At 59.2% G+C, this 68,418-nt stretch overlaps 1 protein-coding gene across 1 annotated transcript; it reads right to left on the bottom strand.

Moving 5' to 3' along the window:
- Positions 1–41,190: 41,190 nt before the first annotated feature.
- On the bottom strand, positions 41,191–47,155 carry LOC137460095 (scavenger receptor cysteine-rich type 1 protein M130-like). The gene is made up of 13 exons (XM_068170675.1): positions 46,777–47,155; positions 46,242–46,556; positions 45,754–46,080; positions 45,356–45,670; positions 44,698–45,012; positions 44,210–44,272; positions 43,813–44,127; positions 43,384–43,419; positions 42,981–43,100; positions 42,454–42,549; positions 41,959–42,030; positions 41,587–41,739; positions 41,191–41,342 (listed from the first exon to the last, which is right to left on the bottom strand). The coding sequence occupies exons 1-13, from the start codon at positions 47,153–47,155 to the stop codon at positions 41,191–41,193; spliced, it is 2,658 nt and encodes an 885-aa protein (XP_068026776.1).
- Between the last annotated feature and the right edge of the window lie 21,263 nt (positions 47,156–68,418).

Below are 68,418 nucleotides of genomic sequence, written 5' to 3'. Positions count from 1 at the left end.
AGGGGCAGGGGCTGGGCTGGGGCCGAGGGTGGGGCTAGGGCTGGGCGGGGCTGTGGCTGGGGCTGGGGCCGTGGGTGGGGCTGGGCTGGGGGCTGGGCTAGGGCTGGGGCTGGGGCTGGGTCCAGGGTGGGGATGGGGCTGGGCTGTGGGCAGGGATGGGGTTGGGCGGTGGGTGGGGCTGGGCTGGGGCAGGGCTGGGTCTGGGTCTGGGCTGGGGCTGGGGCTGGGTCCAGGGCAGGGGCTGGGCTGGGGCTGGTGCTGGGTCCAGGGTGGGGCTGGGGCTGGGCTGGGGCTGGGGCTGGGTCCAGGGCTGGACCCGAGGCTTGGGCAGGGCTGGAGTAGGGCTGGGGCTGGGTTCGGTGCAGGGCAGGGGCTGGAACAGGGCTGGGCTAGGGCTGGGCTGGGGCCGGGGACAGGGCTGGGGCAGGGCTGGAACTGGGCTGGGACCGGGTCTGGGCTGCGGTAGGGCTGGGGCAGGTGCTGGGCTGGGGCTGGTCTGGGGCTGGGGCTGGGTCTGGGCTGGGTTCTGGGCTGCTCCTGGGACAGGGCTGTGGCTGGAGCTGGGCTGGGGCTGGGGCTGGGCTGGGGCCGAGGGTGGGGCTGGGGCTGGGGCCGGGTTGGGCCTGGGCTGGGACCGGGACAGGTCTGGGGTAGGGCTGGGGCAGGGAAGGGGCTGGGGACAGGGCTGGGGCTGGGGCTGGGTCTGGGGCTGGGCTGGGGCCGGGGATGGGGTAGAACTAGGCTGGAGGCTGGGCCTTGGGCTGGGGCCGTGTTGGGGGCAGGCCTGAGCGCTGGGGCCGGGGCTCGGCTGGGGGCAGGGCTGGGGTCGGGGCTGGAACCAAGTCAAGGGCAGGGCTGCGGCTGGGGCTGGGTTAGGGCAGAGGCTGGGCTGGGACCAGGACTGGGCTGGGGCAGGGACTGGGGCAGGGCTGGGGCTGGGGCTGGGGCTGAGGGCAGGGCTGGGCTAGGGCTGGGCCTGGGCTGAGGGCAGGGCTGGGCTAGGGCTGGGCCTGGGCTGAGGGCAGGGCTGGGCTAGGGCTGGGCCTGGGCTGAGGGCAGGGCTGGGCTAGGGCTAGGGCTGAGGCTGGGCTAGGGTCTGGGCTGGGGCCGGGTCTGCGACTGGGGCTGGGTCCAGGACAGGGGCTGGGCTTTGGCTGGGCTGGGCCGGGGCAGGGCTGGGGTAGGGCTGGAGCCGGGGCTGAGGCTGGGCTAGGGTCTGGGCTGTGGCTGGGCTGGGTTCTGGGCTGGGCTGGGGCGGGTTCTGGGCTGGGCTGGGGCGGGGACTGGAGCCAGGGCTGAGGCTGGGCTAGGGTCTGGGCTGGGGCCGGGGCTGGTGCTGGGCTGGGTTCTTTCCTGGGCTGGGGCGGGGACTGGAGCCGGGGCTGGGGCCGGGGCTGGGAGCAGGGCTGTGCTGGGGCGGGGACTGGAGCCAAGGCTGAGGCTGGGCTAGGGTCTGGGCTGGGGCCGGGGCTGCGACTGGGGCTGGGTCCAGGGCAGGGGCTGGGCTGTGGCTGGGCTGGGCCGGGGCGGAGGCTGGGCTGGGTTCTGGGCTGGGCCTGGGACAGGGCTGGGCCCGAGGCTGGGGAGGGCTGGGACTGAGGTTGGGGCCGGGGCTGGGGCTGGGTTGGGGCCGGCGCTGAAGCAGGACTAGGCTGGAGGCTGGGCCTTGGGCTGGGGCAGGGCTGGGGTAGGGCTGGAGCCGGGGCTGTGGCCGGGGCTGGGAGCAGGGCTGGGCTGGGGCAGGGACTGGGGCAGGGGCCGGGGCTGGGGCTGGGTGCGGTGCAGGGCTGGGGCTGGGACAGGGCGGGGGCTAAGGCAGGGCTGGGCTATGATTGGGCTGGGGCCGGGGCTGGGGCCGTGGGTGGGGCTGGGCTGCTGACTGGGCTGGGCCTGGGCTGAGAGCAGGGCTGGGCTAGGTCTGGGGCTGGGGCAGGGCTGGGGCTGGGGCTGGGGCTGGGGCTGGGACAGGGCTGGGGCTGGGGCTGGGGCTGGGGCAGGGCTGGGGGCAGGGATGGGAGAGGGGCTGGGCAGGGGCCGGGGCTGGGCTGGGGCAGGGGTGGGGCTGGGGCTGGGCTGGGTCCAGGGCAGGGGCTGGGCTGGGGCTGGGCTGGGGCTGGGGCTGGGTTCGGTGCAGGACTGGGGCTGGGGCAGGGCTGGGCTAGGGCTGGGCTGGGGATGGGGCTGGGCCTGGGCTGAGGGCAGGGCTGGGCTAGGGCTGGGGCTGGGGCTGGGTCCAGGGTGGGGCTGGGCTGGGGCTGGTGCTGGGTCCAGGTTGGGGATGGGGCTGGGCTGGGGCTGAGGGCAGGGCTGGGGCAGGGCAGTGGCTGGGGCTGGGCTGGGGCTGGGACTGGGCTGGGGCCGAGGGTGGGGCTGGGGCTGGGGCTAGGGCTGGTGCTGGGTTCGGTGCAGGACTGGGGCAGGGCTGGCTAGGGCTGGGCTGGGGATGGGGCTGGGGCCGTGGGTGGGGCTGGGCTGGGGGTGGGCTGGGCCTGGGCTGAGGGCAGGGCTGGGCTAGGGCTGGGGCTGGGGCTGGGTCCAGGGTGGGGCTGGGCTGGGGCTGGTGCTGGGTCCAGGTTGGGGATGGGGCTGGGCTGGGGCTGGGGCTGGTGCAGGGCTGGGGCTGGGGCTGGGGCTGAGGGCAGGGCTGGGCTAGGGCTGGCCCTGGGCTGAGGGCAGGGCTGGGGCAGGGCTATGGCTGGGGCTGGGCTTGGGCTGGGGCTGGGCTGGGGCCGAGGGTGGGGCTGGGGCTGGGGCTGGGGCTGGTGCTGGGGCCGGGGCTGGGAGCAGGGCTGGGCTGGGGCGGGGACTGGAGCCAGGGCTGAGGCTGGGCTAGGGTCTGGGCTGGGGCCAGGGCTGCGACTGGGGCTGGGTCCAGGACAGGGGCTGGGCTGTGGCTGGGCTGGGCCGGGGCGGGGCTAGGGCTGGGCTGTGGCTGAGGGCAGGGCTGGTCTAGGTCTTGGGCGGGGGCAGGGCTGGGGCCGTGGCTGGTGCTGGGCTGGGCTCTTTGCTGGGCTGGGGCGGAGACTGGAGCCGGGGCTGGGGCCGGGGCTGGGAGCAGGGCTGGGCTGGGGCGGGGACAGGAGCCAAGGCTGAGGCTGGGCTAGGGTCTGGGCTGGGGCCGGGGCTGCGACTGGGGCTGGGTCCAGGGCAGGGGCTGGGCTGGGGCTGGTGCTGGGTCCAGGGTGGGGCTGGGGCTGGGCTGGGGCTGGGGCTGGGTCCAGGGCAGGGGCTGGGCTGGGGCTGGTGCTAGGGCTGGGCTGGGGCAGGGCTGGGGCTGGGGCTGGGCTGGGGCCGAGGGTGGGGCTGGGCTGGGGTCTCGGCTGGGGCTGGGTTCGGTGCAGGGCTGGAGCTAGGGCTGGGCTGGGGCCGGGGCAGGGCTGGGGCTGGGGCTGGGCTGGGGCCGAGGGTGGGGCTGGGGCTGGTGCTGGCGCTGGGCCTGGGAGCAGGGCTGGGCTGGGGCGGGGACTGGAGCCAGGGCTGAGGCTGGGCTAGGGTCTGGGCTGGGGCCGGGGCTGCGACTGGGGCTGGGTCCAGGGCAGGGGCTGGGCTGTGGCTGGGCTGGGCCGGGGCGGGGCTGGGGCTGGGCTGTGGCTGAGGGCAGGGCTGGGCTGGGGCTGGGGCTGGGTTGAGGGCAGGGCTGGTCTAGGTCTTGGGCGGGTGCAGGGCTGGGGCCGAGGCTGAGGCTGGGCTGGGTTCTGGGCTAGGCCTGGGACAGGGCTGGGCCCGAGGCTTGGGCAGGGCTGGAGTAGGGCTGGGGCTGGGTTCGGTGCAGGGCTGGGGATGGGGCAGGGCGGGGGCTGGAACAGGGCTGGGCTAGGGCTGGGCTGGGGCCGGGGACAGGGCTGGGGCAGGGCTGGGACTGGGCTGGGACCGGGACTGGGCTGCGGTAGAGCTGGGGCAGGTGCTGGGCTGGGGCTGGTCTGGGGCTGGGGCTGGGACTGGGCTGGGTTCTGGGCTGGGCCTGGGACAGGGCTGTGGCTGGAGCTGGGCTGGGGCTGGGGCTGGGCTGGGGCCGAGGGTGGGGCTGGGGCTGGGGCCGGGCTGGGCCTGGGCTGGGACCGGGACAGGGCTGGGGTAGGGCTGGGGCAGGGAAGGGGCTGGGGACAGGGCTGGGGCTGGGGCTGGGTTCGGTGCAGGGCTGGGGCTGGGACAGGGCGGGGGCTGGGGCAGGGCTGGGCTATGGCTGGGCTGGGGCCGGGGCTGGGGCCGTGGGTGGGGCTGGGCTGGGGGCTGGGCTGGGTCTGGGGCTGGGCTGGGGCCGAGGGTGGGGCTGGGGCTGGGGCCGGGCTGGGCCTGGGCTGGGACCGGGACAGGGCTGGGGTAGGGCTGGGGCCGGGGCTGGGGCTGGGGCTGGGACAGGGCTGGGGCTGGGGCTGGGGCAGGGCCTGGGGCAGGGATGGGAGAGGGGCTGGGCAGGGGCCGGGGCTGGGCTGGGGCAGGGGTGGGGCTGGGGCTGGGCTGGGGCTGTGTCCAGGGCAGGGGCTGGGCTGGGGCTGGGCTGGGGCTGGGGCTGGGTTCGGTGCAGGGCTGGGGCTGGGGCAGGGCTGGGCTAGGGCTGGGCTGGGGCTGGGGCTGGGGACTTGGGTGGGGCTGGGCTGGGGGCTGGGCTGGGCCTGGGCTGAGGGCAGGGCTGGGCTAGGGCTGGGGCTGGGGCTGGGTCCAGGGTGGGGCTGGGCTGGGGGCTGGGCTGGGCCTGGGCTGAGGGCAGGGCTGGGCTAGGGCTGGGGCTGGGGCTGGGTGCAGGGCTGGGGCTGGGCTGGGTCAGGGCTGGGGCTGAGGCTGGGCTGGGGTTGGGGCTGGGACCAGGGCTGGGGCTGGGCTGGGCCTGGGTCCAGGGCTGGGGCTGGGCTGATGCTGGGGCTGGGGCAGGACTAGGCTGGAGGATGGGCCTTGGGCTGAGGCTGGGCAGGGGGCAGGGCTGGACTAGGGCTGGGGCTGGGGCAGGGCTGTGGCTGGGGCTGGGCTGGGGCTGGGGCTGGACTGGGGCCGAGGGTGGGGCTGGGGCTGGGGCTGGGAGCAGGGCTGGGCTGGGGCGGGGATTGGAGGCAGGGCTGAGGCTGGGCCAGGGTCTGGGCTGGGGCCGGGGCTGGTGCTGTGCTGGGCTCTTTGCTGGGCTGGGGCGGGGACTGGAGCCGGGGCTGGGGCCGGGGCTGGGAGCAGGGCTGGGCTGGGGCGGGGACAGGAGCCAAGGCTGAGGCTGGGCTAGGGTCTGGGCTGGGGCCGGGGCTGCGACTGGGTCAGGGCTGGGGGCAGGGATGGGAGAGGGGCTGGGAAGGGGCCGGGGCTGGGCTGGGCCAGGGGTGGGGCTGGGGCTGGGCTGGGGCTGGGTCCAGGGCAGGGGCTGGGCTGGGGCTGGTGCTAGGGCTGGGCTAGGGCAGGGCTGGGGCTGGGGCTGGGCTGGGGCCGAGGGTGGGGCTGGGCTGGGGTCTCGGCTGGGCCTGGGGAAGGGCTGGGCCCGAGGCTTGGGCAGGGCTGGAGTAGGGCTGGGGCTGGGTTCGGTGCAGGGCTGGGGATGGGGCAGGGGGGGGGCTGGAACAGGGCTGGGCTAGGGCTGGGCTGGGGCCGGGGACATGGCTGGGGCAGGGCTGGGACTGGGCTGGGACCGGGACTGGGCTGCGGTAGGGCTGGGGCAGGTGCTGGGCTGGGCTGGTCTGGGGCTGGGGCTGGGGCTGGTCTGGGGGAAGGGCTGGGGCTGGGGCTGGAACCAAGTCTTGGACAGGTCTGGGGCTGGGCTAGGGCCGGGCCTGGGGCTGGGGCAGGGCTGGGGCTGGGGCTGGGGCTGAGGGCAGGGCTGGGCTAGGGCTGGGCCTGGGCTGAGGGCAGGACTGGGCTGGGGCTGGGGCTGGGCTGAGGGCAGGGCTGGGCTAGGGCTGGGGCTGGGGCAGGGCTGTGGCTGGGGCTGGGCTGGGGCTGGGGCTGGGCTGGGGCCGAGGGTGGGGCTGGGGCTGGGGCTGGTGCTGGGGCCGGGGCTGGGAGCAGGGCTGGGCTGGGGCGGGGATTGGAGCCAGGGCTGAGGCTGGGCTAGGGTCTGGGCTGGGGCCGGGGCTGGTGCTGGGCTGGGCTCTTTGCTGGGCTGGGTCGGGGACTGGAGCCAGGGCTGGGGCCGGGGCTGGGAGCAGGGCTGGGCTGGGAAGGGGACAGGAGCCAAGGCTGAGGCTGGGCTAGGGTCTGGGCTGGGGCTGGGGCTGGGTCCAGGGTGGGGCTGGGGCTGGGCTGGGGCTGGGGCTGGGTCCAGGGCTGGGGCTGGGCTGGGGCTGGTGCTGGGTCCAGGGTGGGGCTGGGGCTGGGCTGGGGCTGGGGCTGGGTCCAGGGCTGGGGCTGGGCTGGGGCTGGTGCTAGGGCTGGGCTGGGGCAGGGCTGGGGCTGGGGCTGGGCTGGGGTCGAGGGTGGGGCTGGGCTGGGGTCTCGGCTGGGCCTGGGGAAGGGCTGGGCCCGAGGCTTGGGCAGGGCTGGAGTAGGGCTGGGGCTGGGTTCGGTGCAGGGCTGGGGATGGGGCAGGGCGGGGGCTGGAACAGGGCTGGGCTAGGGCTGGGCTGGGGCCGGGGACAGGGCTGGGGCAGGGCTGGGACTGGGCTGGGACGGGGTCTGGGCTGCGGTAGGGCTGGGGCAGGTGCTGGGCTGGGGCTGGTCTGGGGCTGGGGCTGGGACTGGGCTGGGTTCTAGGCTGGGCCTGGGACAGGGCTGTGGCTGGAGCTGGGCTGGGGCTGGGGCTGGGCTGGGGCAGAGGGTGGGGCTGGGGCTGGGGCTGGGGCTGGGGCTGGGCTGGGCCTGGGCTGGGACCGGGACAGGGCTGGGGTAGGGCTGGGGCAGGGAAGGGGCTGGGGACAGGTCGGGGGCTGGGGCAGGGCTGGGCTATGGCTGGGCTGGGGCCGGGGCTGGGGCCGTGGGTGGGACTGGGACAGGGCTGGGGCTGGGGCTGCGGCAGGGCCTGGGGCAGGGATGGGAGAGGGGCTGGGCAGGGGCCGGGGCTGGGCTGGGGCAGGGGTGGGGCTGGGGCTGGGCTGGGGCTGTGTCCAGGGCAGGGGCTGGGCTGGGGCTGGGCTGGGGCTGGGGCTGGGTTCGGTGCAGGGCTGGGGCTGGGGCAGGGCTGGGCTAGGGCTGGGCTGGGGCTGGGGCTGGGGACTTCGGTGGGGCTGGGCTGGGGGCTGGGCTGGGCCTGGGCTGAGGGCAGGGCTGGGCTAGGGCTGGGGCTGGGGCTGGGTCCAGGGTGGGGCTGGGCTGGGGTGGGTGCTGGTTCCAGGGTGGGGATAGGGCTGGGCTGGGCTGGGGCTGGGTGCAGGGCTGGGGCTGGGCTGGGTCAGGGCTGGGGCTGAGGCTGGGCTGGGGTTGGGGCTGGGACCAGGGCTGGGGCTGGGCTGGGCCTGGGTCCAGGTCTGGGGCTGGGCTGGTGCTGGGGCTGGGGCAGGACTAGGCTGGTGGATGGGCCTTGGGCTGGTGCTGGGCAGGGGGCAGGGCTGGGCTAGGGCTGGGGCTGGGGCAGGGCTGGGCTAGGGCTGGGGCTGGGGCTGGGCTGGGGCCGAGGGTGGGGCTGGGGCTGGGGCTGGTGCTGGGGCCGGTGCTGGGAGCAGGGCTGGGCTGGGGCGGGGATTGGAGCCAGGGCTGAGGCTGGGCTAGGGTCTGGGCTGGGGCCGGGGCTGGTGCTGGGCTGGGCTCTTTGCTGGGCTGGGGCGGGGACTGGAGCCAGGGCTGGGGCCGGGGCTGGGAGCAGGGCTGGGCTGGGGCGGGGACAGGAGCCAAGGCTGAGGCTGGGCTAGGGTCTGGGGTGGGGCCGAGGCTGCGACTGGGGCTGGGTCCAGGGCAGGGGCTGGGCTGTGGCTGGGCTGTGGCTGAGGGCAGGGCTGGGCTGGGGCTGGGGCTGGGTTGAGGGCAGGGCTGGTCTAGGTCTTGGGCGGGGGCAGGGCTGGGGCCGGGGCTGAGGCTGGGCTGGGTTCTGGGCTGGGCCTGGGACAGGGCTGGGCCTGAGGCTGGGGCAGGGCTGGGACTGAGGTTGGGGCCGGGGCTGGGGCTGGGGCTGGGAGCAGGGCTGGGCTGGGGCGGGGACTGGAGCCGGGCTGAGGCTCGGCTAGGGTCTGGGACGGGGCCGGTGCTGCAACTGGGGCTGGGTCCGGGGCTGGGGCTGGGGCTGGGGCTGCGTCCAGGGCGGGGGCTGGTCTGGGGCTGGGCTGGGGCTGGGGCTGGGTTCGGTGCAGGGCTGGGTCTGGGGCAGGGCTGGGCTAGGGCTGGGCTGGGGCTGGGGCTGGGGCTGGGGCCGTGGGTGGGGCTGGGCTGGGGGCTGGGCTGGGCCTGGGCTGAGGGCAGGGCTGGGAAAGTGCTGGGGCTGGAGCTGGGTCCAGGGTGGGGATGGGGCTGGGCTGGGGGTAGGGCTGGGGTTGGGCGGTGGGTGGGGCCGGGCTGGGGCAGGGCTGGGTCTGGGTCTGGTCTGGGGCTGGGGCTGGGTCCAGGGCAGGGGCTGGGCTGGGGCTGGGGCTGGGTCCAGGGTGGGGCTGGGGCTGGGCTGGGGCTGGGGCTGGGTCCAGGGCAGGGGCTGGGCTAGGGCTGGTGCTAGGGCTGGGCTGGGGCAGGGCTGGGGCTGGGGCTGGGCTGGGGTCGAGGGTGGGGCTGGGCTGGGGTCTCGGCTGGGCCTGGGGAAGGGCTGGGCCCGAGACTTGGGCAGGGCTGGAGTAGGGCTGGGGCTGGGTTCGGTGCAGGGCTGGGGCTGGGGCAGGGCGGGGGCTGGAACAGGGCTGGGCTAGGGCTGGGCTGGGGCCGGGGACAGGGCTGGGGCAGGGCTGGGACTGGGCTGGGACCGGGACTGGGCTGCGGTAGGGCTGGGGCAGGTGCTGGGCTGTGGCTGGGCTAGGGCTGGGGCTGGGGCTGGGGCTGGGGCTGGGGCTGGGGCTGGGACTGGGGCTGGGGCCAGGGCTGGGGCCAGGGCTGGTGCTGGGCTGGATTCTGGGCTGGGCTGGGGCGGGGACTGGAGCCAGGGCTGAGGCTGGTCTGGGGCTGGGGCTGGGCTGTGGCTGGGTCCAGGGCAGGGGCTGGGCTGGGGCTGGGGCTGGGGCTGGGTCCAGGGCTGGGGCAGGGGTGGGGGTAGGGCTGGAGCTGGAGCTGGGGCCGGGGCTGTGAGCAGGGCTGGGACTGAGGTTGGGGCCGGGGCTGGGGCTGGGTTGGGGCCAGCGCTGAAGCAGGACTAGGCTGGAGGCTGGGCCTTGGGCTGGGGCTGGGCTGGTGGCAGGGCTGGGGCTGGGGCCGGGGCTGGGGTAGGACTGGGGGTGGGACAAGCTGGGGCCAGGTTAGGGGCTGGGGCTGGGGCTGGGGCAGGTCTGGGGGTAGGGATGGGAGTGGGGCTTGGCAGGGGCTGGGCTGGGGCTGCTCTGGGGCTGGGGCTGGGACCGGGGCTGGTGCTGGACTGGGCTCTGGGCTGGGCTGGGGCGGGGACTGGTGCCGGGGCTGAGGCTGGGCCGGGCCAGGGCTGGGGCTGGGGCTGGGGCTGGGACTGGGGGCAGGGCTGGGTTAGGGCTGGGGCTTTGTCCAGGGCAGGGGCTGGGCTGGGGCTGGGGCTGGGTTGGGGCTGGGGCTGGGCCGGGGCAGGGCTGGGGCTGGGGCTGGGGCTGGGGCTGAGGTCAGGGCTGGGTTAGGGCTGGGGCTGTGTCCAGGGCAGGGGCTGGGCTGGGGCTGGGGCTGGGCTGGCACAGGGCTGGGGCTGGGGCTGGGGCTGGGGCTGGGCTGGGGCTGGGGCGGGGGCTGGGCTGGGGCTGGGGCTGGGGCTGAGGGCAGGGCTGGGCTAGGACTGGGGCAGGGCTGGGGCAGGGGCCGTGGGTGGGGCTGGGCTGGGGGCTGGGCTGGGCCTGGGCTGAGGGCAGGGCTGGGCTAGGGCTGGGCTGGGGCTGGGGCTGGGGCCGTGGGTGGGGCTGGGCTGGGGGCTGGGCTGGGCCTGGGCTGAGGGCAGGGCTGGGCTAGGGCTGGGGCTGGATCTGGGTCCAGGGTGGGGATGGGGCTGGGCTGGGGCAGGGCTGGGGCTGGGGCTGGGCTGGGACCGAGGGTGGAGCTGGGCTGGGGTCTCGGCTGGGCCTGGGACAGGGCTGGGCCCGAGGCTGGGGCAGGGCTGGGACTGAGGTTGGGGCCGGGGCTGGGGCTGGGTTGGGGCCGGCGTTGAAGCAGGACTAGGCTGGAGGCTGGGCCTTGGGCTGGGGCTGGGCTGGGGTAGGGCTGGGCTGGGGCTGGGTGCGGTGCAGGGCTGGGGCTGGGGCAGGGCTGCGCTAGGGCTGGGCTGGGGCTGGGGCAGGCGCCGTGGGTTGGGCTGGGCTGGGGGCTGGGTTGGGCCTGGGGCAGGGCTGGGGGCAGGGATGGGAGAGGGGCTGGGCAGGGGCCGGGGCTGGGCTGGGGCAGGGGTGGGGCTGGGGCTGGGCTGGGGCTGGGTCCAGGGCAGGGCCTGGGCTGGGGCTGGGCTGGGGCTGGGGCTGGGTTCGGTGCACGGCTGGGACTGGGGCAGGGCTGGGATAGGGCTAGGGCTGGGGCTGGGGCTGGGGCCGTGGGTGGGGCTGGGCTGGGGGCTGGGCTGGGCCTGGGATGAGGGCAGGGCTGGGCTAGGGCTGGGGCTGGGGCTGGGTCCAGGGTGGGGATGGGGCTGGGCTGGGGCAGGGCTGGGGCTGGGGCTGGGCTGGGGCCGAGGGTGGGGCTGGGCTGGGGTCTCGGCTGGGCCTGGGGAAGGGCTGGGCCCGAGGCTTGGGCAGGGCTGGAGTAGGGCTGGGGCTGGGTTCGGTGCAGGGCTGGGGCTGGGGCAGGGAGGGGGCTGGAACAGGGCTGGGCTAGGGCTGGGCTGGGGCCGGGGACAGGGCTGGGGCAGGGCTGGGACTGGGCTGGGACTGGGACTGGGCTGCTGTAGGGCTGGGGCAGGTGCTGGGCTGGGGCTGGTCTGGGGCTGCGGCTGGGGCTGGGGCTGGGACTGGGGTGGGGCCAGGGCTGGGGCCAGGGCGGGTGCTGGGCTGGGTTCTGGGCTGGGCTGCGGTAGGGCTGGGGCAGGTGCTGGGCTGGGGCTGGTCTGGGGCTGCGGCTGGGGCGGGGACTGGAGCTGAGGCTGAGGCTGGGCTGGGGCTGGGGCTGGGCTGAGGCTGGGTCCAGGGCAGGGGCTGGGCTGGGGCTGGGGCTGGGTCCAGGGCAGGGGCTGAGGCTGGGCTGGGGCTGGGGCTGGGGCTGGGGCTGGGTCCAGGGCAGGGGCTGGGCTGGGGCCGGGGCTGAGGCTGGGCTGGGTTCTGGGCTGGGCCTGGGACAGGGCTGGGCTCGAGGCTGGGGCAGGGCTGGGGTAGGTCTGGAGCTGGAGCTGGGGCCGGGGCTGTGAGCAGGGCTGGGACTGAGGTTGGGGCCGTGGCTGGTGCTGGGTTGGGGCCGGTGCTGAAGCAGGACTAGGCTGGAGGCTGGGCCTTGGGCTGGGGCAGGGCTGGAGTAGGGCTGGAGCCGGGGCTGGGGCCGGGGCTGGGAGCAGGGCTGGGCTGGGGCGGGGACTGGAGCCAAGGCTGAGGCTGGGCTAGGTCTGGGCCGGGGCCGCTGCTGCAACTGGGGTTGGGTCCGGGGCTGGGGCTGGGGCTGGGGCTGGGTCCAGGGCAGGGGCTGGGCTGGGGCTGGGCTGGGGCTGGGGCTGGGTTCGGTGCAGGGCTATGGCTGGGGCAGGTCTGGGCTAGGGCTGGGCTGGGGCTGGGGCTGGGGCCGTGGGTGGGGCTGGGCTGGGGGCTGGGCTGGGCTAGGGCTGGGGCTGGGGCTGGGTCCAGGGTGGGGATGGGGCTGGGCTGGGGGCAGGGCTGGGGTTGGGCGGTGAGTGGGGCTGGGCTGGGGCAGGACTGGGTCTGGGTCTGGGCTGGGGCTGGGGCTGGGTCCAGGGCAGGGGCTGGGCTGGGGCTGGTGCTGGGTCCAGGGTGGGGCTGGAGCTGGGCTGGGGCTGGGGCTGGGTCCAGGGCAGGGGCTGGGCTGGGGCTGGTGCTAGGGCTGGGCTGGGGCAGGGCTGGGGCTGGGGCTGGGCTGGGGCCGAGGGTGGGGCTGGGCTGGGGTCTCGGCTGGGCCTGGGGAAGGGCTGGGCCCGAGGCTTGGGCAGGGCTGGAGTAGGGCTGGGGCTGGGTTCGGTGCAGGGCTGGGGCTGGGGCAGGGCGGGGGCTGGAACAGGGCTGGGCTAGGGCTGGGCTGGGGCCGGGGACAGGGCTGGGGCAGGGCTGGGACTGGGCTGGGACCGGGACTGGGCTGCGGTAGGGCTGGGGCAGGTGCTGGGCTGGGGCTGGTCTGGGGCTGGGGCTGGGACTGGGGCTGGGGCCAGGGCTGGGGCCAGGGCTGGTGCTGGGCTGGGTTCTGGGCTGGGCTGGGGCGGGGACTGGAGCCGGGGCTGAGGCTGGGCTGGGGCTGGGGCTGGGGCTGGGCTGGGGCTGGGTCCAGGGCAGGGGCAGGGCTGGGGCTGGGGCTGGGGCTGGGGCTGGGTCCAGGGCAGGGGCTGGGCTGGGGCCGGGGCTGAGGCTGGGCTGGGTTCTGGGCTGGGCCTGGGGCAGGGCTGGGCCCGAGGCTGGGGCAGGGCTGGGGTAGGCCTGGAGCTGGATCTGGGGCCGGGGCTGTGAGCAGGGCTGGGACTGAGGTTGGGGCCGGGGCTGGGGCTGGGTTGGGGCCAGCGCTGAAGCAGGACTAGGCTGGAGGCTGGGCCTTGGGCTGGGCTGGGCTGGGGGCAGGGCTGGAGCTGGGGCCGGGGCAGGGGTAGGACTGGGGGTGGGACAAGCTTGGGCTAGGGTTGGGGCTGGGGCTGGGGCTGGGGCAGGGCTGGGGGTAGGGATGGGAGTGTGGCTGTGCAGGGGCTGGGCTAAGGCCGGGGGTGGGGCTGGGGCAGGGCTGGGGCTGCGGCTGGGAGTGGGGGCAGGGATGGGGTGGGGGCTGGGGCTGTGTTCTGGGCAGGGCTGGGGCTGGGTCCAGGCCTGGGGCTGGACTGAGGGCAGGGCAAGGCTAGGGCTGGGGCTGGGGCAGGTGTGGGGCTGGGGCAGGGCTGGGTTGGGGGCAGGTATAGGGCTGGGGCTGGGCTGGGGCCGGGGCAGGGCTGGGGCTGGGTCCAGGGCAGGGGCTGGGCTGGGGCCGGGGCTGAGGCTGGGCTGGGTTCTGGGCTGGGCCTGGGGCAGGGCTGGGCCCGAGGCTGGGGCAGGGCTGGGGTAGGCCTGGAGCTGGATCTGGGGCCGGGGCTGAGGCTGGGCTGGGTTCTGGGCTGGGCCTGGGGCAGGGCTGGGGCTGGGCTGAGGGCAGGGCTGGGCTAGGGCTGGGGCTGGGGGCAGGGATGGGGCTGGGGCTGGGCTGGGGCCGGGGCTGGGGCCAGGGTTCGGGCTGGGGCTGGGGCTGGGTGCAGGGCTGCGGCTGGGCTGGGGTTGGGGCTGGGACCAGGGCTGGGGCTGGGCTGGGCCTGGGTCCAGGGCTGGGGCTGGGCTGGTGCTGGGGCTGGGGCAGGACTAGGCTGGAGGCTGGGCCTTGGGCTGGGGCTGGGCTGGGGGAAGGGCTGGGGCTGGGGCTGGAACCAAGTCTTGGACAGGTCTGGGGCTGGGCTGGGGCCGGGCCTGGGGCTGGGGCAGGGCTGGGGCTGGGGCTGAGGGCAGGGCTGGGCTAGGGCTGGGCCTGGGCTGAGGGCAGGGCTGGGCTGGGGCTGGGGCTGGGCTGAGGGCAGGGCTGGGCTAGGGCTGGGGCTGGGGCAGGGCTGTGGCTGGGGCTGGGCTGGGGCTGGGGGTGGGCTGGGGCCGATGGTGGGGCAGGGCTGGGCTGGGGCGGGGACTGGAGCCAGGGCTGAGGCTGGGCTAGGATCTGGGCTGGAGCCGGGGCTGGTGCTGGGGCCGGGGCTGGGAGCAGGGCTGGGCTGGGGCGGGGACTGGAGCCAGGGCTGAGGCTGGGCTAGGGTCTGGGCTGGGGCCGGGTCTCGTGTTGGGCTGGGATCTTTGCTGGGCTGGGGCGGGGACTGGAGCCGGGGCTGGGGCCGGGGCTGGGAGCAGGGCTGGGCTGGGGCGGGGACTGGGGTTGGGCTGTGGCTGGGACTGGGCTGTGGCTGGGTCTGGGGCTGGTCCAGGGCTGGGGTAGGGCTGGGGCTGGGGCTGGGCTGGGGTCTCGGCTGGGCCTGGGGAAGGGCTGGGCCCGAGGCTTGGGCAGGGCTGGAGTAGGGCTGGGGCTGGGTTCTGTGCAGGGCTGGGGCTGGGGCAGGGCGGGGGCTGGAACAGGGCTGGGCTGGGGCTGGGCTGGGGCCGGGGACAGGGCTGGGGCAGGGCTGGGACTGGGCTGGAACCGGGCCTGGGCTGCGGTAGGGCTGGGGCAGGTGCTGGGCTGGGGCTGGGCTGGGGCTGGGGCTGGGACTGGGGCTGGGGCCAGGGCTGGGGCCAGGGCTGGTGCTGGACTGGGTTCTGGGCTTGGCTGGGGTGGGGACTGGAGCCGGGGCTGAGGCTGGGCCGGGGCAGGGCTGGGGCTGGGGCTGGGGCTGGGGCTGGGGCTGAGTGCAGGGCTGGGTTAGGCCTGGGGCTGTGTCCAGGGCAGGGGCTGGGCTGGCGCTGGCGCTGGGCTGGGGCTGGGGCTGGGGCTGGGGCTGGGCCGGGGCAGGGCTGGGGCTGGGGCTGGGGCTGAGGTCAGGGCTGGGGCCTGGGCTGGTGCTGGACTGGGTTCTGGGCTTGGCTGGGGCGGGGACTGGAGCCGGGGCTGAGGCTGGGCCGGGGCAGGGCTGGGGCTGGGGCTGGGGCTGGGGCTGGGGCTGAGTGCAGGGCTGGGTTAGGCCTGGGGCTGTGTCCAGGGCAGGGGCTGGGCTGGCGCTGGCGCTGGGCTGGGGCTGGGGCTGGGGCTGGGCCGGGGCTGGGCTGGGGCTGGGGCTGGGGCCGTGGGTGGGGCTGTGATGGGGGCTGGGCTGGGCCTGGGCTGAAGGCAGGGCTGGGCTAGGGCTGGGGCTGGGGCTGGGTCCAGGGTGGCGATGGGGCTGGGCTGGGGCAGGGCTGGGTCCACGGCAGGGGCTGGGCTGGGGCTGCGGCTGGGCTGGGCTAGGGCTGGGCTGGGGCTGGGGCTGGGGCCGTGGGTGGGGCTGGGCTGGGGGCTGGGCTGGGCCTGGGCTGAAGGCAGGGCTGGTCTAGGGCTGGGTCTGGGGCTGGGTCCAGGGTGGGGATGGGGCTGGGCTGGTACTGCAAGAAGGGGGCCGCTTTAACGACCAATTTGATCAGCGGATTCCACTTTATTGAGCATCAGACACATCTTATATACTGTTTGCTATAATTATGCCCACTTGGCAACATATTATTGGTTGCTCTCTAAAAGGTTACATCATTGTTTTCACAACTCTGTGGAATTCTTCCATCCGGCCTAATTGCTCTCTTTCCCAGATCTCGCCTCCTCCTTATCTTGCTTGCCTCCCATCTCAGGGGCAGCTGGACTCCAGCATACCAAGCAATCAGCACTTTCTCACATCTCCCACTCCGCCACTATATCATCAACAGAGAATTCTTCAAGGCCTGAATTGCACAGGTGTTCCTGGGACCCATGTCCCCTCTTGCCCGACAACAATTCCCCCGTTTTTCTTTTGTGCAAGTAAGGCCTTGGAAGTTATTCTTTGAACACTTTGCATAATACAATTATAAACAAGTTTAACAATAATCAAAATGAGTACAATGATACCTAAGAACCTTAAAACTTACTACTATAATTAACAAACATATTTACATTAAGTCTGGGTATCCCTATCAGACATGTCTGAAAAAGTTCAATCAATTCATTATTACCTGTTATGTTGCACCTCTATTTTCTCTAGGATGGTCAAAAATCATAATTTGTTTAATGGTAGCAAGATTTCTTTAATCTGTAAAGGTAGATCTGGCCAGGCTCTAGCTTCACAGACAGAAAACTTGCAGGCAATCAGCAAGAGCAAAAGAGCTTCATTGCTTTGCCCAATATAAAATTACCCATAATAATGTGTTTTTGCTCATCCTAGTAATACTGATCTCTTATTGGTACCAACTTCACCCAAAAAGCAACCTTACAATAGTTTTCTTCATCTTATATAGTTTCATCATCTATATAAGCAAACTTATGCTAAATAGAAGGGAGGCATATGATAGTCTTAGAATAGGTGGTCAAATCCCTTCTCCCTACATTCAGTGTGGTAAGGGTCAAAGCATCCACTTTCACACATGCTCAATTGTGCAGGCTTCTTATCTGAAGAAAACAAATTCCCAGTTCTGAATGTTTATCTTTAAGACAGCTCCTTCTCAGCCATGGTGTCTCCAATTAACCAGACAGTGTCCTTGCAAGTCTGCAAGAGAGGTTTCTTTCTCTTTACCCTCTAAACAGGCCTCACAAGATCCTGACCCTTAATCCCAGTGCACTCTAAGTCTTACAATTTTAACACAAATCACCAGTATATTCATCACAATTCCCCCCCTTTTTTTTTTTTGTCACCATTGATTTGTGTCAAAATTTCCAGATATTTCAGAACCTTCTTAATTGGATCATAATTAAGTTCATCTGTTCTGATCACATTCTGATCATAATTCTCTACTTGTAACTCATTGACATGAGCAATCTTACTTAAAGGTCTTAGTATTTTGTAACAACAATTGCAGAGTATTATGCATAGCAATATTACAATTATTCCAACAATATTACAAACAAATGTTGAAGCCAATTTAGATTTGGTAACCAGAAAGTTAATTTATCCCATATTTCTTTAAATCCACAAGAAGTATCATCTAAAGAAATCTGATGTAATATCTGATTGTGGTTTACAATCGCCTGTAAATCTGTTTTCACTCGTTTATCTAGATTAACATAACTACAACAACTTACATTTATGACTACACATACACCCCCTTCCTTAACATATAAAAAATCCAAAGCTAATCTATTCTGAGTAGACATTTTCGAGAGACTATTGATTTCAATTTGCTGCACTTTTATTACATCTATGCTTGCATTCATCATGATTTCAACTGTAGCAGAAAAATTTACCATTGCTTTTTCAAGTTCAAGTCTTTTCTCTCCGGTCTGATCAAGATTCCACACATGGGAACGTGGTTTTTGATTTCGATTGGACTACTTATGTACAAATAGGGTTAGGATCAAAATTAGGCTCCACCAAGTATATGTGAACTCTGCCTCCTCGGCCTGCTGGGGTGCAACCAGCAGCCGGGTGTATTTTCTTCTCGGCAGCAGTTACATTCTTCAGGAGCCCTACAGATTTTTTAACTCCTTAACCCACTTCAAAATTCCATTTGGAGTCTCTTCTCTATTTCCTTGGTTAGTTTGTTTACCATTTCCCATTGTGCTTTTGTTATTTCAATTCCTCTTCCTTCAAAATCTTATGTCTCTTACTTTTCCTTTTACTAATCCTTTTAATTATTCCTGAGATTTCCCAACTAAAATTTCTCTAGTCTTTATTTCCCACTTATGCCAATCCCTTTCAATAATTTTCCATGGGGATTTAAATCCTTTTTCTCACCACAAAATAGGTTTTCTGTATTTACCAGCCCAAACTGCCTATTTTCAAATTCAGCATTCAGGACAAAATTATTTTGATTGATGCTTTTGACCCCAGATTATCAGAACAGTTATTGTGATCGATGTTCGACTTCATGGGAAATGCTGTTTCCTCTCAGTCTTGGTTCTTCTGCACATTAGTGAAGGAATAGTTGTTAAAATTAATACCTATTTACTACAAACCTTAACTTATGCTAATACCAAAAATCCTTAAACCCTTAAAAAACTATGTTAAAATTAATCCATCAAATCAGTGTCTAAAAAGAAATAAAATTGTTACATTAACTAAAAAACACTTTCCAAAATTAAAAGCTGTTTATACATTCCTTAACTATATTACATGGAGCTCCTTTGAAATGCCTAGGCAGACAACTAAGAAGGTTCGAACCAAAAGAAAATCTTACAATTTGAACTCTTAACTAAGTGCATACACCTGACTGCAATTACTATGTACTAAGTACTTATAAATACCAAATGCTTACTTATTCATTATGCTTATTAGAAAAACTTAACAAAACTCTAAATAACAAATCTCTGAAAGACGTTACAGTCAGAAATGACAAAATGAGTACTGTTGCTTTAAATCAAAACAGAGTAGTGCGGCTAAAGCCGCTGCGGGGGAAAGGGGTGGGGGCTGCTGCCGTGGCAGCTGCTCCGCTGCTACTGTCGGTGCTGTCGGTATCGGTGGTGCGTCAGCCGGTACCGCCTTGGTCGGAGCCGTCGGTATCCGCGGGGGCCGGCAGGGCTCGCGGGAGGAGTGCGGTTGTAGGAACGCTGTAACCGCGAGCCTCCAAGCGCTCCATTTTTTCTAAGAGGGGCCGTAAAGCAAAGTCGGCGCTGTTTGAATTCCTCGCTGCCGGTGTTATCTTCCGAGTCCGAGCCGTCGCTGGCGATGTCAGAGGAAGGTTCCCCGCTGTGTGCAAACGGCAGTGGTGACGGCTGGTAAACGCGGTGTGGTCGCCGCAAGATGTATCGGGGGCGGTCCCGGTCGATCGGTCGATAGATCTCAGACACATCTTTCAGCTGCAACTCAGATACACCTGGCGCTGCATCTCGTCCTGACAAAGTTGCTCTAACTGCATCAGCCATTCGCTGTTTCAGTTCATAGGTTTTAACACAGTTCATGCATTCTCGCCACGACTTTTGCAGCTTTATAGCAGTTTTATCACCATCTATAACCAAGTCCCACAACTTGTTCCTGTATTCTCTCCAACAAGCTTCATCAAAATAACTATCTCCGCTAGGGAAATGCCCTAAAGCGGATCTATGGGCCAAAAGTCCAGGCATTACTTTAGATGATATCTCCGCCTTACGCTTTTCGATGACACTGTATTTCGTCTGATGACTGCTTATAGGGTCGGCCTTGCCCTTTCGAGTCTGTGCGCAAAGGTACTAAGGCTGCCATAACCTGTTGACTATGCTCAAGCTGTTTTGTCATTGTCATTGACAATGCCTCAGCCTGTTTTTGTAAACCCTTATCAATCACCTCCGTCAGCATGGCCATCGGATTGCTTGGCAAGTCCTGAGCCCTCTGCAACAATTCGGCTACCGTCCATCTAGGATCTGCTGATGTAATAAGCTGCTGCGTCTGCTGGTTCCCATTCTGCATTAAACACTGCCTTAAAATTGCCTCTCGGATACCTTCTCCTACGCTTGCTGCTCTAAGTGCGGCAAGCAACTTGTCTACAAATTCACCAAGAGGTTCCTGTCTACCTTGCTTAATTCCCATATAGTGAGGATTTGCATTTCCATCCTTCTGCTTCTCAAAAACCATCCTCACTATCTGGGCTGATGCTTGCAAAACAGGCGGCTGTAAAAGTGCCTGTAACTCTGGTCTCTCATACTGTCCCGTTCCACACAACTGATCTACTGTTACATCAAATAGTGGATCATTTTGCTGTCTTTGTACTCCAGCTGATTGTCTAGCTAGGTGTTCCCACTCATTCAAAAATGTCATAAATTGAGATGCTGTTAGGATCAGCTTCATAACATTATAAGAATCTCTAGGTAACATATTATAGTTCATGTAAATAAAATCAATCATCTGTCTAGCTGGTTCAGATTGAACCCCAAACTGACTCGCAGTCTGTCATAATTGAGATAACAATTTCCATGGTAATTGGGTTACATCAGCCTGAACAACATTTTGCTCCCCAGGGACCTGTGTATACATCACTGGAAAAACTTGATGTGAAGCAGCCAGCCGGCTAAACCCTTCCTGATCTCCTTCGGCGTTTAAGTGCTCTGCAACCTTTCGCCAATACTCTGTGTGCTTTCTTGCATGATCTTTAACACCACCTCCAGGATCTATCGCCCTGTATGTCTTCTCTCCCTCACCTACTTTCTTCTCCTGTACAATTTGCTCAGCTAAAAGAGACGGGGAAGGCTCCTCAGCAGAGTCCTGTGTTACAGATTGTAATTCGACTCTGCCACCTAGTCCTTTTACACACGCAGCCTTCTCCTTTCTTAAATAATCCTGAACCTCTTCTGACAAAGGCAACCCAGCATGTGTAACGCTTGCTCCATTTGGGTCCGTATAATCTAATCGTACCCTGGCTTGATAAGCTGCCATTTGCTCAGCACGATGCTGATCCAATGCTGTCATAACCATCTTCCACCATTTTCCACACTCCTTTGCTCGTTTTTCATCATCTAAGCCATGCAGCCACAAGTCTTGTCCAAACTTTTTCCACTGCACTCTTTCAAACACGTCATTTGGGTCCTTAAAATATCCTAACTCTCCTGCATAGCTTAACAGCGGCACCAACTCCTTTGTAAAATTTAACTTACACTGTCGCTTTTCTAAAAAGCATATAAATAAATCATACGCTGCCTGCCTATCCATGTCCGTATTTAAACGTTAATACCTGTGCGCACAGTCCTCGTTTAAGCAGTTTCCGGCTCTACAGCGTCTTCGGCTTCAAGGCTGTCTTCCCTTTTCTTGCAGCCTCCGGTACTGCTATCCCGGGCCGGCCGTCTTCTTGCCTCCCGGCTTACTGCAAATCTCCCAACGTCCCGAAGAACTTCTTAAACCCTAACGTTTGTCTTCATTAGGGTCCCGTGTTCGAGCGCCACTTACTGCAAGAAGGGGGCCGCTTTAACGACCAATTTGATCAGCGGATTCCACTTTATTGAGCATCAGACACATCTTATATACAGTTTGCTATAATTATGCCCACTTGGCAACATATTATTGGTTGCTCTCTAAAAGGTTACATCATTGTTTTCACAACTCTGTGGAATTCTTCTATCCGGCCTAATTGCTCTCTTTCCCAGATCTCGCCTCCTCCTTATCTTGCTTGCCTCCCATCTCAGGGGCAGCTGGACTTCAGCATACCAAGCAATCAGCACTTTCTCACATCTCCCACTCCGCCACTATATCATCAACAGAGAATTCTTCAAGGCCTGAATTGCACAGGTGTTCCTGGGACCCATGTCCCCTCTTGCCCGACAACAGGGCTGGGTCCAGGGCAGGGGCTGGGCTGGGGCTGGGGCTGGGCTGGGGCAGGGCTGGGGCAGGGGCTGGGCTGGGGCCGGGGCTGGGGCTGAGGCTGGGGATGGGACAGGGCTGGGGCCGGGCTGGGGCTGGGGCTGGGGCTGGGGTCAGGGCTGGGGGCAGGGGCCGGGGCTGGACAGGGTGCAGGGCTGGGGTTGGGGCTGGAACCAAGTCTTGGGCAGGGCTGGGGCTGGGGCTGGGGACAGGGCAGGGCTGGGGCTGGGCTGGGGCTGGGCTGGGGCTGGGCTGGGCTAGCGCTGAGCTGGGGCCGAGGCGGCGGCTGTGCTGGGGCTGGGCTGGGGGCAGGTATGGGGCTGGGGCTGGGGCTGGGGCAGGGCTGGGGCACGGTTGGAACTGGGACTGGGCTGGGGCTTGGGTTGGGGCTGGGTTGAGGGCAGGGCTGGGGCAGGGCTGGGGATGGGGGCTGGGGGCTGGGATGGGGCAGGACTGGGTCTGGGGCAGGGTCCGGGACTGTGGACAGGGCTGGGGCCCGGCTGGGGCTGGGGCTGGGCTAAGGGCAGGGCTGGGCTAGAGCTGGGGCTGGGGCAGGGCTTGGCTAGGGCTGGGCTGGGGCCAGGGATGGGGCCGGGGATGGGGCTGGGCTGGGGCTAGGCTGGGGCTGGGGCTGGGCTGGGGGCAGGGATGGGGATAGGGCTGGGCTGGGCTGGGGGCAGGTATGGGGCTGGGTCCAGGGCTGGGGCAGGGCTGGGGCTGGGCTGGGACCAGCGCTGGGCTGGGGTAGGTCTGGGGCAGGGCTGGGGCTGGGGCTGGGGCTGGGGCGGGGACAGGGGCAGGGCTAGGGCTGGGGCTGGGCTGCGTCCGAGGCTGGGGATGGGGCTGGGGTGGGAACAGGGCTGGGGCACGGTTGGAACTGGGACTGGGCTGGGGCTTGGGTTGGGGCTGGGGTGAGGGCAGGGCTGGGGCAGGGCTGGGGATGGGGGCTGGAGGCTGGGGGCTGGGATGGGGCAGGACTGGGTCTGGGGCAGGGTCCGGGGCTGTGGACAGGGCTGGGGCCTGGCTGGGGCTGGGGCTGGGCTGAGGGCAGGGCTGGGCTAGGGCTGGGATGGGGCCAGGGATGGGGCCGGGGGTGGGGCAGGGCTGGGGCTGGGGCTGGGCTGGGGCCAGGGCATGGGCAGGGTTGGGGCTGGGCTGGGGCCAGGGCTGGGGCTGGAGCCTGGGGCCGGGGCTGGGCTGGGGCTGGGCTGGGGAGTAGAGCTGGGGCAGGGCTGGGGCAGGGCTGGGGCTGGGCTGGATCAGGGCTGGGGCAGGGCTGGGGCTGGGCTGGGGCCGGGGCTTGGGCAGCGTTGGGGCTGGACTGGGGCCAGGTCTGGGGCTGGAGGCTGGGGCCAGGGCTGGGCTGGGGCTGGGCTGGGGCTAGGGCTGGGCTGGGGCTGGGGCAAGGGTGGGCTGGAGGCTGGGTTGGGGCTGGGGCAGGGCTGGGGCTGGGCTGGGGCTGGGCTGGGGCTGGAGGCTGGGGCCAGGGCTGGGGCTGGGGCTGGGGGCAGGGCTGGAGGTGGGGCCTGGGTTGGGGCTGAGGAATGGCTGGGGCACGGCTAGGGCTTGGGCCGGGGCTAGGCTGGGGCTGGGCTGTGGCAGGTCTGGGGCTGGGGCTGGGCTGGGGTCTGGGCTGGGCCTGGGCTGGGGCCGGGGCTGGGAGCTGGGCTGGGACTGAGGTTGGGGCCGGGGCTGGGGCTGGGCTGGGGGCAGGGCTGGGGCCGGGGCTGGAACCAAGTCTTGGGCAGGGCCGGGGCTGGGCTGGGGGCAGGGCTGTTGCAGGACTAGGCTGGAGGCTGGGGTAGGGCTGGGCAGGGCAGAGCAAGGTAGGGCAGGGCAGGGCAGAGCAAAGCAGAGCAGGGTAAGGCAGAGCAAGGCATTCTAGGGCAGGGCATAGCAGGGCAAGGCAGTGTAGGGCAAGGATGGGCAAGGCAGGTCAGGTCAAGGCAGGGCAGAGCAGGGTAGGGCTGGGCAAGGCAGGGAAAGGCAGGGCAGGGCAAGGAAGGGGAGGTCAAAGTAGGACAGGGCAGGGAAGTGCACGGTAAGACAGGGCGGGGAAAGGCAGGGAAAGGGCAGGGCAGGGGAAGGTAGGGCTGGCAGTGGAAGGCAGGGCAGGGCAGGGAAGGGCAGGGCTTGGTGTAATGGGTTGGGGCAGGCCCCCCTCCCTACCACGCGCAGAAATAATGACTCAAACAAACAGATTGCAAAAGTGATGGAAAGTTTAAATAGAACAGTGAGTGCGTGCAGAGAACTAGAAATACAGTGACAAGAGAAAAGAACCCAAAACAGACCCAGAGAAATCCCATCCCTACCTGAGGGTACACCCGAGACCCCCAGGGCTCCCTCTTCCCCCTCCCATTGCTAGGCTAGTCTCAGCTGGCCAGATCTGAGACTGCCCATCCCCCCAGTGGCCTTGGGCCTAGCAAGGCCCAAAGCCAGGAGATCTCTCCCCCATGTTACCGACTGACAGAGAAGGAAGAAAAGAGGAAGTGCCAGACCCCGCCGTGAAACTTATAGTGATGCAAGGGATCATGGTAGGAAATAACCTAATTTCCTGTGTCCACCCACTGGGCTGGACTTCTGGACACAGGAAACACCCCTGTAGCAGAGGGCAGCCAGCCCAAACTACGACAGGATCCACCCCTTATTTCAAACCATGATGCCTGTACCCAAACACATCATCAAATCAGAAAACTGATGACATGTCCGGCGAAGTCCGTGTCTTCATCTGGGCATCCACTCAAACAGTCTCTCAGTCAGGCTCTAGTGTCTGTCCATTCCAGTTCTTCTTCCTTCATCCAGTGGAACCTCCCGGCGATGCAGAGCACATTCTCCTGCGGTGCAAGTTCTCCCTGGATCCGTTGGGCATCCTGGTCACCTGGAACAGCCTCACGACTTCTCAGCCAAGCCTCTACTTTTCACCTATAGTCACTCGGTGGCATATTCTCCACCCCTGGGGCAGGCCAGTTGAAACCCTCCAACCCACGACTGCCTTTTTCAATCCATCCAGGGTGCCGCAATCAACTGCTTCCAACTGCGGTCCCACTACACGGATGCTTGTCCGAGGTACTCCGCCCCCCCACTAGGCGTACCCGTACCAAAGCAAGACAGCATCCGGCTGCACACCACCCCCCCCCACCAGAAAGGGAGGGGCTGCACCACAGCTCACTGAGAAGAAGGGAGGTGGAGCCAGGTGCTCGGCGCCAGTTTCGGAACTCGTCCGAAAAAGTCGGGGAAGAGACTAGGGCCGGCCCTGCCGCAGCCCGAGCGCACGGCCGGGTCCGCCGCCAGCTCCACCCACCTCTGCCGCCGCGGCACAGAATCAAAATCACCTCCACCCCTCGGACACTCAAACGGCTTCTCCAGCGAAAGCCATACGCGCGTTCTCAGAGCCCTTGAAAACGGCCTTCCAGCTGGAGTCCCCGTCGGCCCCCCAGGGCTTTGGGAGCTGGCTCGCCCGTTCGCAGCGGCTGGCTCTATCCCCCCAGTGGCCTTGGGCCTAACCAGGCCCACGGCCGGGAGATCTCCACCCCAGTTACCCGGTGGCGAGGAGGAAGGAAAGAGGAAGTGCCAGACCCCGCCGTGAAACTTATAGTGGTGCAAGGGATCATGGTAGGAAATAACCTAATTTCCTGTGTCCACCCACTGGGCTGGACTTCTGGACACAGGAAACACCCCTGTAGCAGAGGGCAGCCAGCCCAAACTACGACAGCTGGGCAGGGTCTGAGCTGTGGCTGGGGTTTGGCTGGGGCTGGGCTGGGGGCTGGGCTGGGGCAGGGCTGGGGAAGGGGTTGGGGCAGGGCTGGAGCCGGGGCTGGGGCTGGGCTGGGTCTAGGGCTGGGGCTGTGCTGGTGCTGTGCTGGGTGTGGGCTGGGGACTAGGGCTGGGGCAGGGCTTGGGCAGGGCTTGGGGCCGGGACTGGCCTGCGGATGAGCTGGGGCTGGGCTGGGCTGGGCTGGGGCCGGGGCTGGGGCAGGGCTGGGGTTGGGCTGGGGCTGGGGTGGGGCTGGGGTGGGGGCTGGAGCAGGGCTAGGGCTGGGCTGGGGCTGGGCTGGGGCTGGGCTGGGGGCTGGAGCAGGGCTAGGACTGGGCTGGGGGCTGTGGCTAGGGCCGGGTTTGGGGCCGAGGCTGGGGCAGGGCTGGGGTTGGGCTTGATCCAGGGCTGGGCTGGGGTTGGGCTGGGGCTAGGGCCGGGGATGGGGAAGGGCTGGGTCCGGGACTTGGGCAGGGTTTGGGCTAGGCTGGGGCCAGGTCCGGGGTTGGAGGCTGGGGCCGGGGCTGGGCTGGGGCTGGGCTCGGTCTAGGGCTGGGGCTGTGCTGGTGCTGTGCTGGGAGTGGGCTGGGGACTAGGGTTGGGGCAGTGCTGGGGCAGGGCTGAGGCAGGGCTGGGGCTGGGCTGGGGGCTGTGGCCGGGGCCGGGGCTGGGCTGGGGCTGGGCTGGAGCTAGGGCCAGGGCTGGAACAGGGGCTGGGGCTGGGCTGGGCTGGGGCCGGGGCTGGGGCAGGGCTGGGGTTGGGCTGGTGGCAGGGCTGGGGCTTGGGCTGGGGCTGGGGTGAGGCCTGGGGCAGGTCTGGTGCTGGGCTTGAGCCGGAGCTCGAGTCAGGGCTGGGGCAGGGGCTGGAGCCGGGGCTGGGGGCAGGGGTGGGGCTGGCCTGGGGGCAGGGCTGGGTCCAGGGCTGGGCTGGGGCTGAGCTGGGGCTGGGGCTGGGGCAGGGCTGGGGCTGTGCTGGGGCCGGGTATTGGGCAGGGTTGGGGCTGGGCTGGGGCCAGGTCTGGGGCTGGAGGCTGGGGCCAGGTCTGGGGCTGGAGGCTGGGGCCGGCGCTGGGCTGGGGCTAGGCTGGGTCTAGGGCTGGAGCTGTGCTGGTGCTGTGCTGGGGGTGGGCTGGGGACTAGGGCTGGGGCAGGGTTGAGGCAGGGCTGGGGCAGGGCTGGGGGCTGTGGCCGGGGCCGGGGCTGGGATCGGGCCAGGTCTGGGGCTGGAGGCTGGGGCTGGGCTGGGGTTGGGCTTGAGCTGGGGCTGGGCTGGGGCTGGGCTGTGGCTAGGGCCGGGGCTGGGCTGGGGCCGGGGCAGGGGCTGGGGGCAGGGATGGGGCAGGGCTGGGGCTGGGGCTGGAAGCAAGGCTTGGGCAGGGCTGGGGCTGGGCTCGGGCCGGGGGCTGGGCTGGGGCAGGGCAGGGGCAGCGCTAGGGCCGAGGCTGGGGCTGGGCTGGGGCCAGGGCTGGGGCAGGGTTAGGGCATGGTTGGGGGTGGGGGATGGGGCAGGGATGGGGCTGTTCTGGGGCTGCGGCTAGGCTGGGGCTGGGCTGGGGGCTGGTGCCAGGGCTGGGGCAGGATGTGGCGGGGGACTGGGCTGGGGCTGGGGCAGGGCTGGGGCAGGGGCTGGGTCCTGGGCTGGGTCTGGGTCTGGGGTCTGGTCCAGGACTGGGGTAGGACTGTAGCAGCGCCAGGGACGGGGTTGGGGCTAGGCTGGGCTTAGGGCTGGGTCTGGACTGTGGCTGAGCTGGGGCTGGGTTGGGGCTGGGCTGGGGGCAGGGCTGGGCCTTGGGCTGGGCTGGGGCCGAAGCAGGGCTGGGGTAGGGCTTGGGCCGGGCTGGGGCTGGATTGGTGCAGGGCTGGGAGCTGGGCTGGGGCTGGGGCAGGGCTGGGACTGGGCTGGGGACTGTGGTCGGGGCTGGGGCCGGGGCTGGGGCTGGGGCTGGAACCAAGGCTTGGGCAGGGCTGGGGCTGGGCTGGGGCAGGGCTGGGGCTGGGCTGGGGCTTGGGCAGGGCTGGGGCTGGGCTGGGGCAGGGCTGGGGCAGAGCTGGGGCTGGGCTGGAGCCGGGGCTTGGGCAGCATTGGGGCTGGGCTGGGGCCAGGTCTGGGGCTGGATGCTGGGGCCAGGGCTGGGCTGGGGCTGGGCTGGGGCTAGGGCTGGGCTGGGGCTGGGGCAGGGCTGGGGCTGGGCTGGGGCTGGAGGCTGGGGCCAGGGCTGGTGCTGGGGCTGGGAGCAGGGCTGGAGGTGGGGCCTGGGTTGGGGCTGAGGAAGGGCTGGGGCACGGCTAAGGCTTGGGCTGGGGCTAGGCTGGGGCTGGGGCTGGGACTGGGGCAGAGCTGGGGCTGGGGGCAGAGCTAGGTCTGGGGCAGGGCTGAGGTCAGGCCTGAGGCTGCGGCTGGGGCAGGGCTGGGGCTAGGCTGGGGCTGGGCCTGGGGCTGGGGCCAGGCTGGGGCTGGGTTCGGCTCAGGGCTGGGGCTTGGTCCAGGGCTGAGGCTGAGCTGAGGGCACGGCTGGGCTAGGCCTGGGGCTGGGGCAGGGCTAGGTTAGGGCTGGGCTGAGGCCGGGGCTGGGTCCGGGCCTGGGGCTGGGCTGAGGGCAGGGCTGGGCTAGGGCTGGGGATGGGTCAGGGCTGGGCAGAGGCTGAGCTGGGTCTGGCCTGGGGGCAGGGCTGGGGCCGAGACTGCGGCTAGGGCTGGGCTGGGGCTGAGCTGGGGGCAGGTCTGGGCTTGGGCTTGGGCAGGGCTGGGCTGGGGGTCTCGCTGAGCTGGGGCTGGGGTAGGGCTGGGGCTGGGCTAAGGGGCTGGGGTTGGGGCTGAGATCTGGGCTGGGGCTGGGGGCAGGGCTGGAGCTGGGGCTGGGGCCAAGACCGGGGCTGGGCAGGGTCTGAGCTGATGCTGGGGTTTGGCTGGGGCTGGGCTGTGGCTGGGCTGGGGCTGGGGCAGGGCTGGGGAAGGGGTTGGGGCTGGGCTGTGGCTGGGTCTAGGGCTGGGGCTGTGCTGGTGCTGTGCTGGGGGTGGGCTGGGGACTAGGGCTGGGGCAGGGCTGACGCAGGGCTGGGGCTGGGCTGGGGGCAGGGGCTGGGCCTGGGGTAGGGCTGGGACTGAGGTTGGGGCCGGGGCTGGGGCTGGAGTAGGCTGGAGGCTGGGCCTTGGGCTGGGGCTGGGGGCAGGTCTGGGCTGGGGGCATGGCTGGGGCTGGGTTGGGGGCAGGGCTGGGGCTGGGGCTGGGGCCCGGGCTAGGGCAGGACTGAGGCTGGGGCAGGGCTGGGGCTGAGGCTGGGGCTGGGGCTGGAACCAAGTCTTGGGCAGGGCTGTGGCTGGGGCTGGGGCCGGGGCTGGGGCAGGGCTGGGGCTGGGCTGGGGCAGGGCTGGGGCTGGGGCTAGGGCTGGGGCAGGGCTGAGGCTGGGGCTGGGTCCAGGGAAGGGGCTGGACTGGGGCTGGGGCTGGGGCTGGGGCTGGGGCTGGGGCTGGGGCTGGGTCCAGGGTGGGGCTGGGGCCGGGGCTGGGGCAGGACTGGGGCCGGACTGGGGCCGGGGCTGCGACTGGGGCTGGGTCCAGGGCTGGGGCCGGGCTGGGGCAGGGCTGGGGCTGGGGCTAGGGCTGGGCTGGGGCTGGGGCTGGGTCCAGGGCAGGGGCTGGGCTGTGGCTGGGGCTGGGACGGGGCAAGGCTGGGGCAGGGGCTGGGCTGGGGCCGAGGGTGGGGCTGGGGCTGGGGCTGGGGCTGAGGGCAGGGCTGGGGACAGGGCTGGGGCCAGAGCTGGGGCAGGGCTGGGGCCGGGCTGGGGCTGGGTTCGGTGCAGGGCTGGGGCTGGGGCAGGGCTGGGGCTGGGGCAGGGGCCGGGGCTGGGGACAGGGCTGGGGCCATGAGTGGGGCTTGGCTGGGGCCCGGGCTGGGGCCGGGGCTGGGGCTGGGGCTGGGGCAGGGCTGGGCCTGGGCTGGGGATGAGGCTGGGGTGGGGCTGGGGCTGGGTCCAGGGCAGGGCTGGGGCTGGGGCTGGGGCTAGGCTGGGGCAGGGCTGAGGCAGGGCTGGGGCTGGGGCTGGGTCCAGGGTGGGGCTGGGGCTGGGCTGGGGCAGGGCTGGGGCTGGGCGGTGGCTGGGGCTGGGCTGGGGCTGGGGCTGGGTCCAAGGTGGGGCTGGGGCCGGGGCTGGGGCAGGACTGGGGCCGGGCTGGGGCTGGGGCTGGGTCCAGGGCAGGGGCTGGGCTGTGACCGGGGCTGGGCTGGGGTAGGGCTGGCACAGGGCTAGGCCTGGGGCTGGGCTGGGGCTGAGTCTTGGGCCGGGGCTGGGGCCGGGGCAGGGGCAGGGCTGGGGCAGGGCTTGAACTGGGGCTGGGCTGGGGCCAAGGTTGGGGCTGGGGCTGGGCTGGTGGCGAGGGTGGGGCTGGGGCTGGAGCCAGGGTTGGGGCAGGAGCCAGGGCTGGGGCAAGGCTGAGGTCAGGCCTGGGGCTGCTGCTGGGGCAGGGCTGGGGCTGGGGCTGGGGCTGGGCCTGGGGCTGGGGCTGGGGACAGGGCTGGGGCCAGGCTGGTTCTGGGGCTGGGCTGAGGGCAGGGCTGGGGCTGGGGACTGGGATGGGGCTGGGGGTGGGGACAGGGCTGGGGCCTGGCTGGGTCTGGGGCTGGGCTGAGGGCAGGGCTGGGGCTGGGGGCTGGGATGGTGCAGGACTGGGACTGGGGCAGGGGCACGGGCCGAGGCTGGGGACAGGGCTGGGGCTGGAGCTAGGGCAGGGCTGGGGCTAGGCTGGGGCTGGGTTCGGCTCAGGGGTGGGGCTTGGTCCAGGGCTGGGGCTGGGCTAGGCTAGGGCTGGGGCTGGGGCTGGGCTGGGGCTGGGTCCAGGGCTGTGGCTGGGCTGTGGCAATGATGCCGAATTTTGCCCCAAAAGGCAAGAATAACTGCCTAAGAGACTCAGTTTAAGTCAGATAGACAGGAGGTATTTTATTAGCAACGCGTTGGAGAAATCACTAAATGGATTTCTACCTTTCCCGTAACAAAAGCATGTCTCTTATACAGTTTTGGACGTAGTATTGCATCAGATCACATACATAATCATATCTTTGCATACATATTCATAAGAGGCGTGGTGTAGGTGGAGCGTGGGCGGGGACATCTCTTTTGAGGATCTTCTTGGTGGTCATTCCGGTGGCCTTCATCATGGGCAGGGGTCTTCTGATGAGTCTTCCTCGCTTAAACTTTTGAACTCTTTTCCTAATTTGGTCAATTCCCGGTGTGCCTGGCTTGGTTCCGCTGACTGGACAAGGCTGTTAGGGTTAGTTTGACCTTGTCAGCCCTGAATCATGCTTGCTCTGTCAGTTCTTATCACTTATCTCCTTTCTCTGTCACAGTGTCCCATGCCTCAGTCGATTTATTGCTCTATGTGATTTGTGCTTCCTTCAATTGCTAACCCATTATTTCTCGAAAGCTATCTGTTTTGGGGCTTTATTTCCCCCCTTTTTCTTATAACTTACGAATTCTTTCGTCAAATTCTAATCCTATAGGGCGCTGATACGCTCGTACCATAGCCCAAACCATTTGGGTCCTTTTCTTTATGATTCTTAGTCTCCACCACATACAAATATTTGCGAGAGTTAATAGTAGCAGAACTACAATTACTATTAGCATTGGGTGCACCAGATAGTTGAAGACCTGTGTAGCTGTTGGGGAGTATCCTGTAAAGATGTCCCACCAATGATGCTGGCCTACTTGTTCTACTTTGGTCAGGACATCCTTTATTTTTTCGGAATTATGTTCTACCTGCCATACCATTCGTTTAGTCATTTGATTCACCTGTTGCACCAATTTCTTCACTTTAGGATGTGCGAGCATCGCTTTAAGAATTTTGACGTCCATCCCTATTTGTAATTTCGGTAGCTCTTGATATAGGTTAAAATCTGCGTTAATTAGCTGTTGAGTAGTTATTGGGACAGTATAATGGAAATCACAACCCACTATTTTGGTGAAGTTGCACACACAGAAGTTAGTATTGTTAGTCTCCTCTTGGCAATTATCTATAGTGACGTTGTCACAAGCTGTCCTCACACAAGCACACCCATTCCCTATATAGTAAACTTGTGATTGTGTTCTATTATGTGAAAGCATTTCAAAGGTACATACACTATTTTCGACATCTAAGCATAAATCTTCTGCTTCTACTACAGCGTTTTTGCAAACATAGCCTAATTGTCCTCTAGGAATACATGCCTCTGTGCTAACTGATTGCCACCTATTTTTGGTATAATCATAACTGGCCCAGACATTGTGGTCTATTGGTCTGACAATGACATGTTGATGTATTGTCCCTAGAGTGAGGATAGGAAAGATAGCTCTTTCTTCTGCTGTACTGATGGTGAGGACATAGGCTTCTATGTGATCTCGTTGAGGCTCATAAGTGAAATTTACTAATTGCCACCAGGCTTGGTGGTCCTTCTCAAATTGTGTAGTATGATTGTCCTTTAATATTGTTTCCCTTATTTCTTGAGGTAATGTACCTGACGTTCCCTCTCTCATTATTCCTGCCGCTACTGATTGTACCCATTGTTGTGTCTGAGAGCATTGGATAGCGAGTGCAATGTCTCTACTAAGTTCCCCTGTATAGTCAGCGAGCTTCACAAAATCCTCTGCAGTATGGTTTGCTACCATGGTCAGTAATTTTACTACTAGCGATTGCGTTTCTGCTAATGTAAGCACAGATGAACTCAGGGGCACTTTGAGTTTTCCTAAGTTGGTGGTGACAGTACTTAATTTGTTCACCAATACCTCTTGATCTACTGCGTTTAGTATTCCAAATCCAGTGCCGACCCATCCACTTATATCTCTTTGCGCCCGTCTGTGATAAGACCTAGTTGCCAGCCATGCATTCCATCCTTTAAGGCTTTGCTGTATAAATGGTCGGCAATCCTTCTGCAAATGTGTAACATCGGTGTGAATGTTCATCTGCACCTTTTTCAGGGAATAAGTGGGGTCTAGCAATAATTTTAGTTCATTAGATCTTCTTATCACTTGAGGGCCTATAAAGGTTAGGTTATGTACTACTTTACATTCCACCGGTAGAGTGGTTTCTTGGGGCAAGTCTAAATCTGGATAAAATGGGATCACGTCCCCCGGTAATTGCACCTTATATTCGACAACATGCCCAGGGAAGCCTAAACCCTGTTCCAGCATTTTCAACTGTCTTTCGCATACGAAGGACATCGATTGATCCAATATAAATGCCATTTCACACCGTGCTTTCCCTTCCTCAGGACCATTAGATGTTACGATCTTTCCCGCAGGAAAGAGAAGAGGGTGTAGGTCAAGGGTTATGTTTTGGGGTTGTAATCTGGGTGGATCTTCCCTGTAGTCACTCCACTGGCATGAAATTGGACCCTTTTGCTGGATCCAGACGGTGGGCTTGCCCATTTTCACTGGACTAAAGGTAATTAGGTTATGTTTAGAGTCTGGCATCAAGGGTTGAATTGTTAATACTAGCTGCCTTGTTTTTCCTTCCACTGGGTCAAGCTCTCGACACCCAATTTGGATTTGATCTCCCTTGTATGCTATCATGGAGGGCTGATGCCATACTGTACTCATGTATGGCTGATTGTTACGTAAGGCATAAACCTCGAAATAGGGTCCCTTCTCTCCTCTCTCCGGGTGGATACACTGGTGTGCATGAGACCATGGGTCTATTGGGGCAGAGCCTTGGGGAAGAGCTATACTTATCGAGAGTCCAATGATCAGAGTTGTAAATGTTTGAGGTGAAGTCAGGATCATGACGTCTGCTCCTCTGGTTTGTTCTCCGGAGCTTTCTTGACTCGTGAATAATGGATCCACGTAGGTCGCTCCTTGATCCGAACCGCGGTGAAGGTAGTCAGCAGCACTTGGAAAGGTCCTTCCCACTTCTCTTGTAGGGGTTTCACTAAAAGATTCTTAACATTCACCCAATCACCGGGATTAAACGGATGCAATTTACAATCAGGTTGTTTAGGTTGGTGCTCTATCACCACAGTAGCATTTTTGTCGAATTGTTTTCCCACCGTAATTACATAATCATAAATGTACTGATCACCGATTTGGCCTATAGCGTCCCCATTCACGACTTGCATAGCATAAGGTCTACCGTACAAAATTTCAAATGGGCTTAACTTTTCTTTTGACCTTGGTTTGACTCTCAGCCTCAGTAGAGCAACAGGCAGAGCTTGATACCACTGCAAATTAGTCTCCTGACATATTTTGGCAATTTGCTGTTTAATAAGGTGATTCATCTTTTCCACTTGCCCACTGGCCTGTGGACGGTAAGGCGTGTGTAATTGCCATTTGATTTGTAATGCTTTGCTTATTGCTCTTACTGCTTTTGCACAGAAATGTGTACCCCTATCCGAAGAAATGCTCTTTGGTACCCCAAACCGTGGAATAATTTCATTCAACAGTACTTTAGTTACTTCTCTTTCCTTATTTGTCCTGCAAGGGAATGCTTCAGGCCACCCAGAAAACGTATCAGTTAATACCAACAAATACCGAAACCCCCCTTTTCTTGGGAGTTCAGAAAAATCAATTTGCCATACTTCACCTGGGAATTTACCTTGATTTATGGCTCCTTGGTGTACCTTGGTTCCCGTATTCGGGTTGTTTTTCAGACACCGCTCGCACTGGGATGTAACGTGTTTTATAGTAGTAAATAATTTTGGTCCTGCTATCCTGGTTTGCAAATATTGGTGAAGCGAATCTAGACCCCAATGGGCCTTCTCATGTTCTGCCTTTACAAACTGCCACATCACGTTTCCTGGTATTACTAACTGTCCTGTTTCCAATTGACCCCAACCATTTTCTAATATTTTGCCCTTCCTTCTTCGTATCCACCTATGATCTGATTCCTGGTAATCTGGCTGGATGTTGGTATCCAGCTCTCCTGGTATTAGGGCCGTTATTTTCACTTCCCTAGTCCTCGTGGCAGCCAATTTAGCTTCTGTATCTGCCTTCCTATTTCCTATTTCTGGAATAGTGTTACCTTTCAAATGTCCCTTACAATGCATTATGGCCACTTGTGCTGGGAGCTGGACCGCCTCTAGCAATCGCAGGACCTCCTCTGCATGTTTGACCATTTTTCCTTGTGTAGTCAACAGTCCTCTTTCTTTCCAAATGGCTCCATGAGCATGTACAATGGAAAAGGCATATTTAGAGTCTGTCCATATATTAATTTGCATGTTCTCCGCCGATTCCAGGGCTCGAGTCAGAGCTATCAGTTCTGCCTTTTGAGCTGAGGTCCCTGCAGGCAAGGAGTTCGACTCAATTACCCTTTCTGTAGTAGTGACTGCATAGCCAGCCATTCTTACTCCTCGCTTCACGAAGCTGCTGCCATCTGAGAACCAGTTGTCTGCATCTTCGAACGGCTCTTCTTTGAGATCCGGGCGACTGGAGTAGACTGCTTCAATTGTTTCCAGGCAGTCATGTTCGATGGGTTCTGCTGGGTCTCTTTCTTCTAGAAATGAAGCTGGGTTCACAATGTTAGTCACCTGAATGGTTATGTCATCTGATTCAGCCAGGATGGCCTGGTATTTTAGGAATCTGGAAGGCGACAGCCAATGGTTGCCTTTCTGTTCCAGCACAGCTGACACAGTGTGAGACACTAACACAGTCATCTTTTGACCCAACGTGAGCTTCCTGGCCTCTTCTATGTTGTTTATTACTGCGGCCACTGCCCTCAGACAGCCTGGCCATCCTTTACTTACTTCATCCAATCGCTTGGAGAAGTAGGCCACAGCTCTCTTGTGTGGTCCCAATTGCTGTGCTAGGACTCCTAGGGCCATCCCTTGCCGCTCATGGGAGAACAGCCAGAATGGTTTTGATACATCTGGGAGACCTAAGGCCGGTGCTCTCATTAGCTCCAGCTTCAACTTCTTGAAGGCCCCTTCTGCCACGGGAGTCCAAACTAGGACGTTCTTAGTCTCCTTCAACAAATCATACAGTGGTTTAGCGAGTATCCCGTACTGGTAGATCCATAGCCGACACCACCCTGTCATCCCCAGAAAGGCGCGCAGATCTCTCACCGTCTCTGGTTTAGGTATCTGGCAGATGGCCTCTTTCCTAGCTGCTCCCAGGGATCGCTGTCCTCTGGAGACTTCGTATCCCAGGTACACCACTTCTTTTTGCACCAGCTGTGCTTTCTGTTGAGAAACTCGATATCCACTTAAACCCAGGAAATTTAACAAGGAAATAGTCCATTCAAGGCATTCTTCCTCTGTCACCGTTGCTATTAGGAGGTCGTCTACGTACTGCAGAAGGGTGCCATCTCCCAGCAGCCTTTCCCACTGTTCTAATTCTTTGGCTAACTGGTTCCCAAAAATCGTAGGGGAATTGCACCATCCTTGGGGCAATACCGTCCAGGTAAGTTGAGTCTTTCTTCCTCTATCTACAGATTCCCACTCAAAGGCAAAAATCTTTTGACTCTCGGGAGCTAAGGGAAGGCAGAAGAATGTGTCTTTTAAATCTAATACGGTGAACCAGGCCAAATTATCCTTCAGTCTAGTTAAAAGTGTGTATGGATTAGCAACTACCGGATGTAATGTCTTGGTTATTTCGTTTACTGCTCTCAGATCCTGAACTAGTCTATAGGCTCCGTTAGGTTTCTTTACTGGCAGGATTGGTGTATTAAAATCTGATTCGCATTCTACCAATAACCCCAGTTCCAAAAACCTTTCGATTATGGGCTCGATCCCCTTCCTGTCTTCTATCCTCAGAGGGTATTGTTTTCTTATCACCGGTTTTGCCCCAACTTTAAGTTCAGCAACAATCAGTACTGCTTGTTTTGATTTTCCAGGTATATCAGTAGCCCACACTAATGGGTACGTCTTGTTCAGGATTCGCTCGAAATTGTGATTCTCAGGTTTAGGTTCCACACAACTGATCGTTAGGCTTAGAGCTGTAATCAGTTGTTCCTCATTTACTTGTAATTCCAATTTGTCTTTGTTGAACTTTATTATGGCTCCCAAGTTCTCCAATAGGTCTCTCCCCAATAAGGGCTTTGGCGAATTTGGTAAATACAGGAACTGATGAATTCCCATCTGTTTCCCAATTTTGTATTTAATGGGTTTCAAAAAGTAAGCCTTTTCTGGTTGGCCTGTTGCTCCCACAACTTGTACAAATTCATCACTTTTAGGTACCAATTCCTGATTTAAAACCGAAAAAGTTGCTCCCGTATCAATCAAAAAGTTCAATTCCTTTTTACCTTCCCCTAGCTCCATTTTAACCAGTGGGTCTGCTAGGGTATGGCCCACCGGTCCCCCTCATTCACTATCCTGATGTGTGGTAGTAGTAGTGGCCATTAGCCTTTCCCTTCGTTGGGGGCATTCTCGCTTCCAGTGTCCCATCTATAGGCAGTACGCACATTGATTTGGCCCTACTCTAGCTGGGTGGGGTTGGAGCCTCCCTCCCCTTCCTGCTGGGTTGCCTCTACCTCTTCCCCTGGTTCCAGGTTCCGAGTAACCTGTCTTCTGAGCTGCCACTGCTACAGCCACTACTTGCGCTATCCTCCTGTCCTCCTTTTTCTTCTCCTCAATCTCTCTATTATTGTATACTTTCCATGCCTCATTCAGCAGTGTCTCTAGGTTTTTATTTGCTGGATGCTCAAGTTTTTGTAATTTCTTCCTGACGTCTGGGTTACTCTGTCCCATCATCAACCCTAACAAGTGCTGTTTCCCTTCTTCTGTTGCTGGGTCCAGGGGTGTGTATTGTCTCATCGCTGCCCTAAGTCTATCCAAAAACTCTGATGGGGTCTCATCCTTTCCCTGCCTGATGTCATATAGCATTGACCAATTGATAGCCCTAGGGATCGCATTACGCAAGCCCATCGCTATCAGTTTTCTATACTGCACTAGCTGTTGATAGTGCTCGGCATTGCCCGGGTCCCATTCTGGTTTACTGCTGGGAAAATTATCTTCTAGTCTTCCTGATAATACTTGAGCATGTCGTTTTCCTGTTTCCAATACGAGTTCCCTTTCTGTATCTGTCAACTCTGACAGCATCCCTTTTATATCCTCCCAATCAATATCTAAATTCTTTGCCATTAATTCAAACCTCTTTGCTACTCCCTCAGGATTTCTCCTGAAATTCCTTGCCTCATCCCTCCAACTGTTCAAATCATTTGTCGAGAACGGCACCTTTACTCTAGTCCTTTCCCCTAACATTGGTACAACTTGTCGGAGAGGAGCTATCGTATGGTTCCCTTCCTCTCTTTGCTTTGCTTCCCCCCGTGCCACAGATCTGGTATAATACGAGTGACCGATCTCTTCCCCGGGATCTCCTTCCTGTGCCTCAATGTCTCCCCTATTCTTTCTCTTCTCTTTCTTCTTCCCCCCCTCCTGTTCTTCATTTTCCCCTCCTATCTCTATTACACAATCCATCCGATTCTCGTCCTGCGTCTGTCGCCCTTTTTGTATCTGCCGGCTCCTATCCTGTCCCGGGCTGCTGTCCCTCTCATCCTCTGCTCCCCTCCCATTTCTCTCATCCTTTATCTGAATTACTATATTAAGTTGTTCTCTGCCCCCCTTTTTGCATGTCTCGTTATCATCCTTCTCACTATATCTCAATTCAGAAACGTCGCCTCTCAGTTTAGAGACGCCGCTTCCCAGTGAGTTACTTTTGTCCCCAGTCCTTGGTGTGCTGGTTTCCATTCTACAAGCGTCTCCACTTCTGGATGTGTTGTTATCCCCATATGGACTGAGCTCGGTCAGGCTACGTGTCTCCCTTCGGCTCTCTGCTCCTGACGGACTGCCTTCCTCCCTTTCGACTTCTAGTCTGGGTGGGCTGTCAGCATCCATGTAGCTCCCCGACCCCTGTGGACTATCTAGTCCCTGAGGGCTGCTTTTCCTCTCGTCAATCCCCGATTTTAATGGACTACCCTCCTCCCAACTGTTGTCTAACTTCTGAGGGCTGTGCCCAAACTTAGATTTCCACCATCGCTCCAGTTCCTTTAATGGGCTAGGATCCCCTTGTTCCTCTTTTGGCCTGGGAAGAGGCCCTTCCCACCCTGGAGCGAATGGATGGTATTCCCTCAGGCTTATTTCGCTCTCCTTTCCACTATCTCTTCTTGTTAGCTTGAGACACTGCTGTCCAATACTACATGCATCACAGCAACGTTCCTTAGGCTTTGGACCCTTCTTATCCCTTTCCAGGGCTAATACTAGGGGATCTTGAGGGGCTACATTAATTCCGCACTCTTTTTACCACTCAGGTTTATTCCTTAGAGTGAAGAACATGTCTGCGTACATCACCTCATCCCATTTATTGAGCCGGCGGAGGAAGAGCATCAGTTGTAAAACAGTGTTATAATTAGTTGTTCCCTCCGGTGGCCATTTCTCATTGTCGTCTAGCTTATACAATGGCCACCACTGTGTACAATATTTAAGGAGTGTCTTTTTACTTATGCTTCCCCCTGGAATTCCTCCCAAGTCTTTCCAGTGCTTCAAGATACATCCTAATGGAGTTTTTATATTTACGTCCTTACTCTGTCGCCCTCCCATGGCTGTTCCCGGAATAGTCTCTTTCTCCCACAAGCACTATATACCAATATATATATCCTACCTTACCCGAGTACACTGCTTTACCACGAGATGTCGCTGGCCAACCGTATAATACCTGATACCAGTCAGTTTCGGGATGTCAGCTGGTACGGTCTGCCGATGATATCACAATAAATTCTTACACACAAAAGAGATTACAGTTAACACAAAATACCGAGTACCAAATTACAAGATTCTTGCAGACAACATAACAATGTTAGACAAACGTATAATACAAATGTATTCTCTCAGAAGCACAGTAACAACATTAAGATGAAAGAGAAACATACACCCGATTAACAAACACCCAGTGGGGACTCCAACCCCTATTTCCAGTGGGGACTCCAACGCCTGTTTCCAGTGGGGACTCCAACCCCTATTTCCAGTGGGGACTCCAACCCCTGTTTCCAGTGGGGATTCCAACCCCTATTTCCAGTGGGGACTCCAACCCCTGTTTCCAGTGGGGACTCCAACCCCTATTTCCAGTGGGGACTCCAACCCCTATATGCGGGATTCTGCCAGGGCGTCCCCAGGCCTTCCCATCAGGTGACCACGTCTGGTCCCCGTTTCTCAGTCAAAGCGCTTTTATCCCCAGTTAAAATACCTCTTGATTGGAGCAGGAGATGCAGGTAACCCTTTGTCCACCAACGAGCGCTGGTCCGGGGGGGTCTCTTCTGACAAAAAAGTCGTCAGGGGCGCCCAGAGGGTCCCGGCCCCGGACCCGGCTCGGGAGGACCCCTTAAGGTCTGGATCTCCTGTCTGTCTCCTGGCTGGCTCGCCAGAAAATGATGCCGAATTTTGCCCCAAAAGGCAAGAATAACTGCCTAAGAGACTCAGTTTAAGTCAGATAGACAGGAGGTATTTTATTAGCAACGCGTTGGAGAAATCACTAAATGGATTTCTACCTTTCCCGTAACAAAAGCATGTCTTTTATACAGTTTTGGATGTGGTATTGCATCAGATCACATACATAATCATATCTCTGCATACATATTCATGAGAGGTGTGGTGTAGGCGGAGCGTGGGCGGGGACATCTCTTTTGAGGATCCTCTTGGTGGTCTTTCCGGTGGCCTTCATCATGGGCAGGGGTCTTCTGATGAGTCTTCCTCCCTTAAACTTTTGAACCCTTTCCTAATTTGGTCAATTTCCGGTGTGCCTGGCTTAGTTTTACTGACTTGACAAGGTCAGTTTGACCTTGTCGGCCCTGAATCATGCTTGCTCTGTCAATTCTTATCACTTATCTTCTTTCTCTGTCACAGTGTCCCATGCCTCAGTCGATTTATTGCTCTATGTGATTTATGCTTCCTTCAATTGCTAACCTATTATGTCTTAAAAGCTATCTGTTTTGGGGCTTCAATGTCAAAACTCATTTTCTCCTGGGGATTTTGAATGGCTCCTCCAGGAGAAGTCCAAAGAGCAAACAGAAAGAGGCAGAAAGAAAAACAAACAAACAAACCCCCAAATTTCAGTCCTGTGGAAGAGGAGGAAGAAGATTATGAGGAGGAATGCCAGGGTGAGCTAGATGAAAAGGAGGATGATGATGATGATAATAAATACAAGGAGGGGGATGATGTGGAAAAAGAGGGGGAGGATGTGGAAGAGGAGGCAGGTGAAGAGGAGAAGGAGGAGGGTGAAGAGGAATAGGAGGACAATGGTGTGGCAGCCCCTCTGTGCCACCCAAGCAGGCAAATCAGTGTCCTGAATGGCTTTCCTGTCCAGATTTGAGTGGGTGAAGCACCACTGTCCCCAACCTCGTGCCGACTGCGCTGACTGCAGCAGGAGCTCTAACTTCCCCCAGCACTGCCGTGCTCACGCTGGCAAGAGGCTGAACATCTGCTGTACTGCAGCAAGAGCTTCCATGGGAACTTGATGCTCATTGCTCCCTGGCAGGTCCACAACAGCCAGAAGCCCTTCACCTGCACCAACTGTGCCAAGAGTTTCAGCCTTAGCTGCCACCTCTGGCAGCACTGCCAGTCCACACCGGTAAGAAGCTGAACTGCTGCACTGGCTGTAGCAAGAGCTTCCTGTGGAGCAAGACTCCCATCACAGCAGGGTGCTGAGCTCCTCCTCCAGGACAAAGATGCAATAGCAGGAGGGGTCCTGGGGCTGCCATGGGTCCTGAGAGCCCTGCCCAGGAAGGAGGCAGCTCTGGGGCTGTAAGAGGATTACTGGGGTCTGTGAGGGCCCAAGGCAGCAGGAACAGCTCATGGAGATGGGGTCCTGGCAGAGCCATCAGAAGGGCATTGTCAGTCCCCTGTGCAGGGCAGTGGGGAGCAGAGCTGCCTTCTGACCACTGTAAGGAACAGCCCTTGGCCATGATGTCCCCAGCACCTGGCCAGGTGTCCAGGACACCGAGGCCACCTTGGCGTTCCATTCAGAGGGAGCACAACCCAGGCTTTACCCCAATATTGCAGCTCTGTTGTAGGCTCTCTGCAGTGGGAACAGCATGGCCCAGGCAGGGCCCAGGGGAAAGAGCAGCTGGGGAGTGCTGGGTGAGGAGATGGCAGCCCTGGGGTGCACCACAGGACCTGGCAGAGAACCAATTCTGATGGAAGCAGTGGCTGGTAGGATGGAAATGTCTCTGCAGCCATAATATTGCCCAGGGACCAGGGCGTCTCACAGCCACCCCCCTGCTCTGCTGCTCCCAGGCAGCTCAGGCAGACACCCTGCCCCCCAGGCACACAGCACCAGCTCTGCAACAACCCTCCAAAGGCTTTTAATCAGAACCAGTGTGGCAGAATCAAAGCAGGGCAGGAAAAGCAGAGTTGCTGCCCTGCTGCTCTTACTGCTGCTGGGAACAGAAGCCAGTTCCTGGTGTCCACAGCTCTCCCAGCTGCACAGAGCTCTCCTCCTTCCCGGCTGCACCAGGCCCCATGGCAGGGATGAGCTCTGCTGGCTGAGGGCTCAAGGACCCCTTTGCCCTGAGCTGTGGTGTCAAAGCCTGTGTGTCCTCAGGGAGACATCTCTTGTGTGTGCAGGAGACATCTCTACAGCATCATCATAGCCTGTGCTCTCCAGGGACAGGGACCAGGCCTCTGCTTCAGCTCCAGGAGCCTCAGCACTGCTCTGTGAGTGCAGCATTGCACCTGTAAGCAGCAAGGCAGTCACTGTACATTGGCCACAGGGTTGCCTCTCCTGCTCTGGGCAGCAACTTCCTCCCTTCCCCTTTCCATTTCTGGCACCTTCAGCTCCCTCTTCCACCCCCAGATCCCAAGGAGATCTCCCAGGGCAGCTTCCCCATGCCAGGAGCTTGGGTCTCAGCCTGGCAGCAGTTCACATGGTACCAGGGATGGCACCCCAGGAACCAGCAATACTCTCTTTCCCTCTCACCTCCAGGTGCATCCCTGGGTCCTGCTCCTCCTTCTGGCTCCCGGCTCATTTCCCAGGCTTCCTGCCCAAACAAAGGATCCTGCCCAGGGTCAGAAACCTCCCTGGCATCATCATAGCCATCCACTGGGTCACCTCTAGCCAGGACAGGGACATCTGAAAGGAGAGAGGAGCTGGTGACAGTGAGAAGAGATGTTCTGTAGAGCAGCAGACAGGAGGAAGTGCAGAGATGCGGAGGTCAGACGTTGCTGTTGGCAGCACCACAGGACAGCCCTGCCTGTGTCCTCCCCAACAACTGCAGTGACACTCAGTGACACCACTGTTCTTCACATGTCTGCAGGGAGCAGACATCAATCCCTTCCTGTCCCCCATTACCTTCTGCTGACTCCAGACCATCCTCCTGCTTGCTGTCCCCAGGCTTGGCCATGGACCCCTCTGAATAGGAGCCTGGAGAGAGGTGCAGGGAGAGTCATGGAGATGCTCTCTGGTGACCTGGCTGTGGTCAGTGCTGCTAGGGATGTGGGACCCAGCAAGCCAGGGCTCAGTGGGGAAGAGGGCTCAGGACTCACCCTGCTGCCCTGGGACAAACCCTGTCTCAAAGGGGCTCCAGATCTGTCCTGGGACAGCCCCTACCCTCAGCCCTCAGGTGCCACCCAGGGTGCAGGCACAGAGAGGGCCTGTCCCTGGTTTGGACAGGTAGAACTGGTGAGGGGGAAGCTTCTCACCCAGGCACAGCCCCTGGCTTCTCTTCCCAGTGATGTGATGGCCCTTGCATTGCAGGGACCATGGGCAAGGGGGTTAAAGGCCTCTAGGTGGAGGCCAGGGAAATGAGGCCTGCAGATGTGCCCCCCATGAGGGACATAAACCCACCTGAGCCACTGAACCTCGCCTGCTTCTCCCATTCCAGGCTGGAACCAATCTCCTCATACACAGCCTCAGGGAAAGCCTCCCAAGTGCTCTGGGAACCTGCAGACAGAGCCAAGGGTAGCACAGGGATGGGAAGGCAGGGTCAGGACCCTACTCTGCTCCTCTAGCCCTGTTCCCCTGGACCAGCCCAGGGCTGTCCCCACAGGGCTGGTGTGCTGTTCTGTCACCACTGGCACTTCTTCAGTGAGGGCAGTGTCCCCATGGAGGTGACCTGGGGCAGCAACACTCTGCATGTTCCCTGCAGAGACAGCCCTTGTGCCTCTCTGAGCCCTGGTGCTAGGGGAAGCTCCTACCTCTCCTCTCCCCCTGCTGCTGCCCCCTCTCTGCTCCAGGCATCTGCAGAAGCACATGGACAGCCTGCAGCACACACTCTGCTCCCTAGCTCTGTTGGTGCCACTCATTGCCACAACACAGCAGCCTTGGCCTTTCCAGAAGCCATATTGACCTGGGAGCATGGGGAGAGGACCCACCTGTGTGCCCAGCCCTGGCACTTTGCACTTGCCCAGCCAGGATGGCCAGGAGCAGGCAGAGAAGGGCCCCCAGGATGATGCAGATGATGACAGGCACTGAGACACTGCTCCCAGGAGGATCTGCATGGACAAGAGCACAGCAAGGGCAGCACCAGGCCAAGGGTAGATGCGTGGCCAGAATGTGGCAGCCCTTACACTATTACCCTGGGGCTAGATAAGCCTGGGAGTGAGTGAAGGGGAAGCTCCCAGCCTAGTGGGGAAGAGTCAGCCCTCCCCAGTGCCCCACCACTACCCAGTGCCTGTTCTGGGGAGTTTCCCAGCTCAGCAAGGAGCCATTTCGCTCCAGCTGGGGGTCAAAGCCTGGGCCTGGACAGAGGCAGTGCTGGCAGGGAGGAGAGGTTACCTGCTCGGAGGGTTGGTGCTCCTCTCCTAGGTGCATCTGCAGGGGAGGAGGTGGAGATCTGGGTTGAGAGGGTGAGTGTGCAGGTACCAGGGAGCCTCCTCTCTGACACTGTGTGCATGTGGGAACATCCCCGACCCATCCCACCAGAGCTACCCCTCCTGTGGAGCTACTGAGGGTGGCTAGGACAGAGCCCAGGGCCCCGCTCCAGGCTGTGCCCAAGATGGCATAAAGAGCCCAGGAGATGGCCCTGGGGAATGCAGAGCTCTGCCCACAGTGCCTGGAGAACCTCCACACAGCAGCTGCTGCAATCTTGGCACCAGGCTGCTGTGGCCTTGCTCTCACTGGGGCCATGAAGGGAACCAATGGGGAAAATGCTTTTCCCAGCTCCTTGCCCCTACCCCAGGGAGGGGTCCCAGCCCCTCCACTCACCTGAGCAGTTCACACCAGCATCCTCCTTGTGCCGGCAGACACCACTGTCCCCAAGCCGGGCCCAGCAGTCCTGCAGAGATGACTCTGTGCCCTGGCATTCCACGTGCTCCAGCCAGATGGGGCCTCTCCCCTCCCCAAAGGCAGCCTCGCCCAGGGCAGACACTGCAGGGCCACAGCCCAGCTGCCTGCAGGCCACCTCTGCATCCTGCCTGTCCCAGGAGTCGTCACACACTGTGCCCCAGGAGCCCTGCAGCCAGACCTCCACTCTGCCTGAGCACCTGTGCTCCCCTCCCACAGCACGAATCTTCTCCCTGTCTGGAAAAGGCAGAGCCCTGCCAGGGCAGCAGGACAGCAGGCAGAGCCCTGCCAGGTGAGAGGGATGTGCAGAGGCAGCTACCTGTGCAGCTCCTGGAGTCTGGGCACGGGGACCCCAGGTCAGGGGATGGTTCTGGCTGTGTCCCTATAGAAGGAAATGCTGAGGTGAAAGGGCTGCTGCAGGGAGGTCGTGCATCATAGAGTAGTGCTGAATTCTGCTCCTGCCTCCCCCTGCCCCTTCCCTCATGGCAGTAGCTAAACACTGATCACTCAGAGGGGTCACAGCAATGACCCAGAGCAGTGGAAGGGTGTCCATGGGTTTTCCTCAAAGCCCTGTCTGCTCTCTCTTCTCAGCCCTTGACTGGAGACATCTCTGCCTTGCCCAGGTGCTGCTTTGAGCCCAGCTGGAAACTGCTGGGGAAGCTGTGGGGCTCTGACAGTTGACTTCCTACTTTTGCCAGCAATAGCAGAAGGGACAAGTGCCCCAGTGGGCCCTGTCTTTGTGCTTGTCTGTGTCCAGCAGGGAGCAGGAGCTGGGGGGATGCTGGTGCCCATGTAGCTCAGAATTACCACTGCAGCTGATGTGGGTCTCATCTCGGAGATCATGACATGACTGCAGCTCCCAAGGAGCAGAGGGACACTGCCAGAAGGAGCTGTTCCCGTCCCCACACTCCACTCGATCCAGCCAGGCAGGACCAGACACCCTAGCAGAGGGCAGCTGTGTTGTCAGGTACCCTGTGTCCCCGCAGCCAAGTTCCTTGCATGCCAGGGACACAGTTTTGGGAGGCATTGAGTTGGAGCAAATGCTGCCCCACGTCCCATTGTAGAAAACTTGCAGGCGCCCGGAACAGTCACTGCTGTTCTCCAGCCTCAGGGCCGTGAACTCTGGAAGAAAGGCCTGAGATGGGACCAGGCTGCTTTGGGGCTCTGGGGGCAGGGACAGCCCTGCACCTCCCAGGCCCTCAGCCAGACAAAGTCACTGCCAGCAAGTTCCCTTTGAACCCACAGGCAGACAAAAGCCCTGATGGACAAAGAGTCCTTCAGTCCTGCTCAGCCTTGGAGACAGCTGAGCTGCCCAGGGACCTGGTGGCACTGAGGGGACCCCTGGATGCTTTGGCATCCCCAGGGTGGGCTTGGAGAGGGGTTCAGAGGCAGCAGGCAGGGCATGAGCTGTTGCTGGCTCTGCCCTCTTCCTGGCTTGCCCAGGCACTGGGCTTCCAGCACAGACCTGAGCAGATGACTCCTGCGTCCTCTTTGTGCCCACAGTTGTGCTGCCCCCAGGGCTTGGCCAGGCAGTCCCAGAGAGCAGCTTCGGCCCCAGAGCAGTTGACACCATCCAGCCAGATCTGCCCAGAGCCTTCCCCAAAGTGAGCAGAACCAACTGCCTTCACTGCCCCTCCGCAGCCCAGCTGGTGGCAAACGACAGTGGCATCGGGCAGGTCCCAGCCATCATCGCAGACGCTGCCCCAGCTGCCCTGGTAGTAGATCTCCACTCTGCCAGCGCAGCGCCCAGGCCCCTTGGCCAGCCGCACCTGCCGGCTCCCTGAGTGGAAAGAAAGCCCAGCTGTTGTCAGGGGCTGGTGCCCAGCCAGCCCAGAGCCTGGGGGGCCCTGCAGTGCCACTCACCCCAGCAGGTGACCCCCACGTCCTCTGCAATCCCTGCTGCCAGCACGCTCTCGGCCAGGGAGGTGTTGCAGAGTTGCAGGCTGGCCTCGTGCCCTGCGCACCGCACCCCTCGCAGCCCCACAGGACCCAGCCCTCTCTGAGGCTTTGGGGGGTTGTAGGCTGCCTCTGCCTCTCCACACCGCAGCTGCTGGCACACCACGCTGGCCTCTTGCAGGTCCCATTGGTCATCCAGGACCCTGCCCCATGTCCCACGCTGGTAGATCTCCACTCGTCCATCGCACTGGCTCCCTCCCCCCACCAGCCGCAGGGAGCCAGAGCCAGCTGGGCCTGGGGAGAGAGGCCATGGACCAGCCCTTGGTGGCACCAAGGAGCCCAGCAGGCTGCAGCACATCTCAGGCCCCTGGCAGCCTTGCAGGTCCCTGCAGCTCACCTGCTCTCCCTCAGGCAAGGCCAAACTGCAGCTCTCCCAGCATGTTTCCAGCACTCACCTGAGCAAATAACAGCTGCATCCTTCTCATGGGAGCACAGGAAGGCCCCCAGGGTGCTCACTGGGCACTGGCCCAGGTGGGCTTCAGTCCCATCACAGTGGAATGAGTCTCTCCACACTGGGCCAGTGCCTCTCCCAAAATGCCCTCCTCCAGGAATGGACTCAGCAAAGCCGCAGTTGAGGTGACGACAGAGAACGTGGGCGTCCAAGAGGTCCCAGCGGGAGTCACAGAGGGTGCCCCAGGTCCCCTGCACATCGACCTCCACCCTCCCCTCACATGCTGTGCTGCCATTCACCAGCCTGAACCCTGTGAACTCAGGGACAGAGAAAGATGCAAAAGGCTGGCTTGGTGCTCTTGCACCTCCAGAGCTGCAGGCCAGGCCCGAGGGACAGCCTCCCATCCTCCTCCTCCTGCCTGAGTTTAGGGCTGTAGGTAACCACATCCCCACTCCTGCCCTCACGTCCAGCCCAGCACAGGCTCTGCTCCCCCTCCCCAGCACACTCTTGGCGTCCAGCACCCCACCCTGAGTCCTTACGTGTGCAGATGACTCCAGCACCATCTGCGTGGGTGCAGGGCTGCTCCCTGGGGGATCCCCTGGGGCAGAAGGCAAGATGAGATTCATTCCCCACACACTGCAGCTCTCTGTCCCACATGGGACCAACCCCTTCTCCAAAAGGAGCTGCCCTAGGCACAGACAGGGCTGTGCCACACTGTAACTCCCTGCAGACCACGTTGGCAGCGTTGAGATCAAAGTCTGAGGCACAGACAGTTCTCCACTCATTCCCATCATGGATCTCCACACGTCCTGAGCAGGGGCTGTCCCCTCCAACCACCTGGACAAACCCTGGAGCAACCAAAGCCTCCTGTGAGCTCCCAGAGCCCTCAGGCACTTGGATGCCCACATCCCATCTCATAGCCAGGAAGACCACAAGCAAAGAGCACCACAAGCACCCCAGCTGCTCCCAGTGGTTCTTGACAGAACAAAGAAACCACAACCCCCCTGCCACTCCCCAGCCCCCACTGTAACAGGTACTCAGTAATGTGGTCCTCAGCCAGGGTCAGAGGTCACCGCCACAAACCTCCATCCCTGGGTGGGCAGAGGGCAAGAGAGCAGGCAGAGGAGTCCCTGGTGCAAGGACAGGCACCAAGGAGAGGCAGTCCCCACTGGTGCAGGGCAGCCAGAGGCTGGGCCAGGCAGCAGGACCTGGGCAGCAGCTCAGAGCTGCATGCACAGGGCAGTACCCCGGTGGGTTGGCTCCCAGGGAGTGCCCCTGGAAGAGGGATGCTGTGGCCATGGACCCCCCTGCTCTTCTGCCTGAGCCCAGTGATCGTCCTCTCTGAGCAGTCACTGTGCTTTGAGGACTCATTTCTATCAGGGGAAAACCCCAAAGGGCCAACTTGGCTCATCCTGGGCTTTCGGTGGCCATGTGAGCTGCTCTTGGTGCCTCTGACATGGGGGGACCCAGTCCTTGGTGCTGTCAGACAGCTGCTGTGTGAACAGGAGATGCAACTGACTGCAGGGCCAGGTGGGCATTCATCTCCCAGGCCCTGGCACTGACCAAGGTTGGACTGAGCTACAGTGGGGGTCAGGCAGTGCCCCTTCCCACTGGGCATTCCTCCAGATCCAGGGAAATCAGCAAGGCCAGCCCCAGCTCAGCAGTATGACCTGCCACACTGGGCCCTCCTCCAGTGCCCCCTTGTTTCCCTGAGGGCACAGCCAGCTGTCTTCCTCCATCCCAGTCCCATAGGAGAGGACCAGGCTGCCCCCACCCATGTACCTGAACAGGTCACTCCAGCATCCTCATAGTGACTACAATCGTGCTGACCCCATCCTTCGTGTGCGCAGTCAGACAGGGCAGACTCGGTGCCTTTACACTGAACATCATCCATCCAAATGGGGCCAGATCCTGGCCCAAAGTATGCAGGCTGGTGAGCCTCGAAAGCAGATCCACAGCCCAGCTGCCTACAAACCACTGCAGCATCCTCCATGTCCCAGTAGTCACCACACACAGTTCCCCACTGTCCCCGATTCTTCACCTCCACTCTCCCAGCACAGGGCCTGCCGCCATTCACCAGCCTCAGCTCTTCAGCTCCTTCAAACACAGACGTGGAATGGTCAGGAGATTTCTGAGCCCCAGACTGCAGGTCTGGAGGTGGCCCCTGCCCAGGGTGTGTCACGGGCACCAGAGTAGGAGCCCTCCCCTTGTTGTGCCTTGGGCATTGGGAACTACCTGTTCCCCCCACAGGCTGCAAACAGTTGATGGTGGCCAGCAAAAGACCTGCTGGGGCATTGCCTATCCCACAGCCTGTGCCACCTCCTCTCAACTCAACAGCCCTTGCCCAGGCCCAACTGCACACTGTGCCTGGCCCTGCACATGGAACCCTCTCCTCCCAAGCCCTGCACACTTTCTACAGCCCTGAGCCACCAGACCCACAGCTCCCACTCCCACACAGCCAGGCACAGAGCAAGGCACAGGCTCTGTTGACTGGAGAACCTTCTTGTCTTCTCAGTGCCACATGCAAGGCAACTCCATTCCCAAAGCTCTCCCAATGGTCACCTTGGTGCCCACTGGCCTCAGGCTATGGGACAAGGGAAGCAGAACTTACCCCTGCACAGCTGCACCCAGGGGAGCAGCCACAGCACCCAAGGCAACAGGAGTCCTTCTTTCCCCATCCTGAGCCTCCTGCCCTGCTGGCACAGCTCCTGGGGACTCAGAGGGACAGGAATGATGGGAGGGTGAAATATCTCTGCAGGAGAGAGAGGCAGCTGCAGGAGGAGCCAAGCAAAGCAGCAGCTCCTTTTGAGACGCTATCGGCAGCTATCTGCCCTCCGACGCAGCTCAGCCCTCCAATGAACTTCTCCAGCGCCCTTCATGACCATATATGAGGGACAGAGGTGTTCTGCTGCGGGTGCCAAAGTGGCTGTGGTGGGGGATTGCCATGGGCCAGTCTGGCTGTGGAGGGGAAATGGCTCTGTCACCACTTGCACCCCACTGTGTGCACTGGCAGCACTGAGCATCTCTTACCCTAGGCTCATCCAAGGAGCCAAGAGGCAAGTGTGCAGCTGCCCCTGAGCTGTGGCAACCATGGAGCTGGGGCTGCTGCAGGCTCTTTGTCAGGATGGGAAGGGAACAGCCCCTGCCCCTCCTTCAGCCTCCACTGTGCTGGTAGCAGCACCTGGATAGGTCCTTGGCCAGGGCAGGATTTCTATCCCAGGAGTGCTGCTGGCCAACCATTCCCTGCATAGGCCCACAGGGAGTCCCTGGCAGGAGCTGGGGCTGGGACAGGTCCCTACCCTGGCAGCAGACCTGCATCCCAAGGCTGAGCCATGTCCCACCTCTCAGTGTGTGACCAAGGGGCAGTTATTCACCACAGGCACATCAGAAGCTGGAGCTGCAGGTGCACAAACCACAGCCCACGTCACCTTGCAGCACTGGCTGCTGCACTCCCCCCACGGTATCCAGGCAGGAAGTTATGGTTTCCTCCTGTCACCGTGCCCAGGCACATCCCTGCGGTGCCCCTCAACCACCCCCACCCCAGACTGCTCCAGACAGGGCTGCAGGGGCTGCTCCTTCAGCATCACAGATACAGGACTGGGCAGCTCCTGAATCCCAGGATGTGGCCATGCTGGACCCTGGCCACTCTGCACCCAGCCCCACAGCTACACAGTGCCATTGGGGACATGACCTCACACCTCCTGCTGCCCCTGCTGGGCGCTCAGCACTTGTCCTGACAGTGACCTATGGTAGTTTGAGCCTCAACTAGAGTTTAATCTACAAAAAATAATCTGGAGTTGGTTTGGAAGTAGAAGTCATTTTTTAAAATAAATTTTAAAAATAATGAATTTAATAATAATGAATTTAATAATTAATTTAATGATTTAATATTTATAATCTACTAAACATTATATTTATTTTATAGTTAATATTATATAACACTTAATTATTTAATAATTAATTTTATAATTAATATTAATTAATATTTTTACTATTATTATATTATTTTTAATAATTTTAATAATAATTATATATATATCGTGTGTATATATATCAATAACAGGGGGGATTTACAAGGTAAGGAATAAGGATGAATAGGAGAATATACTAAACCAAATTTGGATGGCCTTGTATCTCCCTCGATGTGTGTGGATATTGGTCCTTTAGGGAAGCCTGGATGCGGCACAGAGAAGATCAGGCCTGACCACACGGCACAACCAGGAGGCCAGCAGCAGCTGTGGGTCCTTTCACACAGGTGAGGCAGGAGCAAAAGAAAGAGATGCCTGCCATGGCCTCCCCTTTATAGTCTGGCTGGACAGGAAGGGGGAGAGGAACAGACCAACTTAGACCAGGGGGACCCTTCTTCCTGGGAGGGAGAAAACATGTCCAGCTTGATCAAGTTTATTTTGTCCCCCAGGGGAAGCAGGGGTCTCTCAGACCTCCCCCCAGGGTGGGTGTAACCACAGTCCACCCCTCTGTTCCACTTCCATTTTCCTGTCACAGTCCCTTTATCCAGTCGTGAAATGTGGTATTAGGGTTCTTGATGCAAGTCCTTTAAAAAACCTTTATTTTTAGAATAAACCAAACCAGGTTGGAAGAGACCTTCAAGATCATCGTGTCCAACCCATCAACCAATCCAACCCACCTAACCAACTAACCCATGGCACCAAATACCCCATCAAGTCTCCTCCTGAACACCTCCAATGACGGCGACTCCACCACCTCCTTGGGCAGCCCATTCCAATGGGCAATCACTCTCTCTGTGTAGAACTTCTTCCTAACATCCAACCTGAACCTCCCCTGGTGCAGCCTGAGACTGTGTCCTCTTGTTCTGGTACTGGCTGCCTGGGAGAAGAGACCATCATCTGCCTGTCTACAACCTCCCTTCAGGTAGTTGTAGAGAGTGATAAGGTCATCCCTGAGTCTCCTCTCCTTCAGGCTGAGCAATCCCAGCTCCCTCAGTCTTTCCTCATAGGGCTGTGTTCCAAACCCCTCACCAACTTCATTGCCCTTCTCTGGACTCATTCCAACAAGTCAACCTCCTTCCTAAACTGAGGGGCCCAGAACTGGACACAGAACTCGAGGTGTGGCCTAACCAGTGCAGAGGACAGGGGCAGAATGACCTCCCTGCTCCTGCTGGCCACACTCTTCCTGATGCAGGCCAGGATGCCATTGGCCCTCTTGGTTGCCTGGGCACACTGCTGGCTCATGTTTACCTACCATCGACCAGTAGCCCCAGGTCCCTCTCTGTTTGGCTGCTCTCCAGCCACTCTGACTCCAGCCTGTAGCTCTGCATGGGGTTGTTGTGGCCAATGCGCAGAACCCAGCACTTGGATGTGTTCAATCTCCTGCCCTTGGACTCTGCCCATCTGACCAGCCTGTCGAGGTCCCTCTGCAGAGCCTCTCTACCCTCCAGCAGATCAACTCCTGCCCCCAGCTTGGTGTCGTCCACAAATTTACTGATGACTGACTCAATGCCCTCATCCAGATCATCAATAAAGATGTTAAAGGGCATGGGGCCCAGCACTGATCCTTGGGGCACACCATTAGTGCCTGGCTGCCAGCTGGATGTGGCACCATTCACCACCACTCTCTGGGCTTGGCCATCCAGCCAGTTCCTAACCCAGCTCAGAATGCTGCTGTCCAAGCCATGGGCTGACAGCTTGGCCAGGAGTTTGCTATGGGGGACGGTGTCAAAGGCCTTGCTGAGCTCCAGGTATACTACATCCACTGGCCTCCCGGCTCTCTCCCTCTCAGGGCCCTCTCTCTCTCTCCAGTGCTGGTTGATGCAGGTGATGCTTGAGCTGGGCAGGGATGTGGAGAAGAATCAGGAACCAGGGAACTGTCTTTGTCTTTGGACGGGAATCAGGAACAATCTGTTGCTGTAGGGAAACAGGAACAGTCTTTTGCTGTGGGGCATCAGGAAGAGGTGCAGGTGAGATGAAGCAGGAGCTCTCTGGGTTGGTGTGCTGTGTGTTCATGTTGAGTCCTGGATGCTAGGCTGGTATTAAACTAGGAGAGAAAACACTTAGAACAGCTTATAACTATTCACACAGTGACTATAATATCTTGGTGTGTGTTGCCCCCTCTGAGTTCATCCCCTCTCTGCCAGAGTCACATTCTGCTGTGGGATACACTGAATGTCCCCAGTTTCTAACATGACCCAGTAGGTGTGACCAGGTCCCTCAGCCGGGACCACCCCTCAGGTTGGTTTGCCCCCACCAGCAGCAGGAAAAACCCACACTGACTTCCCCAGCAGGTTCTTCTCAGCAATCACAGGAACTCCATCTCCATCCACTGTTTGCAGCAGGTGGGACTGGGCAGGACCAGCTCGGTTCACAGCTCCTCTACCGTTCACTAACCAAGTGGCTTGTGCTAGGTGCTTTTCCCAGTTCCTGAAGGTTCCACCCCCCATGGCTTTTAGGGTGGTCTTTAGCAAGCCAGTGTAGTGCTCGACCTTCCCCGGAGCTGGTGCATGGTATGGGATGTGGTAAATCCACTCAATCCCATGTTCCTTTGCCCAGTCCCTTATGAGATGATTCTTGAAGTGGGTTCCATTGTCTGATTCAATCCTCCCCGGGGGTGCCGTGTCTCCACAGGACATGTCTCTCTAGGCCCAGGATGATGTTGCGAGCAGTGGCATGAGGAACTGGGTAGGTCTCCAGCCACCCTGTACTTGCCTCCACCATGGTCAGCACCTGCTGTTTGCCACTGTGAGACTGAGGAAGGGTGATGTAGTCACCCTAGGATGTACGATGGTAGATCTGCCAGGCCTCTCTGTACTTGTATTTCGACCATCTCCCCCCATACCACAGAGGCTTCATGCACTTGGCCTGCTTGATGGCAGCACAGATGTCACACTCATGGATAACCTGTGAGATGGCCTCCATATTGATGTCCACTGATCTGTCCCAAGCCCACCGGTATGTGGCATCTCCCCCTTGGTGACCAGAAGTGTCATGGGCCCAGCGAGCTAAGAACAGCTCGCCCTTGTGTTCCCAGTCCAAGTCTATTGGGGAGAGTTTAGCAGCCAGGTCTGCTTGGTGGTTGTGCTTGTGCTCCTCTGTGGCTCTGCTCTTGGGGATGTGTGCATCAATGTGCTGTACCTTGGTTGGCAGCCTGTCCAGGCAGGCAGCGATGTCTTGCCACATGTCAGTGGCCCAAACAGGCTTCCCTTTTCTCTGCCACCCATTCCTCCTCCATTCCTTCAGCCGCCCCCACAAGGCATTGGCTACCATCCAGGAGTCAGTGTAGAGGTACAGCACTGGCCAGTTCTCTCGTTCCGCTATATCCAGGACCAGCTGGACAGCTTTTACCTCTGTGTACTGACTGGATTCACCTTCTCCATCCCTTGCTTCTGCCACTTGCCTTGTTGGGCTCCAGACAGCTGCCTTCCATCTCCGCTTGCTTCCTACAAGCCGGCAGGACCCATCTGTAAATAGAGCATAGGCCTTCTCGTTGTCAGGGAGATCATTATATGGGGGAGCCTCCTCAGCACGGCTCACTGTCTGCTCTGCTGGCATTCCCAAGTCAGCACCCTCTGGCCAGTTGGGGATCACTTCCACTATGCCAGGGTGTTCGAAGTTCCCCATCCGAGCTCGCTGAGTTATCAGCGCCATCCGCTTACTCCAGGTAGCATCTGTGGCATGATGTGGGGTTGAACCTCTCCCTTTGAACATCCAGGTCAGGACTGGAAGCCTTGGAGCTAGAAATAGAGGTGATTCAGTCCCAGTTACCTCAGAGGCAGCCCGGACACCCTCATAGGCAACTAGGATTGTTGCTGTGTAGTTGGCCTCAGAGACTTTGTACCCCTTAATCCAGAAACCTAGGGGCCTGCCCCTGGTTTCACCAGGAGCCTTCTGCCACAAGCCCCATGTAGGACCATTCTCACCAGCCGCAGTGTACAGCACGTTCTTGATCTCTGGCCCAGTTCGAACAGGTCCCAGAGCCATAGCATGGACCACCTCTCGTTTGATCTGGTCAAACGCCACCTGCTGCTCAGGTCCCCACACAAAATCATTTTTCTTCCTTGTTACATGGAAGAGAGGCTTCACAATTTGACTGTACCCGGGAATTTGCCTTTTCCAGAAGCCCACAAGCCCCAAAAACGACTGTGTCTCTTTCTTGTTTGTGGGCTGCACCATAGTGGCTACCCTGTTCACCACCTCCTGAGGGATGTGGCGATGGCCATCCTGCCATTGAACACCCAGGAACTGGATCTCCCTGGCAGGCCCTTTCACCTTGGTTCTCTTAATGGCAAAGCCAGCCTCCAGCAGGATGTCAATTATCCTCTTACCCTTCTGGTAAACTTCCTCTGCTGTCTCACCCCATACAATGATGTCATCGATGAACTGCAGATGCTCAGGGGCTCCACCTTTCTCCAAGGCAGTCTGGATCACCTCATGGCAGATGGTTGAGCTATGGACCCAGCCCTGAGGCAACTGATTCCATTGATACTGTACTCCCCTCCAGGTGAAAGCAAACTGTGGCCAGCATTGTTCTGCAATGGGAATGGAGAAAAAGGCATTAGCAATGTCAATTGTGGCATACCACTTGACCGCCTTCGATTCCAGCTCGTACTGGAGCTCCAGCATGTCCGGCACGGCAGCGCTGATCAGAGGAGTCACTTCATTCAGGCCACGGTAGTCCACAGTCAGTCTCCATTCCCCTTTTGCCTTCCACACTGGCCATATCGGGCTGTTGAAAGGGGAGTGAGCCTTGCTGATCATGCTCTGGCTCTCCAGTCGTCGAATCAGTTGGTGTATGGGGTGCAGAGAGTCTCTGTTGGTCCTGCATTGCCTGCGATGTACTATGCGAGAGGCAATAGGTAACTTCAAATCCTGCACCTTATGGCTGCCCACTACGGAGGGCTCATCCGACAGCTCGGGCATGGTGGACAGCTGTTCTTTGCCTGCAGTCTCTACAGCTACTACCACAAATGCCCACTTGTGCCCCCTAGGGTCCTTGAAGCATCCCTCCAGCAGAAAGTCAATGCCAAGAATGCAAGGTGCATCTGGACCAGTCACTATGTCGTGCTTTCCCCATTCATTCCCAGTCAGGCTTATCTCAGCCTGCAGTGCAGTCAAGTCTTGTGAGCCTCCTGTGACTCCCTGAATGCTTATGGGCTCAGCCCCTTTGTACCTCGATGGTATCAGGGTGCATTGGGCCCCTGTGTCCACCAGAGCTCGGTACTTCAGGGCTTCTGAAGTGCTAGGGCATTTCACATACACGTCCCAGTACACTCTGTTGTCCCTGGCCTCCACCTGGCTGGAGGTAGAGCACCTCTAATGCTGGCAGCAATGCCCACACTTGTCACATGGTCCTGTGTTACTAGGGGAAGGGTCTCTTGAGCGAGAGGGACCACTCCAGGAAACTGGGGCAGCCCTTCTCCTGGATGAGTTATCCCTGTTGTGGCCACCTTGCAGTTCCCACACTCTGTCCCAGAGGGCAGAGGTGGGTTGGCCATGTGTCATGGTTTGGAAGGCCAATTCTCCCACCACAGGCAAAAATAACGACTCAGACAAATGGATTGCAAAAGTGATGGAAAGTTTAAATGGGAAAACAGAATAAAAATAACAATGAAAGTTTTACAGAGAACCACAAGCACTGTGGCAAAAGAGAGAGACCCCAGAACATACCCAAGAACATCCCATCCCCACCTGGGGGTATAACCAGCCCCCCCCCCGAGCTCTTCCTCCCCCCCCAACCCAGCCTTGGACCTGGGCAGGCCCAAGGGAGGTAGCTCACACCATTTTACCTAGGCAGCAGCAGGGGAAAAAAGAGGAAGTGAAGACCCCGTGTGGATGTTTTATAGAGGAGCAAAGGATTGTGGGTGAAATACCTGGTTTGCTGTGACCACCCAGTGGGCTGGACCCTTTTGGGATATCCCATGTGTGGTCTGTGCAGTGACATCCGGGCCAGAACCCAGCCTGAACCGCCACACGCTGGACCCCTTATTTCATCCATAATCTCTGCACCCAAAACATATCATCAAATTAGAACTCTTCTGATGACATGTCTAGCAACAGTCCAGGTCTTCATCTGGAAGTCCTTCCACACAGTCTCTCATTCAGGCTCAAGTATCAGTCCATTCCAGTTCTTCTTCCTCATATGATGGAACAGCCCAGCGACACAGAGTCATTCTCCTGCAGTGTGAATTCCTTGTGGACTCGTTGGGACATCCTGGTCACCTGGCAATACCTCACAACTTCTCAGCCAAGCCTTTATTTGCATTTACATTTACTCAGCAGCTTTTTCCACCCCTGGGGCAAGCCAGTCGGAGCAATCAGGCTCCACGACCACATTTTTCAATCCCTCCAGGGAGCCGCAGCCCAAAGCAACACAAATGCATATTGCAGGTCATCGCCCCTCCATGGGGCATTCACTTACTGAGGCATCACCTGAGCTGGCAGGGAAGGCAACCAGCCTGGATGAGCAAGCAGCTCCTGGAGGATTTAAGGGGAAAAAAGAGGCTGTATCACCTTTGGAAGGAGGGGAAGGCTTCTTGAGGTATGCTTAAGGAAGCTGTTAGACTATGTAGGAAAAAAATTAGAGAGGCAAAGGCCCAGTTGGAACTGAACACCTCTGTGAAAGACAATAAAAAGCATTGTTACAAATACATCAACACTAAAAAGAAGGGCAATAAGAACCTGCACTCCATACTGGACCTGGAGGGGAACACTGTGACTGAAGATGAGGAAAAGGCTGAGGTCCTGAACACCTTCTTTGCCTCAATTTTTAACAGCAAGGCAGGAGTTCAGGATGAGGGGCCTCCTGAGCGGGGTGACAGAGTCAGGGAGCAGTCTAATGCCCCAGAAATCCATGAGGAATTGGTCCGGGACCTGTTGAGCCACTTGGATCCCCGCAAATCCATGGGACCAGATGGGATCCATCCTAGGGTGCTGAGAGAGCTGGTAGATGAGCTGGCCAAGACACTCTCCATCATTTTTCAGCAGTCCTGGCTCACTGGTGAGATCCCAGAAGACTGGAAGCTGCCAACATGGTGCCCATCCACAAGAAGGGCCAGTTGGATGAGCCAGGGAATTATAGGCCTGTCAGGCTGACCTCAGTGCCAGGCAAGATCATGGAACAGGTCATCCTGAGTGCAATCACACAGCACTTAGAGGATGGCCAAGGGATCAGGCTCAGCCAGCATGGATTTAGGAAGGGCAGGTCCTGCCTCACCAACCTGATCTCCTTCTATGATCAGGCGACAGCCTGGTGGATGTGGGGAGGCCTGTGGATGTGGTCCAGCTGGACTTCAGCAAGGCCTTTGACACTGTTCCCCACAGCAAACTCCTGGCCAAGCTGTCAGCCCAGGGCTTGGATGGGAGCACAGTGCATTGGGTTAGGAACTGGCTGGAGGCCGAGCCCAGAGAGTGGTGGTGAATGGTGCCACATCCAGCTGGCAGCCAGGCACTGGTGGTGTGCCCCAAGGATCAGTGCTGGGCCCTGTGCTCTTTAACATCTTCACTGATGATCTGGATGAGGGCATTGAGTCGATCATCAGTAAATTTGTGGACGACACTGAGCTGGGGGCAGGAGTTGATCTGCTGGAGGGTAGAGAGGCTCTGCAGAGAGACCTCGACAGGCTGGACAGATGGGCAGAGTCCAAAGGCATGAGACTGAACACATCCAAGTGCCGGGTTCTGCACATTAGCCACAACAACCCCATGCAGTGCTACAGGCTTGGGGTCAGAGGGCTCAAGTCCAGTCAACATGGATTTAGGAAGGGGAGGTCCTGCCTCTCCAACCTGATCTCCTTCCATGATCAAGTGACCCGTCTGGTGGACGTGGGGAGGCCTGTGGATGTGGTCTACCTGGACTTCAGCAAGGCCTTTGACACTGTCCCCCACAGCAAACTGCTGGCTAAGCTGTCAGCTCATGGCTTGGACTTCTAGACTGTGCTGTGTTAGGAACTGGCTGGAGGGTCAAGCCCGGAGAGTGGTGGTGAATGGTTCCACATCCATCTGGTGGCCAGGCACCAGTGGTGTGCCCCAGGGATCAGTGTTGGGCCCCATCCTCTTTAATATCTTCATTGATGATCTGGATGAGGGGATTGAGTCAGTCATCAGCAAATTTGCAGATGACACCAAGTTAGGAGCAGATGTTGGTCAGTTAGAGGGCAGAAGAGCTCTGCAGAGGGACCTCGACCGACTGGACAGATGGGCAGAGTCCAACGGGATGTTGCTCAACATGTCCAAGTGCCGGGTGCTGCACTTTGGCCACAGCAACCCCATGCAGAGCTACAGGCTGGGGTCAGAGTGGCTGGAGAGCTCCCAAACAGAGAGGGACCTGGGGGTGCTGATTGACAGCCGCCTAAACATGAGCCAGCAGTGTGCTCAGGTGGCCAGAGCCCAGGGCTAATGGCATCCTGGCCTTCATTAGGAATAGTGTGGCCAGAAGGAGCAGGGAAGTCATCGTGCCCCTGTACTCTGGATTGGTTAGGCCACACCTTGAGTCCTGTGTCCAGTTCTGGGCCCCTCAGTTTAAGAGGAACATTGAGACACTTGAACGTGTCCAGAGAAGGGCAACAAGGCTGGGGAGAGGCCTTGAGCACAGCCCTGTGAGGAGAGGCTGAGGAAGCTGAGGTTGTTTAGCGTGGAGAAGAGGAGGCTCAGGGGTGACCTCATTGCCCTCTACAACTACCTGAAGGGAGGTTGTAGCCAGGAAGGGGTTGGTCTCTTTTCCCAGGCAACCAGCACCAGAACAAGGGGACACAGTCTCAAGCTGCGCCAGGGGAAGTTTAGACTCGAGGTGAGGAGAAAGTTCTTCACCGAGAGAGTCATTCGTCATTGGAATGTGCTGCCCAGGGAGGTGGTGGATTCACCATCCCTGGAGGTGTTCAAGAGGGGATTGAACGTGGCTAAAAAGACACAACCACAAGGACTTAGCACATAACCCACCAGCTGTGCTGACTAGAGGATTACATCATTGAAAGACCACCAGAAGGACAAACTAATTTAAATAAACCCAACTTTATATGCCTATGTATTAGGGGTAAAATATTCAAAGGGTAGTCAGAAAGTCATTAGTGTGCATTTTAGCACCCAGTGCTGTTTTGCATGTCTCTTTGAAATTGCTCTTTTCAAATTAAAACTATATTCAATTGACTTTAATTGGCTCCTTCATTTATAACACGACAGCTTTCGCTTGGATCCTTCACTAGCCAGATCCACCGCGCCTCTCCCCTGTGCTGAAACCTGAAACGTCGGAACTCAAAACACAAGGTACTCAAACACTCAAACTAAGGTAGCCAAATACTAAGGTAGTCAAATCTCTGCCCCCCTCGCCCTCCTCCCCTCCCAGCCCCAAGCAATATTCTCACCACGTCGTCGTCGCTTGGATCTCGTGCACGAAGTTTTACGGGGTCCACCTATTCCAATTGGACAACAAACAATTAAAAAAAATTCCTTTGCTTGCTTTTATTTGAGTTCTGATCATGCCAACCTCCCCTCTCCCCCCTGGTCTTCCGACTACAATGAAGCCAAATCACTGGTATGTTCATCACAAAGCCCTTCTTCTACTGCCCTGGCTATGGCTCAGGCTATAGTTAACCACTGTTTGGGCTTAATGCCCTGATGCATTCATGTGTGCTGCTGAAGGACACCCAGTCTTGATAGGATATCTAGGAATGGAGCCTCAGTTGTTTTCATTCACATCATACCTCAGTGATTAATCACTACCATAACAAAAAGATATATTTTACTCTAGTTTTAATTTCTGTGGCTTCAGTTTACATTGAGTGATCCAAGTTGCACTTTTCCTTGCTTGATTAAATAACTCTTCAGAACCTTCTTGTTCCCCCAAGGGAACATCACCTTTCAGTCTTCATTTTGATACTCACTAAACAGATTTTACTCTTTAAGCCTTTTGAAGTGCAAGGTATATTCTTTGACTCTCAGGCCTCTCTGGAAAATCTTGTGAGAAACTGGTTATAATATTTGGCTTTCGCAAGCGGAAATACTGGGGACCATTTGGTTCGATGGTTGGGCTGATGGTCTGTATTGTGTGGGGTATTGGGAGAGAAAGGTGAGGTGCCAACAGGTCTAAAGACTGGCCAGGTCAAAAGTGCAGGTTTTGTCTGTCCTGATTGAGAGGGGTGGGAGCGTGCTGGGGAATATATGAATATGTCTGTTTGCCGTCTATATCAGTTCACCTCGTGTTGTTTGGGCGCACCTCTAGCAAACTCGCTCTGTGCTCAGCGCTGTGTTGCCTTTATTTTATAATAAACTGGTTATAAATTTCAGTAGTGAGTTCATTTCTCACAATTTGATGACCCATAAGTGATTACCCTGTCTGCAACGGCTTTCAGGGCCCTTCAGAATGGGGGGCGCCCCTGCCGCTTTCAGTGGCCCGGAAGGAGGACCCTGGAAGCCTCTCAGAACATGGGTAGATGCAGCCAACATTATAAGATAAAGGCAAGGGAAGGAGCTCCCGGCTGTCGCCTGTAATTCTTGTGCACCAAGTCCTGGGCAAGAAAAGGACTGTAAGTATTGTCTGGTTGGGCGGGTATTGAGGTCAGTGAGAGCGTGTGCGTGTGTGAGACGTGGGCTGGACAGTCCAGATCCATGAAGCGAGTGCGGAGTCCTTCGAACTGCATTTCCAATATCCCGCGAGGGACTTGGCCAGTGAAGGGACGAAGCGGTTGGTGAGGGAAAGCGTGGACCTCAGGAAATGGGGCAAGAGTCAGCCCTGGGAAACATGGGAGCAACAAGGGTACCCAGGGATATACCCCCGGACAGTCCTCTGGGATAGTGTATTGGAGGCACAATACGCAGGATAAGGATAGGCAAGGAGGCAGCTTGAGGAGCGCAGCTCTGGGAGTTTGCTTTTGGCTTTGCTTCCCTTGCTTTTCAGGCGGTAAGGGGCTGGTGGCTTGGGACCTCTGATGTAGCTGGGGGAGGGGCTGCCACAGAAACTGCACCAACCAAAGAGAACCCAGCACGTGGCCGAAGAGAGGAGGCAATTTGAGGAGCTCAGCTCAGCCTGCTCACTGACAGGGGGAAAGAAAACACCTGCCGGGTGGAGAGGGTGGTTACTGCAAGATGGTTACTACTAGAGCAAAGGCTAACAGAAGAACAGTGGGCACCCAAACAGAGACCACTCACAAGCATGCAGATCTTCAGGTAGGTGGCTGCAGTGAGTGCTGGAGCCTGGCACTTGATCTGGAGGATGGAAGGAACAACGTCTGTGTTAGGTGTGAGCAGAGCAGGGATCTGATGAGCATGGTGGTTGAACTAAAAGAAGAGGTGGAAAGGCTAAGAGCTATGAGAGATGGCGAACGGAAAATTGACGATTCCCATAATCTAACCTCTTTAAAACCAGAACAGGGGGTAACTCTTGGGGGTAACTCTTAGTGGAACAGGGAGTTTGATACCTTCCCAGCAGCAAGCCTCTCAACCTCCCTGTAGTAACCCACATGAGCAGGGCCAATGGGAACAGGTCTCTGCCCGACGGAAGAAATGCAAACAGAGAAAGTCTGCTACTTTGAGCAGCACGCTGCCTACAGTGCAATTACAGAACAGGTATGAGGCTCTGCAGGAGGAACAGGTCATAGGTGAGGATGAGGACTCAAGAAGGTCAGAAGCTGCACCAATGACAGGTTGCCTCAGGCCAGCCATCAAAACTTACCTGGAAAAGAAACCTCATAGGGTCATTCTTATAGGAGACTCCCTACTGAAGGGAGCACAGGGCCCAATATGCAGACCAGACCCATTTCATAGAGAGGTCTGCTGCCTCCCTGGTGCCCAAGTAAAGGACATTGTAGTCCTTCAGACTACTACCCACTGCTGGTCTTTCAGGTGGGTAGTGACAATGTAACATGAGAGGCTCACAATCAATTTGAAAAGATTTCAGAACCTTAGGGCAACTGCCAAAGGGATCAGGGGCTCAAGTTGTGTTCTCTGCTATCCCTCTAACATCAGCAATGGATGAGGGAGCACTGAGGAAGGGCCGACAGGTCAATTCATGGTTCAGGGGCTGGTGCCATCGACAGGACTTTGGGTTCCACAATCATGGATTGGTGTTCAAGGCACCAGAGCTGAAAACAACTTATGGGACACACTTGTCCCAGAGGGGGAAAAGAATCCTGGGGCAGGAATTGGCAGGGCTCATTGATAGGGCTTTAAACTAGATTTGAAGGGGGAAGGGATTAATAGGCTCCTGCTGGCTGGTGACAAACAGAGTGGCAGCTCACCAGCGGCAGAGAGAAGGAGAGCTGGTAAGGACTCTCAACTTGCTGCCCTGAGGCAAGCCACCAATGATCCACCAGGACATTCTGTGGAAACCGAGGGGAAATGGCACAAGAGGAGGACAGGGCCAGTCCAGCTGAAGTGCCTCTGTGCAAATGCGTGCAGCTTGGGCAACAAACAGGATGAGTTAAGGGCCACTGTGCTGCTGGGATGCCACAACATAGTAGCTGTTACTGAAACTTGGTGGGATGATTCCCATGACTGGAATGTAGGGATAGATGGGTATAAACTCTTTAGGAAGGATAGGCAGGGAAGGAGAGGAGGAGATGTTGCCCTCTATGTCAATAACCAGTTGGAATCAGTGGAGCTCCACCTGGGGAGGGATGATGAGCTGGTTGAGAGTGTATGGGTTAAAATTAAAGGCAAGACAAGGGAAGGAGATATTACTGTGGGGGTCTCCTACAGGTCACCTGACCAGCAGATCCAAGCAGATGAGGCCCTCCACGGGCAAATAGAAGCAGCTTGCAGGTCACAAGCCCTGGTCCTCATGGGTGATTTCAACCACCTTGACATCTGCTGGAGGGACAACACAGCAAGGCACCAGCAATCCAGGATGTTCCTGGACTACATAGAAGACAACTTCCTCCTCCAAATGGTAGAGGAACCAACAAGAAAAGGTGCTATGCTGGACCTTATTCTGACCAACAGGGAAGGGCTGGTAAGCAATGTGAGGCTCAGAGACAACCTTGGCTGCAGTTGAATTTAATCTCCTCAGGGCAATCAGGAGGAAGTATTCCAGGCTTATGAGCCTAGACTTTAGGCGTGCAGACTTTGATCGCTTCAGGGATCTGATAGCCAAAGTGTCGTGGGACAAAGCCCTGGAGGGAAGAGGGACCCAGGACAGCTGGTCAGTATTCAAGGACCACCTCCTCTGTGTCCAGGAGCTCTGTATACCAACAAAGAGAAAAGCAGGTAAGAATGCTAGGAGGCCTGCCTGGATGAGCAAGGAGCTACTGGACACACTATTACTTAAAAGGAAACTCTACAGGAAGTAGAGAGAAGGACAGCTAGAACAGGGGGGTGTAGTGGTTTGAGCCTTAACTGAGAGTTAAAAGCTCAAATGGGGAAAAGGCTGAGAATCTCTTCCCCACTTCCCCCCCCACCTCCTCCCTCCAAACAGGGAGAGGAGGGAAAAAAAAAAGGTAAGGAGCAAACCCATTAAGCAACAATCTGGAGTCAGCTTGGAAGTAGAGAGGCAAGTAATTTTTTTCTTCAAAAAATATATATATAGCAATAACAGGGAAAAAAGGTTCACAAGGGCAAGGAACAAAAATGGATGGGAGGGGGATAGGAAAAGAATAATACAAAACCAGTCTGTCTCTGAGGAGGTGCAGAGGCAGCAGGGAGAAGGATCAGGTCCGGCCACGTGGCTGAGGATCAGGAGAGCAGCTGCAGTAGCTCTCATCCAGCAGAGGCAGGAGCCAAAAAGGAGATCCAACAGCTATGAGGTCCTGCTTTTTTATACCCTTGCTGGGCAGGGAGGGGGGAGTGGAACAGACTCAGCTTTCCCAGGGGGGAGACACCCTTCAGGGAGTGTAAAGTACCCGCAAGCCCTCCACCCTGCTTTCTTCTTTTGTTTTCAAAAAAAAAAGGTGTTAACCCACCACAGGGGGATATAAGGAAGCTGCCCGAGCAGCAAGAGTCCTGGTTAGGAAAGTCAAAGCAGAGTTTGAACTGAATCTAGCCAGGGAGGTTAAAGGGAACACTAAGAACTTCTACAGGTATATGAATGGGAAGAAGAAGCCTAGGGAAGGTGTGGGCCCCCTCAGAAAGGAAAATGGTGACATGGTCACAAGTGATGAGGAAAAGGCTGAGGTACTTAGTAACTTCTCTACCTCAGTCTTCACTGCAATGGCCTCCAGCCACACTCCTGATGTTATGGAAAACAGTGCCAGGGACGGGGAGGAAGAACTGCCCATTGTAAGTGAAGATCAGGTTGGTGATCATCTGAAGAACCTGAAAGTGTTCAAGTCCATGGGACCCGACGGGATACACCCACAGGTACTGAGAGAACTGGCAGAGGAGGTTGCTAAACCCCTCTCTATTCTATTCCAAAAGTCATGGCAGTCTGGGGCAGTCCCCACAGACTGGAAAAGGGAAAAGATCGCCCCCATTTTCAAAAAGGGTAAGAAGGAGGAACCAGGGAACTACAGGCCAGTCAGTCTCACCTCTGTGCCCAGAAAGGCCGTGGAGCAGATCCTCCTGGAGGCACTACTGGCTCAGAAGAATAGTGAAGAGGTGATTTGGAACAGTCAGCATGGCTTTGCCAAGGGCAAATCCTGCCTTCCCTGAACAGGTGACGAAATTAATAGATGAGGGGAGAGCAACTGATGTCATTTGCCTGGACCTGAGCAAAGCCTTCGACACTGTCCCACACCACATCCTGGTCTCCAGACTGGTGACACATGGGTTTGATGGGTGACCACTAGATGGATAAGGAACTGGCTTGATGGCTGCACCCAAAGAGTGGCTGCCCATGGGTCCATGTCCCAGTGGAGGCCAGGGACAAGCAGAGTCCCTCAGGGATCAGTCCTGGGACCAGGCTTATTCAACATCTTTGTGGGTGACATGGACAGTGGCATTGAGTGCACCCTCAGCTAGTCTGCTGATGACACCAAGCTGTGTGGTGCAGCAGACACGCTGGAGGGAAGGGAGGCCATCCAGAGGGACCTGGACAGGCTGGAGAGGTGGGCACAAGCCAACCTCGTGAAGTTCAATAAGAGCAAGTGCAGGGTCCTGCATCTGGGTCAAGGCAATCCCAGGCACAAATCCAGGCTGGGCAGTGACTGGCTGGAAAGCAGCCCTGAGGAGAGAGACTTGGTGGTGTTGGTGGACAAAAAGCTCAACATGAGCTCTCAGTGTGCACTTGCAGCCCACAAACCCAATCAGATCCTGGGCTGCATCAGGAGAAGTGTGGCCAGCAGGTCGAGGGAGGTGATTCTCCCCCTCTACTCAGCTCTGGTGAGACCCCACCTGGAGTACTACGTCCAGTTCTGGAGCCCCTCTTACAAGAGGGATATGGAGGTGCTGGAAGGTGTCCAGAGAAGAGCTACAAGGATGATCAGAGGGCTGGAACACCTCTCCTACGAGGACAGACTGAAGGAGTTGGGGCTGTTCAGTGTGGAGAAGAGAAGGCTCTGAGGTGACCTGATTGTGGCCTTCCAGTATCTGAAGGGGGCCTACAGGAAGGCTGGGGAGGGACTGCTCAGGATCTCAGGTAGTGATAGGACTAGGGGGAATGGAATGAAGCTGGAGTTGGGGAGATTCAGGCTGGATGTGAGGAGGAGGTTCTTCACCATGAGAGTGGTGAAACCCTGGAATGGGTTGTCCAGGGAGGTGGTTGAGGCCCCGTCCTTGGAGGTGTTTGAGCCCAGGCTGGACGAGGCTCTGGCCAACCTGATCTAGTGTGGGGTGTTCCTGCCTATGGCAGGGGGGTTGGAACTAGATGATCTTTGTGGTCCCTTCCAACCCTGACTGATACTATGATACTATGATACAATAATAAGGCAAAAAGATAATGGAGGAAGGGCCTAGAGTGAAAAGTAGGTTGTGGGAAGATTGGGCATTTGAAACCAGAGTGCCCAAGGAGAAGAGAGATCTTAGGGTTTTTTTAAGCTTAGTTGGATCAGCTCCAGGCAGGCTAGAGTGGGGCCATTAGGGTAGGGACTGTGCATAGAGCAGCCGGAGCTGCAAGGCCAGTGTCAGTGTTTGCACCAGCACCTGCAGTAGTGCGGCGGGCGAGGCGCTGGCACAGACGCGGGCAGAGCAGGAGCTGTTGCAGGGAGAGCTACAGTGGCTGAGCGGTGCCCACCAGGGACAGGTAAAGGATCAGGCCCAGGAGGTGGCCGGGCTCAGGTCGGAGAAGGACGGTTACTCGTGTTACCAAGGTTCCTAGAGGGGCTGTGGAGAGTGAGTTTTAGGGGCAAAAGGGGAAAGGCCTAAAGTCCCCGTAGCTAAGGATGTTAAATTGGAGACTGAAGCTAGTATTGGGCTAGGGTATATCTTAGTGTAGTACATAATTTACTAGGGAGAGATAGTTCAGCTGGACATAAGGGTAGTTCTGGAAGAGGGGCAGATGGTGGTCAGAAGAAAATAGAGGGTGGTTAGGTGTAGATAACCTGTTGATCTTGGGAGAAGGGGCAATTGGGGTTGGAAGGAGGATTGTGTCTCTTCAAGCCCCAAGGCAAGGATTGTTTGGATTGTGGATAATCAGTTGGGTTTTTTTCTGAAGAATTGGTGGGTGTGATGTATGGAGTATCAGGTGATACGCAGGTTTCAGGCCATTCGGTGAGTTTTGCCTGGGTAGGGGTCCTGGCTATGGGGTCCCGGAATTTCACTGTGGGTGGGGATTCCAGGATTCTGGATGGTAGTCAGGTGGTCTTCACAGCCCTGGAGAATTCGGACTGTGAAGGGGCAGCGTTGTTTCTATGGTCTAGGGGCTGTGGAGACTGGCTGTCCGTAGGGATCGGGCAACCAGCGCTGCATCCCAGTGTCCGGCGTCCCAGTGGTGAGGGGCCTGGTTCGGGGGTTTTTGGTATCCTGCGGTCCGGTTTCTAGAGGGGCCTGGGCCGTGGGGGCCTGCGTTGCGGTGGAGGTCGCGGGTTTGACGTCTTGGTTTCCGGTGTTCCGGCGGTGCGGGATCCAGGTTCAGGAGTTTTTTGTATCCTGCGGTCAGTTCCTAGGGGGGCCTTGAACTGTGGGGGCCCGTGGCGCGCTCACGTTTGTGGGTTTGACATCCCAGTTTCTAGGGGGGAACTCGGTTTGAGGGACCTGCTTTGGGAGGTTTTTCTTCCGTGGTTTCAGGCATCCGCAGGAGGGCAGGGACCTGGGCTGCGGCGAGTGAGGGGTTTTTTTTGTGGTTTGACTTTGCAGGGGATTGGCACAGTGAGGGGGGGTTGGTCATTCGGAGGGAGCAGGCTAGTGGCTCAGAGCCAGCGCTTCCAACTGCCGCCGCTCGGTTTTGATCCCCGGGCAGTGATTAGTGATCAGGAGAATGGGACAAAAGAAAGTCATCAGAACTCCCTCCCATTCCCATCCCAGAGAGCGTGTTAGGGATCATGTTACAGTATTGGGATGATGACAAGTTGAGAAAAGGGAAATCAAAGAAAAAAATAGTTTATCTTTTGATGATTGGATTTGCCAAGCTTTGAACCATCCTGTGAATTCTAAAAAGTGTTTTAGTAGGGAAGAAGCTGAATATGCTGCTGTTTGGGTAAGGAATTCATGCCCTACTCCTGTTCCCATATTTACATTAACAACTGAGAATAAGGACAAAGACAAGGAAAAGGCAGACAGGCTGGCATGAGAATATGGGAGAGGTAAAATCAGAGGTGGGGGGGCCACCAGGAAAACAGAAATGGCCTAATCAAGATCCTCAGTGGGACTATCAACAGCTTCAAGGGAGATAGAACATGGGAGGTAATACAAGGAATTAAAGAAGCCTCCTGTGGAGTGGATGGTAAGATTAAAGAGAAGTTTGCAGATGTATTATGGAATAGATCCCAGTTCTGCAGCTGGGGTGATACTTCTCGGGATGCAGTTTGTGGCAAAACCATGGGCAGATATTAGAAACTGGAAAAGATCGAGGATTGGCAAGACAGAGGTTTAGAGGAATTACTAAGTGAAGCTCAGAAGGTGTATGTAAGGAGGGATGAAGAAAAACAGAAGGCAAAAGCTAGAATGTTGGTAACTGCTGGAAGGGTACTGTTGATTATGGACAGAGAGGGGAAAAAAAAGGTAAAATTCTTATGGGATAAATTAGCCCTCAATAGTAAAATTAAATGGAGTTCAGAAGATGATGAGTGATAGGATAAATAAAAAGAATGTTTACTGATTAGATTCTGTAAGTAGGTGAGGGCAAATTTGCTTATCAGTGGCCCTTATTAGTAGAGGAGGCCCAGAAAGCAACTTTTTATTTTGTTCTGGTCT

This window comes from Melanerpes formicivorus, unplaced genomic scaffold (genome assembly GCF_026170545.1).
Source record: "Melanerpes formicivorus ecotype bairdi unplaced genomic scaffold, bMelFor1.0.p_v2 SCAF_507, whole genome shotgun sequence".
NCBI lineage: Eukaryota > Metazoa > Chordata > Aves > Piciformes > Picidae > Melanerpes > Melanerpes formicivorus.
Note: the sequence above shows the minus strand (reverse complement) of the source record. Positions and strands in the feature narration are given on the sequence as shown.

What these genes read in the sequence shown, in the direction of transcription:
- LOC137460095 (XM_068170675.1), bottom strand. Translation starts at nt 47,155, where the DNA reads ATGAGATGGGATGTGGGCATCCAAGTGCCTGAGGGCTCTGGGAGCTCA. An exon ending in GACCCACATCAGCTGCAGTG is followed by an intron (nt 44,273 to 44,697) that starts GTAATTCTGAGC and finishes TTCCTTCTATAG; the next exon opens with GGACACAGCCAGAACCATCC. An exon ending in TGCCAGGGCTGGGCACACAG is followed by an intron (nt 42,550 to 42,980) that starts GTGGGTCCTCTC and finishes CTCTGTCTGCAG; the next exon opens with GTTCCCAGAGCACTTGGGAG.